Source organism: Photinus pyralis, unplaced genomic scaffold (genome assembly GCF_008802855.1).
Source record: "Photinus pyralis isolate 1611_PpyrPB1 unplaced genomic scaffold, Ppyr1.3 Ppyr1.4_LG5, whole genome shotgun sequence".
NCBI classification, from domain to species: domain Eukaryota; kingdom Metazoa; phylum Arthropoda; class Insecta; order Coleoptera; family Lampyridae; genus Photinus; species Photinus pyralis.
In genome coordinates, this window is record NW_022170596.1 from 2446760 (window position 1) to 2518848 (window position 72089).

A 72089-nucleotide genomic window follows, 5' to 3' on the forward strand; every position below is an offset into this window, starting at 1 on the left:
GTACAGCTATTGTCGTTGCTATAGTAATGTGTTGTTTTATGCTGTACCGTCAGTCCTCGTAATCGCAGTGGAAGATTATGTTGCTTGCTCTGCTGCGAAGACGATTTTAACATTATATCCACTCAAATCAAAAGAAACTTATTGGAACGGTTTCGATCAGTTCGGCAATTGATGGAATACAATGAATTTGAATGGAGATATTTCCGAAAATGTCACGTTGACATTTTACCTTGAAAAGGTATGTGAAATTAGAATGTAATTAATTCTTTTGCAACTGTACTAAAGTAGGTACGTGTATTAACAGTGAAAGATATGGAAATGTTCATCCCTGTGGTCGACGTACTCAATGTTAGGTAAAGTAACTGAATACCTCAACAATACCTTATCCGAGGAGCTACACATACATACATCAGGATATGCTTTGCTGAGATCGTTTGGCGACCATACTGGCTGCTGATCTCACTAATTAAAACCGAGATTAAAATGGTTAGGTGGATGGAAGTTCTCAGCTGTTGCCGAAAGTGAATTGTTATATAATTGTCATTTCCCTTTAATAAAATGGTTGTTATGTATAAGTGGTTGCTAACGATTAATGGTTGCTAACGATTAATGGTTGCTAACGTATAATGGTTGGTTGCTAACCATTAATGGTTGCTAACGATTAATAAGCTTCATCATTGTACTCGTCACTAAGGAGTAATTTATATTGTTATCGAGAGGTCGACGAAAAAAGGCCTTTAAAACACACATGCTTTAAAGTTGCTAAGTAACGATAGTTCAAGTATGACTTTTGAAACTGTCATCTGGGACTGAAATAAAAAATCCTCTTAGGTCGCTTTCTGTAAATGCAGAACATTTCTTTGGCTTGTACCTATCCTTTGCTTGAAGCTTTCACAAACGCGCGTAATTTAGGGTATGCTTCCAAATCTGTTTCACTTTTTAATCGTAGCATTGTTTGAACTTCTGAATGTATGCACCAAAAGATAGAAGATTTAAATACCTTTGACATTTCCTTCATATATGCCAGCATTATCGATGCATTTAAGACTTTATTCGTAAGTAACTTCCTATATTCATCCATGGAAACAACTTTTCATATTCTTTATAATTGGCTTTACTGGATTTGGATTTTACACCTACCAACGTTTGTTTAGATTTTACAACAAGCGATTTAATGGACGATGTATTATCTTTTTCAACGGAAATCGTTTTATTTACAGACGATGATTTTTATAAGCAAACGTCAAGTGATATTTCCATGGCAATCGTGAAATTTCGAACACCCAGCCCACTTAATTAAACATGTATTCGAGTATAACGTCAATATGATTTCATTGTATTTCCTATTTTTAAATTATACTGCAGGTATAATAAAAAATACTATAAGATACACGTGTATAATTGGTCTTTAAAGCAGTTGCAACGTTAAAGGCACTCCGCTTTGCGTCGTGCCCTTAAACTCGTTGCGCGTGCTTTAAAGACTTGATTATACACTTGTATCTTAATATACTATTGAAGATGAAAAAATAATATTTCGCATGCGCAATCTTTGTATTTGTTAAGATATTTAAATGAAATTGTATGTACGCACCTCGAGTAAAAGTAAAAGTAATGCTAATGGGAATGCGGAGAAGTCAAAGATACTATTAAGACGATGGATGTTAGTGTTATTTGATTTGATCGTCTGTTAATGGTAGTAATAGTAATAGTGAGAAAATGGACATTCAATTAAAAAAAAACTGAGTTTTTAGTCTTTGAAGTTTCATAACTTTGGATCTGCATAGGTGCGGTTGTCCGCAACTTAACTTTTTTTTAAGTACACTAAATGAAAGCCCTATTCATTCTCTATGCACTAATAATGGGTTGCTATGACTACAACCGTTTTCAAGTAATCAATTATCAAAGTACCATCTGCATCCGCCATTTCTTTTCTTAAAGTCAAAATAACTTAAAAACCATAAGTGGTAGATATCGACATGTGGGTATCAAAAGAACTGAAATTTCACGTAGAATCCAAAAATGTAATAAAAAATAGGGGTTTAAAATAACGAAGTTACTAGCCACTTCCGGTATTTCCGTAAGTGCGTCCATTTTGGAAATATTTCACATCGATTCGGCCTTCGGAGTAACTCCTAAGTACAATTTTTAAAAACCTACCTATTTTACTTTCCCAGAAACGTTTAACTAAAGCTCCCAAAAAAACACCTTGTATAGTGTTTCTGAAACACTATAATGGTGCAAAGATTTTTGTTTACGGCGCATTTTGGCGCATGATAAAAGGTACGATGTACCTAGTAGAAAAAACATGTTAAAAAACGTAACTTTTGAAAACGTTAAGTTTGCCCCCCCCCCCACTTTTTAAAATTTTTTATGACTTAACCGTAATGGCGCTAGCTTTAATTCAAGTGGGGCAATTGAGCGCATAACCAGATGTATCGAGTGGCACAAATACCGGTAGCAAAATGCGTTATGGGGGGTTCTGTTCACTTGGCCCCTCCCAAATATATTTAAGGATAACCAAAAAGAAGAATGGCGCAAAGATATCTTTTTACGGCGCATTTCAGCGCATACCAGAGAGTACCATTTCGTATGAAAAGATGTTAAAAAAAGTAACTTTTAAAAACGTTGTTGGCCCCCCCACTTTTTGAAAATTTGTCACGGCTTAACCGTAATGGCGCTAGCTTTAATTCAAGTGGCGCAATTGAGCGCATAACCAAATGTATCAGGTGACCTAGTTACAAGCGACAAAATACGTACTGGGGGGAGCTACGTTCACTTGGCCCCCCCCCAAATGTTTTTTCGGATTTCTAAAAAACGATAATGGCACAAGAGTTATTATCGGTGGCGCATATGAGCGCATAACGAGCGCATTCATTTTAAAATAATACGGCTATCAAATCTTTCAGTGGGGGGGCCAAGTTAACGGACCCGAAATATCACACGGGGTAAACTTTTTATGTATGCCGACGATACAACGGTGGTAGTGAGTGGTGCTTCAATCCAAGATGTACGCGGTGATGTCAACAAAATGCTACTTCAATTCGACTCGTGGGGCAACAAAAACAGATTAACGATAAACTACAATAAGTCAGTTTTTATTGAGATTTACTCCATATATAAATCTAAAAACGAATTTAACTTTGCAATAAAAAACCACGTGATCCCTAGTGTATCTACGACCAGGTTCTTAGGCATCCACGTCGACGGCGCACTATCTTGGACCAACCAGGTGGATGACATATGCGGGAAGATCAACAAAGCCTACTATTTAATACTAAATTTGAAAAATTCATTTGGTCAAAATGCTCTCATAAGCGTGTATTACGCGCTCGTGTTTTCTGCAATTAAATATAACATTGCGATTTGGGGAGGTAGTGTCCACCGTGAACGTGTGTTTGTTTTGCAGAAAAGAGTGATTAGACTTATTTTTAATTTAAAACCAACTCATACTTGCCGATATGTATTTCGGGATTACAAGATAATGACACTTTACTCTATTTATGTATATAATTGTGTCTCATATATACATAAGCATAAACAAAGTTTCATAACTGGCAGCGAGGTCCACTCATATACGATACACGCTGCAAGCACAAGCTGAGATTGGACCAAGCACAAGCTGAGATTGGACAAACCACGTCATTCGTTTTACAAGACATCCCCGGAGTACCAGTCTATAGCATTTTACAACGCCCTTCCGGATCAAATGAAAAGCGGCCTAAACCTTGGCCAATTTCAAAACAGAATTAAGGCATTCTTGTTGGATAGAGTCATCTACTATGAGCGTGAATTTGTTACGGCTATGTGTTCGTTTTCTTTGTAATTACTTGTGTGTCTGTGTCTGTTATATTTATATATCTACTATTTTTTTATTATTTATTGACGTGTAAATAATTGCTATTGCAATTCTACTTACTAATAAATTTATGATTATGATTATGATTATTAAATTGTTTTGTTATATACACATCCTTCTGGGTCGCCAACTGCCCGTACTCCTTTTCCAGTTTAAGGACACCGTATACAGATTCTACCTCTCTTCGTTTTACAAATATTTTGACTCGGGGCGGAGATTTTCATGTATACGGTCAACCTGTTGTTCTTGAGGATAGCAACCATGGCGGCGCAGAATAGTCATAATTGCGTTCACGTATCATGACCACATTTCCTTTTACCCCCTGTGTAATTTCTTTATTTTGAGTGGACGCTCCACCAACCCAACCCACTATACATTTACAAAAATATCCATGCCCGAACCTGCGCCACACAGGTCGGCCGGGTTCGAGTGCGGATTTCTTTATGCATTCGATGACCATAGAGACAACATTAATCCTGAAATGCTTTTATGAACTCGTCCCAGGTGGTAAATCGGTCGCGGGAATTTCTGTACTATCACAACAACGCTGGTAGACATCACTTATTCCATACCGCGCTTTCAGTTAATCCAATCGTTCCATGAAGGGTACTGGATCTCCTTTTCCATCGAAACGTAGGCCCGATTATCTAACTTGGTCCCGTAGATTTGCGGTATCGATTGGAAGAAGACATCCGTACTCGAGCTGAGGGGTACAAGAAAATGTGGCCATTGTACGTGAACGCAATGATGAGTCTGCTGTGCCGCCACTATCGGGGAAATATCGGTCGGGGTCGGGTGTTCGAACCTGGGCTGAGGTAAGAATTTTTCTTCTGTAATAGGGATAGGAATTTCCTTAGATCAGCTTCGAACATTCTAGAGACTACGCCGAATTAGGTTTTCCTGCAGTTTTCGTAATTCGTAAGGTAACTACCGGAGTAGTATACAACAACTTAAGACCTTCTCCAAGGGCACCTCTAAAAAAACATTATGGGAGTCACTCTGTAATTTGGCAGAAGCATGTTGAGGGCCCAGAACAAGAGAGGCGTAATAAATAACATAATGTTTAAAAGTTAACAGGTATAAGGACGTATTGCATTTATTAATGTTGAGCAAAATACAGTGCTATATACAGGGTGACTCTAAATGTGATGTAAATACGGAAATGGCGAATTCTTTGTTTATTCAATTAAAATAAGAGAGTTGTAGCTTTAGACGAAGGAGTAGGTGAATGTGAAGGTGAAGTTAAAGAGGATGGTGGACTGATTCCAAAAAATATCAAAATATTTCTTAACGAAAATGTCCTAAAGTTGCATAATAGCATCATTCCATTCAACCCTAAGAAATGGGCACAATTTCCTTTATATGTAATAATGCCTATTTAATAACTCCATCATGCTTTTATCTGCTGTTCAAAATCAATATTATTTTGTATTTTGCTTAAATACTAAGTATCAATAATTATTATACGTGTGAGGATTGCATTAGAAGTCGTTCAATTTGTATTCCAATATATTCATTCCAGGTAGCAATGCTCCATCTAGTTCACGCATTAGTAACAGCAAAAGGCAAAACTAGCACGTAAACCACCCCTATTGTAGGGAATTGCAGTATTTGGATCAATAAAATAACTTTCTGTACGATAAGATGTATTCGCGCTAATAAAAATTAGTGGCCTGCATCATCCACGCGAAAATAGTTACCAACAGTATCTTCGTTACACGTTATTTTGTGAAACTGTAAATTTTGGACAGATTGCATTTATTGTAGGTACGACTAATCATTGAATAAAAACACTATTTATTCAGTGGAATAATAATTGAATAAAGTGGTTTAATTCAATATGGAATAATGCATTTGGATTGTGTACGGAAACTTCTTCGATGTGAGGCAGTTAAATCTGTTGTTTCCGAAGATATAGAGATCTATTTCTAATGAATCCAAATCACTACTGTATCGAGATTATACAGGGTGATCACTATGTATGGAATATAGTACATATATCAATAAATAACGACTGTATATAACATTTTTATAAGCAGAATTCAGTTGTTTTTATTTCAGAAACAAATGAGTAACGAAATATACTCATACTACCATGCGATCAAAGGCGACTCGACACAGCAACTCATTTTTGATCGCCCGTTATACATATACTCATTTACATCTCTGCTAATAGTATATTATTTTTTACAAACGACACTTTAGACACGAGTTTTATATGTTTAGGTATAGAAGTTTATAAAACGCGTTACGTACTATACTTTTTCTACGAAAATTGTGGACAGTATAGAAAAACTTAACGTCCTCACAAAAGGATCCTACACTGTTGTGTTTTCGCCATTCATTAAAAATATAAGCTCTGTTGTAGTGATACCGTGATTTCTCAAGTAATAAGTCACCGATGACTTCTGGTGCCGCTTTCATTATTTGAGGAGTAATAATACAATTTTTCTCTTCACTATCATGTTCTGTATCCATTTTTGAAAAATAGGAACTCGTCTTACGATGAATGTCACAATGAAAAAGGTCAAACTAACAACTTGATTTAGTCAACAAAATTCAAACCGTGTTTAAAGAACCTTCGAGCGTGTTTAATTGCCGAAAACACTCGAATAGGCACCAATTTGTATCTAATGAGTAGTCATATTTAAAATGACGGTTCGCACACTATAATTAGTCAGTGCAAAATGTGACATTTTAAAGAAGTGACTAGAAATAGTTATTTGTACAACTAGAGAAGAAAGTGGCGTTTTTCATCTCGAGTTCAAAGTTTCAATTGACACACTCGCTACGCTCATGTGTCAATTGAACGATTGACGATTAAAAAAATGTTGTAAAAAGTCTCATTTTACCTGAAATACCTGCTCCAAAATGCCAGCCAGCTCTCCCACTAAAACGGTTTGGGTGCACGTTTGCCACAAATATTGCCAACATCGAAAGTTTTTGTTAAATTGAAGATTGAAGAAGTTCCGAATTCGGCTAATTATTTTTCTACGTTTGTTCGTGTTTAGTACAACCCCGAAGTTTTTTTTGTGCTGGAGGATTGTCGTACAGTTTTGGCCATCAATGGTGCTGCAAGGAGAGGTGTTGTTAGGCGTCCTAAGTTTGTTTTCAACGGGATTCAGTTTGAACTTGGGTTTTTCTGTGAACGTCCTTGTCTACCCGAAGAGAAGATTCTGCGTTTAACCGATGTCGTTAGTGTAAAGTGTCATTTATGTTAATTAAAAATTTTAATTTTTGTGGACTGTGTACGGATACCTTCTTTGGATATTTCAATTCCCGGACAAGTAATGTAAGTAGTTAAGTCATAATTTTAGTCTATTTGTAATAAATGTTAGTGTTTTTGTACGATTTTTCTTTTGTGTTAAGATTAAACGCACCTTTGTAATTTTCACATTAATTTACGGGTGTTTCATCTTTCATTCACAACGACTTCACTTCTAATTTACCTGTGCTTTTGTTGGATGCTTGCCCAAAGTCCATTTTATTTATTAGAAATTTTGCACTTCAGTTTGGAGTTTAAGGTATTTGGTCTGACCCACTACCTGTTAGAAGTTAACAGGTTAACTGAGAGCAGAGTCGAATCTCTCTCCTCTGTGCTGAGGAGAAGTTTTGTGCCGTGATAATAAATAAAAAGGAAAGAGCTAGCTAGAATTTTGTTTTGGTGTTGGTGTTTTGTGTATGGTATTTCAGGCCTATGGATCAGTGCACACACACAGCATCAGTATGTACGTACATTTATTTTCAATTGGAACAAAGAGGTACGAAAAGTTCAGTTTCCAAGTTATATGCAAAACACCGTGATAATTAATTATGAGATTATGACATTAATACTCTCTTATGGTAATGGCCGTTTCTTTTTACAATGCTGCGGGACGAAATTTGATATACCATCCCAACGTGATATTCGCCGCTCCCAGCCACCCACGATCCAAAAACTTAAACGACACCCTGTATTTGTTTACATACTCTAAAAGTGCGCAGTTTTTCGAGTATTGCTAATGTAAAAAAGAGCATGACGAACTGTGCCAGATATTTACAGCTAACGGATCAGATTTTTGGACCGGTGAAGGCTAGGGGCTGGGGGGTCCTGAAAATCAGCACATCAGCATCTTCTTCCGTCTGTTCAACAGTAACATTTTATTTATTCCAGTTATATATTAAGGCCTGGATAAGAAGCGATAAGAAGTCTCTTATCAGCGAATGCAAATCGGATATCTGGGAAGTAAGATACTCCATTTTGTACAGATTTGAGAATTTAAAAACACTCGAACTAATGCAGAACGAGATTATCTCTTCAAGTATCGATAAAGTACTTATTTTTAGATTGTTTGTCATTTTATTTTTCTCCAGCCTCAACAACATGGGTACAAAATGCATATCTACGTGTACCTATTTGAAATACTAACACAAGGGTGCCACACTCATAGGCATGGCAGGGTTGTGGGACTGTAGGGGTTGTTTTGATCTTATTAAAGTTGAAGATGAAGGTTGTGATGACTGAAACATATCAGCCTTTAGAAGAAAAAGTTCAAGAATTCAGATCTGATGAGAATCCTTCTAAAAATGTTGACGCAGTCTTAAATATTCATAGGATTTTTATTTAATTGTACAAAAAACACGTTATCAAGAGGAAAACGAGGTTTCTTGATCTATTAACTAAACCCCTAAAACGGATCTAAAAAAGAGACAGAGCACCTCGCTTTGACCCTACGGGGTCATTGGATTTGACCTATAGGCTTATTACATGTGGCATGCAGGTCAACTGTGCAAAGTTTGAATCGAATCAGTCCTAGCGTTTAGCAGTTATAGTGTGCACGGACAGACGGACACCATTGACTCCCCTATAAAATTTACATCGCTTTGCTTTGTCGCTTAATAAATGCACTGATTCTTGTTCCGTGTCAAATAATAAATAAGTAAATAAATAAATAAATAAATAAATAAATAAATAAATAAATAAATAAATAAATAAATAAATAAATAAATAAATAAATAAATAATAAATAAATAAATAAATAAATAAATAAATAAATAAATAAATAAATAAATAAATAAATAAATAAATAAATAAATAAATAAATAAATAAATAAATATGAAATATGAAGAAATTACATTGCTTTGGAAATAACTAACCGAGCGTACCTTATAGCAACCCCAACAAGTCGCCATTTGAAATGTCAAACACTGCTGCTGTTTCGCATTTGATATACTATTTACAATGGACGTTAGTAGCGATAGGAGTTCATCCACGTGAATAATAGCCTCGTTCGTTGAAGAATGCTCATCATCTTTAGTCATTTCAACGCCCATTCCAATCGAGGTGACTCAGTGAAATGACTGTATATTGATTTATTGTCCCCTTAACTACGATAAATTCTCGCTGATACATATCGAATCGATTCTGAACGGGGTTAAAATTCTCACTGGAATGGCTGTAAATGTTTCTATTTGATACTGTATTGTGGCGCCCCGGTAGATCGGTAGGATGCGATTTTCAGTATATCTTTGAAAGGTAACTCGGTAACTAACCACCGTGATTAGTTTGGGAAATCAAAAATTCGTCTGCGTTTTCGATCTTATAGTCGATTTTTGAAGAGATATAGATGTCCCACTGATATAGCGTGTAATACTGGCATCTTCCCGATCAATTTGTTAATTGGCTGGTGCTATGGTCTAACTTTGACATGTTGAAAGGCCAATTGCAATTAACTTTGGCATGCAGCCCTTAATCTCTCCATTAGATGCACAAAAATTTTGAAGTTCATTGTTTACCAAGACGAATTAAAATAGCTCTATCTGAATACATGAGGCGTACTATTTTTAAGTAATTTATCTGATATCGGCTCTTATGAACTAGTAAATATTTTCAAAACGGTTTGATTTTTTCAAATAGTAGCATGTGCATTAAAAAAATTACTGTAACGTGTATTTAATATTCACATGTCCTTTGGTTACACACTGATAATTGTTTTCTGTTAACTACTGTTGTTTAATGCGTAGTATGCGCCTTATTATTTTCGTGGCTCGAAATCTGATATCTAGGTATTGCTCTTATCAAGAATGTAGCATGATATTAGCAATCAAAATAATCATTTTATTTTGCTGTCTATAAAAAAAGTACAGGGTGGCGCATCTAACAAGTTCGCTTTTAATGACTGGCGAACGAGATATGACACCGTCATTCCTTAAACATAGGACTTTGATTCCTCTTCCTCTACTCAGTTTTTGTCCACCGTGCTCGATTTTAACACCCTGCCCTGAATAGCCCCAAATACAAGTTTTTATAAATTACTATTCATCTATGTCAAAAAAATGACGTTCGTGGCTACCTCTAATTAATTACTAGGTACAAATACTAAATACGTATTCAACGTATCGGGGTTAAATGTTATCAGGAAGGTACGCAAAACCAATAATAAAAATAAAACAGTTTCTTACCTCTGTTTTAGTGATATACATTAAAATAAATATAATAACTAAAATGTGCACATCATGGCGACGCCCATGCTAGGGCCATTTCTGCCTCTATGCAACTGTTTGATCAGCAGTCCATCTTAATTTATAAGTTCGTGAATTGAAATTATTTCCATTTTTGCATTAGACAAAGTGTGCTCGATTAACTGAAAAAATGGACACGCTTAGACCAGATTTCTCCACATATTTTTCTGCTATGGGGTCATTTGAGGAAAATTCTCTACAATACATCTCTAAGTGATCTTCCACAATTTATAGAACAAGTTTTTTTTTCCATACTTTAAAAAAACCGTAAACCCGAATGTCATTTTATTTACGCGGATATCTGACTGTAGTCAATAGCTCTTACTTGATTGTCCACAGGAGGTTTTATGGTGAGTTTTCACGCTCATGCAATTTGCGCAAATTGACTTGTGCATGCCAATTTGTGCAAGTAAATTGGTGCATGAAAACGAAAATTGTTTATTTGCGCAAGCCAGAAAATTTGACTTGAACAAAATCTGGAAGAGTCGGTTGTAGGGGAGATAAAGAGAGCAGTGAAAAACTAATGAAAATAACCGTAGCTGTAACCACGGTGATGATGTTCCTATGTTAAAACTTCACCACGCTACGTTCACAAGTTAAGCAAAGGTGGATTCTTTTAAAAGCACCCTGTATACGATAGCTGTAGTTTTGGAACCTAAAATGTAATTGATAACGATAATTATTCAAGTATTCAGATAAGACTCATGCTTATACCTACTTATAAAAGGTTTGCTAACATCAAATTGGTTTGTGTCCGTTGATTATTATAACAATGAAGTCTTTAATCGTACTGTTCGCGTTGTTTTACACATGCACTGCATTTGTAAGTATCAGTAACTTTTACTCGTATATAAGATAATTATTTTTTTAGGGTTTTAATGTGCCATCCTCGTATATAAAATCATGGGAACATACGATATCGCCTGTAAGGGATGACTGTTTAAATGAAAGTGGGTTGGAGCGACAGGTACTCTACGATGCATTGTTCACTATGAATTTCCCCGACAGCCCCGAGTTTAAGTGTTTTTCCGCATGTGTTTGGACGCATTTAGAGTATTATGACTCTACCACAAGGAAAATAAATGCGAACAAAATTGGACAGGAAGTGAGGGGATTTACACCAAAAATTGCTGAAGCTTGTTATGATAAGCACAGGGCTAATAGAAATTCATGTGAAATGGTCTTCTCTATCATCAAATGTGGCATTGTGGAAATGTAAATTATGGCTCCCAGGAAATCGGATTCCTATACCGTAGAATTTAAGGTTTATTATGTATTTGTTATGTAAAATCTTAAAGAAATTCAAATATAATTTTTCTCGTTACTTTTATTTATCGTTAATACGTTTTGTAGGTGTATGTAATCTAGTAGTGCTATTTAATCTGTTTCTCGGAAATAACAATATGTTGTAAGTGGCCCTTCGTTACAACAAAACTGGAATGCTGTATATAAATTACTCTTAATTCAGGATTCAATTTATGATGTGTATGGATTATTATATACGTACAACTAGCTCAATCGGTTTACCTCATAGCTTCGAAAATTAAATTATGATTTTTTTTATCGGTCAGTTTGGCGATAGTATTATTATTGATTGTGGGCTCGATCGACTCTGGTTCGAACAGCGCAACAGCGTACATTTTGCACTATTTGTTCATAAATTCGATAAACAAATTAAACAGTCACAACTCCTGCGTGAAGGAATTTTGTTTTGCAAAGCACGCTTCGAGGGGTAGTCCACTTCGGGCGCCCAGAAGAAAGTTCGAATCTCTTCTCTCTTTCCCATATTTCGAGCGGTGAAAAGTTCCCAAAAAATTGAATACTATTCTGTAGAGGTGTAGAGGGTCTTTAGCGAAAGCGTTGCCTTTTTCGCCGCTTTCCTTGATGACAGATTCTGGTTCCCACTACGTTCACATGTGTTTTATGATCCGCCCCCTTTGCTGATCTATCGCTTCCAGGTTCCCGGGCGATGGCCAGACCTTCCTCGAACCGTTTCAGAACGTCACACACTGTAGATTTCGGAAATTTCAAAAGTTATGCTAACTTTCTAGCGCTTACATCGGGATTTTTGTTTAACTACCTCACAGCATTCTTCAGATGGGCTAACATTGAATAACGATTAATATAATAATTACCTTTTTGTTTAATTTTAAGTGGCATTTTTAGTTTTATATATATGGCAGTTCGATTTAAAGTTTATATTGTTGTGTAAACAACGTCATGTAGACGTTATTTTGGTCTAAACACCGAAATTAATGACAGGCCATCTTATATATGAAAAATATTTCAATTTTTATTTGCGGTTTCAGGGGGTTGTTTACGAATAAGGATATAGTTGGTTTGTTTTATTTGAATTTGTATTTCGGTGTTTGTTTTTCCTCTTAGAAATTTGTTAGATGTGTAGTTTTTCGTTTTAATTTATTACTTTTGTAAATTATTCAATTTAGATAAGGTATTACACGTAATATTGCATCTGGTCGTTCGCGATGAGTATCATTAGCGAATGTTTCTCTTTTTGATAAGTGCGCCTTAATATTGCAAATCTTATACGAGCAGATTATTTTGATTATTGAGAAAGAACTGTAAGTAATTCTAAGATTTTCTATATTTTCAATTAACGACAGCCTTAGTGCGGGGTATTATGTTCAAACAAGCTTTGCGGTATTTTGTTTTAATTGTTTGATGTGTTTCGGAATAAATGTTTGTCATAGTCATTCATTTGTGCATTTACTCAAATGCTTTGTGCGACCCGGATAGTTTTTCATGTCAGATTTTTCTTTTCTCCTCCAAAACTTATTTCAGGAATTTTCACCACCCTCCCCACTTGATGGGACTCAGCTTTCTTATGTAACCGTGTAACTCTAAAAGATTCTGATATCACACTACAGATCTTGCGAAGAACTAACAAGATGGTACCTACTAAACTTTCCTTTCCCTCACGATAGACCACCTGCAGGTGCTGATGGACCAACTACGGACACAGACCGTCTATGTTCAGCTGCACCGAAGAAGGTTTGGATATACAGTGGTCCCAAACCCCTTTTTTTGTTAATGTTTCTATTGGTCGTTCGAGGTCGGATCGGGTTTTACTGTACAATGGAAAACCTCATACTAATATCAGGCGTCGCGTCGGCTGGATTGAATTATGAAAACCGTTGGCGTCTTAAAATTCCCTTGAAATTTGTTGAGTCCGGGTAAAATTTTGAAGATACGAAGCGTTGGGAGTGGTTTGTGTTGTTAACGATCAGAAAACTTTCTTTACTGGGTGCAACTTTTAAACTAGAACAGAATTTCGTGGATACAGTCGAAACCACACAGTTAGTTTTACTGATTTTTTACAGAAGAGGGAAAGTTTTTACTCCCACACGGTATTCGTACTAAGCGAAAGTGTTGCTTTATAAGGATGATGCGTGTATTTTTATGCTTTCGCTCAGAAATTGTCCACGTTACTTGATGCGCTATGACGAAACAATGCTTCTACTGCGTTTTTTTGCAGGATACGACCTTCGAGTTCAGTTTTTTTTATTCGAATGCGCTACTTGAACTCTGATTTGTCTTTAATATGAATTACATATGCCCCCGTTACGCTGATTCCCTAATTAGTACACGAATTTAACCAAACTGTACTTATTGCGTACTTTTAACACCAAAGGTGAAACTTTTATTTAGATATCCCAAGCTAATATATTTTGCGCACTTCCACCAAATAACACACTAACTTTTTCCACGAGCTTTGAAACTTCCGTAAATTTTGGAAATTATAGGATTCCCGATCAAAATGGTCGCTTTTAATGCCAAAACACGAATGCATCCAAGTTCTCCAAAACCAATCTTCTTAACGCCTCCAACAGCGGATTCATTTCATTGGTTAGTGTCTTTGTTACTACTAATGTTTTAAAGGTCGTTACTCAATTCCAAAAACAACACGATCAGCAGTTTCCACGCTGCGAGTTTATCTCATGCTGAGTTCACTAATATAATACTATATCCCTATTAAAAAAGACTTGGCGACTACCTCTATGTAAAAAAAGGTTGTTACATCTAGAGAAAAAGGATTGGAAGTTCTAGTAAAAGCCAGCCTTGGTAGACGCTACGGAAGAGTAAAGTATTCATGTGTCTTGTTATAAACACTACACTCCGATCCAAAGATGTCGAGAGAGCTGCATTAGGACTCTGGGGCTAACCTAAGATCGTCTAAATTCCAATTTTCGTTCCGAACGAAATGTTTCCTATGTGCAGAAAATATTGAAAAACGAAATAAACTGCCTGTGTGCAGGCGTCACCGGAAAGTTTTCCACGTCCCAACACTTAAGGTTCACCAAACCGTAGCCAAGAAGCTAAGATTCTTGGAATGATTGGGGGAAACAGAGTGATATGAAAAGCGAAGGAAGACTAATACACGATACCACATCCCGTTTTGCAGTTACGAAAGGTGGTGCGCCACACTGTATACGGCAGCTGTAACTGTAGCACCTAAAATGATAAAGATAACGATAATAATTCGAGTATTCAGATAAGACTAATGCGTATACATAAAGGGTTTACAAACTTCAAGTTTGATTGTGTTCGTTGATTTTAATTACAATGAAGTCTTTAATCGTAGTGTGTGCGTTGTTTTACATTTGCACTGCATTTGTAAGTATCTGTAACTTTTACTCGTGGATAAGAATATCTTTTTAGCAATTTCATGTGGAATTCTCGTATATACAATCGTGGGAACACACGATAGCGCCCGTTAGAGACCAATGTTTAACTGAAAGTAGATTGGACCGGCAGGTACTCTACGATGCATTGTTCACCATGGATTTCCCGGAAACCCGTGAGTTTAAGCGTTTTTCGTCATGTATTTGGTCGCATTTAGGGTATTACAATTCTACTACAAGAAAAATAAATGCGGAGAAAATTGGACAGGAAGTAAAAGGATTTACAACAAGAATTGCTGAAGATTGTTACAATGAGCACAAGACTAAGAGAAGTGCCTGTAAAATGATCTTCTATATCATCAAGTGTGGCATTCAGAAAATGTAAATTAAGACTCCGAAGTAATGAGATACTTTAGCTATAAATTTTAAGGTTTGTTATGTATTTACTTATCAAAAAACCCAAAAAATCGAAATATATGTTTTCTTGGTGTAGAGTATTTAAGTACTATTTAATTTGCATTTCGCAGATAGAAAAAGTAAATGTCGAGATTAAAGTGCGAATACATACGTTAAGGAAAGTTCAATTAGCAATATGTATCTCTGGTTTTTTACGAAGATATAAACCTAACCAGAGTGCACAAGACCCAAAAAAAATGGGACACTAAATTAATCTCTTTTGTACTTACCTAAACAATGTTCTTGTCTGTCCTCGATGATGCCTAACAAGTGCCGATTCCGAGGCGCATACTGTAGGGTAGGGGGAACGCAAGAGAAGAAACCTCCTGACAAGCGTTTAAAGGAGCAGGAAAATTGTGTTAAAGTATGGGATATCGGGAGAGATCAGATGTAAAATCTGTTCCGATTTCAAGAAAAGTGAATGTACTAAACAACAGATGTCTTCTTGACACTTGATACTTTGACATATGCCTGGCGTCGTCGCCTCTCCCAGGATTTAGTCAAGTGTCGTGAGGATGCGTCCCTGGTAGGCACTATCAGGGGCGTTTTACCACTACTTTAAACTTTTGTGGACATCGCGATGGGCCGCGACATATGGCAAACAATGTGGTGGATTTCGTAAATTGGGGGGGGGGGAGCGGCTAACTGGGCGTTATGCACCCTTTAATGTCTTAACGTAACAAAAATTGTTAACATGGATCGTGTCGTTTTCCCTTTGCATATGTCGGTAATCGACTCATAGTTACTGAAATACTGTTTTTAAGAAAAATGAACGTGGAACCCTTAGAGTCCTTAGACCTGGTAAAACTTTCGTAATAGATGAGATTTACTTAGGTATAAAAACTGCGTAATAAACATTTGCGGTTGCATTTGAACCCCGGATATGGCTTACAAGTTCCACGTGGAAAACAGCTATAGCGTATAGAAGAGGTTTATACATTGTGATGCTAAATTGTTACAAATGTTTTGAGGTGATTATTTTAAGTGTCAAAATGTGGATTGGACTGACTAGCCCAATCAAATGAGTGTTGGTACGGACTTACATGGGTTCTGCAAGGATAAAATTGAGCTTTATATGAACCACTCAATCTGGTCGATAATTAAAACTTAAGACTTTACTAAACGGTTGGAAGCACATATTGAAATTTAAATTCACTTGAAATTCTGGTTGTATGACAAATACCAAAGTTCTAATCCCCTTATCACAATTGGGGTTGAAATATTTGAGCAAAATAAGGTGTTCGAAGATTTAATAACGCTCATAGATATAAGATAATAGATAACGGGGCGATCACCTTTTCTACATCTAACCTGGTTATAATATTATATTAACTTTGCCTGAATTATTTTAAATTCTTTAGTAATTATCGTACTATTATATATTATGTACTACTTTTCTGTTAAATCTAACTGGGAATGGGTTCATAAACTGAAATCTTGATCTATCGACGAAAACAATCCACGAATTTGTACATAGCATCCACGAGCTATGAACTGCTGTGATAAACGCTTCTGTGGATACCGATGAAAAAACTTCGAAGTGCAAGGTCTTGATGGTAAAACAAACTGCCAAATAGAGATATGATTTAGTGCTTCTGGTACTCCGGACTCGGACTAACGCTGACGTCCGGCAAAATCACATCCCGCGACACCAAAGGGCTTTATTTGGCAAACGAAACAATACAGATACACATAACTGATAAAATAAAAACATTGATTATTTCAAGGTAACATGTACATGATTTATTACACAAGTTTCTGCTGTTGGTACCTTTTTGATTTCAAAATTATCCTCCTCCTCCAAGAATTGAACTTCTGTATGTTGAGACGACGGTAATGCGCGATTAGATTGTGCTTAATTACACTTTTGTGTCTTTTTGGTTTGAGAGATATTTGGTGGGGCTCAGTGAACGCTTAACCAATAGTTGGGGAGCCCAATAGGGTAGTTTGGAATTTACTGGAGCGCGTCAGATTAAAGTAAAGTGGGTTGACTGCGTATTGAAAAGTGTGCAGTTTATTTTCTGAACATTTACGCGTGACGCGGGGGAGTGGAAAGATCGCTAAACTTGCAAAAAAAAACGTTACCTCTACATCCTCGAGTGCGTTGTAATTTTTTTTATTTCGAAGGAAATTATTCAAGAATAACAGAGGTAATATAATCTGCCAATTTCCAAACGCCAAAGTGAAACAAAACGCGACAAAACGTCATTAAAGTTCAGTGTACTCTGCAGTTGAAGCATGTCAGTTGACTCATATCATAGGCGGCTGTGTCATAAATCAGAGTGCGTTTATTTTGGAGCCTCGATAAGTGATAAGAGCTTCGATACTAGCGAAGCGAAGAAAAGTGTAAATATTTGCGCATGCGCACATCTGATTTTTACAATATGCGTTATGCTTTAATTTTTAAATGAAATTTGATACATAGCCACTTGGAATAAAAACAAATTTAACGCCAGTTTCAAAATTTTGTTTTGCGCATGCGCAGTGCCAACTTTCCTATTTATGGAGGGATTTAAATGAAATTTGATACATACAGTGCTACCATTCTCAGAAAAGCCCCGGAAAATATGCGAACTAATTTTGAAATAATTCAGGCTGGCCAATAGAAAGTCTGCAAAACGACGCGATACATTCCGCGCCATAATTATTAATTATTCCGTTTTGACAGTTGGCGCTTCACGTTATTTTTGTTTACACTTTGCTTATTGTATTTGCTTTATTTTACGTTTTCCGTCTCCAGCTTTATACACACTCGTCTTTTTCAAGACGCATATAGCTTGGATATACGATCTGATAAGGTATGTAATTCCCTTAAAGTGTTTTTAAATTTTGCATCAGAATGTACGGTCCAAATTTCTAGCGCCCTCGGATACGCCCTGTCAGGGACTTTCTGAGCGTGGTGCCACTGTAGCCACTTGGAATAAAAGCAAATGTAGCGCCATTTTCCAAATTTGGTTTTGTGTAGGATGTGCAGTGCCAACTTTCTTATTTATGGAAGCAATTAAATGAAACTTCATACATATACACCTTAAATAAAAGCAAAACTAACATCACGTTTAAAATTTGGTTTTGCACATGCTATAGGCATACCCAGGAGCTCGTTTGCTATATTTGTTTAATTTACCTTTACTTCTAAAATGCAAGATGCAGTTTATATTTAGTTTCATCTCCTTGTCTATAGTTTTTGTGGCCTATTGTAAAATTTTTAGCTACAAATTTGGGTTTGATATACCTTAACCATAACCAATAACTGCTATTGTGTCATAAAGCAAAACATAATATAACGGAACAAGAAATTGTGTGGCTTATCCCACAAGAAGTAATGATCTTTCAGTAAAAAAACAGCGCCTAATAGCAGATCAATATCACTACTATTCAAATAAACGGAAGAAGATAATACATTAAAACAATCAACCATTCTTAGTTTTTTTCCAACCTACCTTTTGTATTGGCAATCTAATCCGAACTGATGAAATAAAGTAGTAGTGGTTACAATATATTTTGAATAAACCAACTTCCTAATGGAATATGAACATGAAATAAGAAGTTATTGTGCCCATTTAGTTAGTTAGAATAAACCGTACAAAGGTGCAGATATAGTTTGATTTTCTCCTGGCCCAAAGGAAACACAAAGCAGCCCATGAAGCCTTTAATCACATTTCTCGTAATATTATGCACAACTACTGCTTTTGTAGGTATTCATCTACGTACCATCATTACTTATAGTATTTTTTAGAAATTCAACGTGAATCCCGAGTTGACAAAAAAATGGATTGCCATGATAGGCCCTTATAATGACCAATGTGCAACTGAAAATGCAATTGACAAAAATAAACCGTATAAGGCAATTTTAAATATGAATTACCCTGAGAACCGCAGCTTTCAGTGTTATGCCGAATGCATCTGGTGGCGATGGGGTTTCTATGATTCCGAGACGGATACAATTGATGGTGACAAAATTGAAAAAGTTATCGCAGGGTTTACGAAAGGTGACACTGAACAGTGTTTTAAAACCTATAAAATGATTGATGATCACTGTCAGAAGATTTTCTCCACGATAAAGTGTTGTATTGGGAAGCTGATGCGCGAATGATGGACAGAATTGTTTTAAATAGTTATACGTGTTGTAGTTACCAATATACGAGTATAATACCTTCATCCTATGTAGAGATATTTCAATGACGAGCTGTTAGCTCCATCCAGCAGTATGGATTACGATAGGAGGGTGGACCTCTAGGTCTCATATTCGGGTCCTTTGTACTACCTTCCTGAATCCTGACTACAGTTGTTCAACCCCTTCACGTCACTCAAGCCGGCCCACACGTGAGATGAACCTAAGGATGATGGAAGGGGAGGCGACTCTAAATAATCGTAACCATGTCCGGCCAGGGATACCCCCAACATGGATCGTCTCAGTTGGATTAGAGCGGTACATTCACAAAGTATGTCGTGTGCGGTCTCGTCGTCTATGTATCCCCTACAAGGTCGAAATGTTACCAGTCTCCAGAAAGTATTCCCACTAGTAATGTCAGGTTTTTTCTTGATAGCCCTGTGCAAAAACGCACCAATTTAGCAGATGGTCCTTTGAAGGCTTCTCTCGCATGGCGACCGTCTTAACATCATGTTCTACTCAGCCCTGTGTTGAGTTTGGGTGTCCGGAGTCATTAAGTTGTTTTTGTCGAGTGTGATTCCTAGATATTTCACTGACTCTGAAAATTTGAGGTGTTCTTGGAAAAGCTGGGGCACTTAATATACGAGGGTTGTCCAGAAAGTAGCAGACGCTTTGACATAAAAAATTTTAAACTTGTAAAGAAAATCTATTATTAAATACATTTGGGGGCTACACTCTTGGGCTATTTATCAACACAAGCGCCATTCAAATTGAGGCACTTATCATAGCGTGGCAGAAGTGTTTTGATTCCAACTTTTATAAATCCGCCGCCTGAGACTTTAACCACAGGTTATCGCCGGCTTGAAGTTCGGCATCACTGTCCATGTGCTGTGTTGCGAGCGAGGTCTTCATCGCTGGGAAGAGGAGGAAGTCACTTGGTGCTAGATCCGAGCTGTATGGAGAGTGATCCTTTCTCCCATCCAAGAGCTGTCCAGTACGGTTGACTGTGTACGGGCGGGTTTTGTCGTCGAACAACAAAACTTCCACCTCTTCCCAGCGATGAAGACCTGGCTCGCAACGCAGCGGTTCGATAGGGACGCCGAACTTCATGCCAGCGTTACCCAGGGCAGGTTAAAATTTCAGACGGTGGATTTATAAAAGTTGAAATCAAAACACTTGTGCCACGCTATGATAAGTGCCTCAATTTGAATTGTGCTTGTGTAGATAAATAGCCCAGGAGTGTAGCCCCCGTATACAATAATAATTTTTCTTTACAAGTTTAAAATCTCTTACTTCAAAACTTCTGCTACTTTCTGGACAACCCTCGTATATTCAGGGTGTTTGTGGAAACACCGGAAATTTGTGTGTGTAAAACAATATACTCATATACAGGGTGAATATTTTGCCTGGAACACTGAACATATCATCAAAATAGAATAGCTTTTTATGGTATCTAACTTACAGTTTGCTGTGGTCAGTGGCATGCTTCTGCATGGTCAAGGGTTTTTTTAATGCCAACTACTAGTCTTCATTACATTTTTTTTGGGTAGGTGTAGCAGGATAAAAAACTTATTATATTACATAATCAACTTTATGAATTTCGTACTTTACTTATACACACTATTAAAAATTAAAAGTTCGAAAAATCTTAATGTTTAGTTTTAACCAATTTCTCCAAATTGGAACACTGACTTACTTGGTTCCTGAAAAATTGGATAAGTAAATGCTGTCTTATCTTTTATTTGTTTTTGAAAGGACAACTCTCTTTGATAATGAGTTTTAATTTAAATTAACTACAAAGAGATAATGCTAGTCGAAGTCCAGCCTTGCCTGCAGAACCACTACGTGCGCAATGAAAATTTGTATTTTAGCGTTTGCTTTTTTGTATTCAGGTTTTGCATTTGTAAGTATCTTCCGATTTTTCTGATTGGATGGTTATGCAATGTTTAGAAATTCCACGTAACACCAGAAGTGGCAAAAATTTGGGACGATTTCATAGACCCTTTTAGAGAAGAATGTAGGGCGGAAGCTGGCCTCGATGAAGAGGTGGCCAAATGGGCACTTTTGAAAATGGACTTTCCCGAGAACGATGCGTTCATGCGGTTTTGTGGTTGCCTTTGGTCACGACTAGGATTATACAATATGGACACAAATGAGATTAACGTTGATACTGTGGTGGAGAAACTACATGGATTCACCATGGAAAATGCTGTAGAATGTAATGATAGGTACAAGAATGCAAGTAAAAATGAAAAGGCTTTCTTGGTCGGGACGTGTGTTATCAGAAAGATGAGTCTTTAAGTAAGACTTGTTTTTGAGTCATTTACCAACATTACATCAAATTCTGTGTATCTTTTTCTATCCAATTCTGATAGTTTAGATGATAATTTTAATTACCTTCAATTGCATTTTAGAAAGTATCAATTGTCAATTAACGTATTTAATCAAATTTTAGAAACTTTCCTGTATGAAGGTATGGATTGTAAATTACAGTAGGTACTAAATTGATTGGTCATGTTTGTATTAGTCAAATCAATATATTCGCAACAATTAAGGGAGGTTTTAGCTTTTCAATATAAGATATTGGTTTTTCTTTCCATCACTAATAGTATTCAAAGTTGATTCCATTAAAAGCAAGCTTGTCGTTTAGTGAACATACCACAATATGCAGCCTCATCTAACCCAACTTTTTCATAATTTAGCAATTTTCCATATCAAGGGTATTCGGAACACATGCACCAACGTAGAAGTGCTAACAATAGTACTACTACAAGTTGACCGTTCCATTTCGTTTCAATTAATGTAACACATAAGGTATAGCAACTGACCAAATCCGTATTTGTATAGAACACACAGCAAATGGTTCTTTAACAGCTGAAAAGTCTAAAAGTTGAGTTTGTTCAAAAAATGCTACATCGCCTATGTGATGTATGCAAGCCTGGGGAGGTCAAGGTTGGTACGCCTGCAACGGTGGGCTAGGTCGCATGTCGTTGTAAGCACGTTTCATTTATAAATCATCTCTGTCAATATAAATATCCAAATAAAGAGTACTTATTATTGGCGACGAGATAAAAAGAAGAACCGAATTTGGCAACATATAGCATAAATAAAAGAAGCTGTGTATTCATGGTTAGTTTCGAGCTCGGGGTGGAAGGAATCAAGTCAAGATGGCTACAGTCGCAATAGGACACATTGGCGAATTCAACGCAGACGAGTCTACGAATTGGGAAGTTTACGCGGAACGACTTGAATTTTATTTACAAGCAAATAAAATAACAGAAGATGAACAGAAAAGGGCGGTGCTGTTGACGGTTTGCGGAACAAGGACCTATGAAATTTTAAGGTCGTTGGTAGCTCCTGACGCGCCAAGTTCAAAATCTTACGGGGATTTAGTGAAAACCTTAAAGGACCATTTCGCGCCTAAACCGTCCGAGATAATGCAGAGATTTCGTTTTCATAAACGCGATCAAGGACAGAATGAAACAATTGCGGTGTACGTGTCTGAACTAAGAAAAATTGCGGAGCAGTGTAACTTTCCCAGAGAAACCTTAGAGACAATGCTTCGCGATCGTGTAGTGTGTGGCGTTCGCAGTGAAGCGTTACAGCGCAGGTTGCTAGCAGAAAAAGACTTGACCTTCAAAATTGCATTAAATACGGCAACGGCGGCAGAAACAGCTGATTTGAACGCTCTAGAAATCCGGAAGCAAACTGCACCTGTTCAACAGCTGACCGCCACCACATCAACATACAGAAGGGTTAATCGAGACAACAAAGAGCATAACAGCGGTGTCACCAGCTCCGGGTCAAATGGCACCAATAATTTGCACCGTCAACAAAACCAGAGTAATTACAAACCCTGTTTTAGGTGTGGAAGCCAACACAATCCATTCAATTGTCGCTTTATGAACGAAACATGCAGATTCTGTAAGAAAAGGGGCCACATAGAGAGAGTGTGCATGCAGAAAAACAGGAAACAACAGACAAACGCAGTTGACGCATCGGAGCAGCCTGAAGATGACTATGCCGAAATATTTACTTTAAATGGGATAACCAGCAATTTACCGGTTGCAATCACAGGTATCAATAACATTACAAGCATGCCCAAAGCAACGGTAACATTAAATGGACATAAATGTTATATGGAAGTGGATTCAGGAGCGGCTGTATCATTAATGGCCTCCAACACGTTTAACAGAATATTTAATGTATACAAACCAGAGCTATCAAACTCGACGTTAATTCTAAAGGACTATCAAGGAAATGTTATAAAAACTGTTGGCGTGTGTCAAGTCGAAGTTAAATACGCAGGCCGATGTGCAGTACTACCGCTCACAGTAATCGAAGATAACCGAAGCAGCTTATTGGGCAGAAATTGGTTTGCTACATTAGGAATTAAACTGGCAGGCGTTTATCAGCTTACATCAGAATCGGTGATAACAAAATCAGTTGCAGAAGTACTGAGCAAGTATGCTGACATTTTCAAGAATGAATTAGGCAAGTACAAAGGCCCTCCTGTGACATTACCAATCAATGATAACGTACAACCGATACTATGTAAGGCCAGACGGGTGCCATTTGCATTATTACCCAAAATTGAAACGGAACTGCAAAAATTATGCCAACAGGGCATTTTAGAACCGATAACCCACCCACGATGGTGTACGCCAATCGTTCCCGTTGTTAAAAAGGATTCCAGCATAAGAATATGTGGCGATTATAAACAAACCTTAAACAAGGCATTGCGTACTGACGTTTACCCAATTCCAGCCATTAACACTATATTAAGTTCACTAGCCGGAGGCAAAATTTTTGCCAAATTGGACTTGGCTCAAGCATACCAGCAGTTAGAAGTTGACGACAAGTCTGCTGAAGCCCAAACAATAATCACACACAAAGGACCTTTCCGAGTAAAACGACTACAATTTGGAATCAGCGTGGCTCCACAAATATTTCAAAATTTCATGGATCAGAGACTAAGCGGAATTCAAGGAGTATTCCCGTACTTCGACGACGTACTGGTAGCAGGAGAATCGGAAACACAATTAGCCGAACGACTCGAGGAGATATTCAAGCGATTCCAAGAAGATGGCTTACGCCTCAAGCGAGAAAAATGTGCATTTGGAGTGAAAGAATTGAGTTTTTTAGGATTCCAGTTAACTGAAAATGGACTGCAACCGATCAAAGACAAAGTTAATGCAATCAAAAATGCCCCAGCTCCAAAGAACAAACAAGAACTGCAAGCATTTTTAGGAATGTTGAATTTTTATCACAATTTTTTAAAAGATAAAGCGACAGTAGCAGAACCTCTACATAAATTACTACATACAAACACTAAATGGTCCTGGAACAAAATACACGATGAAGCATTTCAGCAATGCAAGAATTTGTTGTCATCGAAGTCACTTTTGGTGCATTTTGATATTAACAAACCATTAATATTGACAGCAGACGCTTCGCCTTATGGAGTAGGAGCCGTGCTAAGCCATAAGATGTCAGATGGTACAGAAGCGCCAATCGCATTCCATTCCAGAACACTGAACGACGCACAACGGAACTACTCACAGTTGGATCGAGAGGCACTAGCGATTATCGACGGACTAAAAAAATTTCATCATTATGTGTTTGGGAACAAATTCGAAATTCGTACAGATCACAAACCACTTTTGGGAATATTCGGGCAAGACAAGGCTACCCCAGAAATTATATCCCCGAGACTTCAGCGATGGTCATTAATTTTAAATAGTTATAATTATATGCTTAAGTATGTTCCTGGTTCGACCATTGCAAATGCAGATGCACTAAGCAGATTTCCAGTGATCGACAATTCAACTCCAATAAATGAAGAGATTCCACAAGTGCTCATGGTCGAGACAAGTCCTGAAATTACAGTCAACGCTGAAAAAATCGCCATATTGACACAAAAGGAACCAGTGCTATCTAAAATATTGGACTGGGTGGTAAGGGGCTGGCCGAACGAAATCAATATGGACGAAGCAAAACCGTTCTACCATAAGCGGCAGGAATTATCCTCGTACAAGAAATGTCTGTTGTGGGGAAACAGGGTTGTCGTTCCAGCAGCAGCCAGAGCACAAGTACTTCACATGTTGCACGAAACTCATCCGGGGATTGTACGAATGAAGATGTTGGCGAGGAGTCATGTCTGGTGGCCAAACATGGATGTTGAAATCGAACATGCAGTAAAAATTTGCAACATTTGTCAGGAAAATCAACGCGCACCACCTAAAGCAGCTATTCATCCTTGGGAATGGGCAACCGAGCCGTGGAGCAGGTTACATATTGACTTTGCGGGGCCGTTTCAAGGACATCAACTCCTGATCGTAGTGGACGCCTACTCTAAATGGTTAGAAGTCGAGTTGGTGCCGACAACCTCCTCGTCGGCAGCAATACGAGTGCTACGTAGCTTATTCGCCACTCATGGATTACCCGACGTAATTGTATCAGACAACGGTACGGCATTTACATCGGCAGAATTTGCAGAGTTTACAAAGAAGAACGGGATTAGGCACACAACATCGGCGCCATATCATCCGTCCTCAAATGGCCAAGCTGAAAGGCTAGTGCAAGAAGCCAAAAAGATGTTAAGCAAATTGTCGCAAGGGGATTGGCGTACCAAACTGGCCCGAATGCTGTTAAGCCAGCATTCAACGCCGTCAACAGTAACCGGCGTCAGTCCAGCAGAACTGCTTTTCAAGAGAAAATTAAGAACCTGTTTAGATCGAATCCATCCTGATTTCGTGAGGGACATGAAGCTGAAGCAGGAAACACTTATGGAACAGTCAAAACCACCTCGGGAATTTAAAGATGGCGATCCAGTTTCAGTGAGGAATTTTGGTGATGGTCCCAAATGGGTTCCAGCGCAAATCAATAAACGTACTGGTCCATTATCATACAAGGCAACCCTAGATGACGGAATCGTAATCCGAAGACACACCGATCAAATCATTTCCAGAAGACCACTGCAGGGCCATCAAGAACCACCGTCAGATGTGCAGGAAGCCAGCATGAGCACTCGCCCAAGCAGAGACAGAAGGATGCCTTTGCATTTACGAGATTTTGTTTTAACTGGGGGGAAGGAATGTGATGTATGCAAGCCTGGGGAGGTCAAGGTTGGTACGCCTGCAACGGTGGGCTAGGTCGCATGTCGTTGTAAGCACGTTTCATTTATAAATCATCTCTGTCAATATAAATATCCAAATAAAGAGTACTTATTAGCCTATTACGGCATTGAATAACCTCAAGATAGTACTGCATACTTTTAGTGTTAGGAAAAAAAGAAGATTCGCAGAAAATAGTGTAGTTCGATCAGACAGATTAGAATTGACAACATACTGTTACTCCGGATGAAAAAAGTTTATTGTTTCACTAACTGTTGAATGTTCGGTGGCCTTTTATAAACCGACCGTAGAACTTTCGGGGTGTTTAACATTATATTCGTACTATCGTAATAGTATCATATCATAATGTTAAATAAGATAGTTGTCAGATCTTGTCTAATTCACGAGTACGAAATTATATTAGCTGCTAACCGGTTATTGACCGAGAGTAGCTCTAGGGCCTTCATTGATTACACGGAAGGAAGAAGAGTTACTGAAATCCTTCCAAGAAATACGCCCACTTACTTTCTTACTTCTTTTCTAATTTGCATTTTACAATTATTATTACATTATAATAGTTCTCAACATGTACGCCAACATCGGAGAATTTCATTTCCCTCACAATCAAGATTTTACAATGATATTTATATTGGTGTTTGTGGTTTGGGTTACTCCCGGGAGTTATTGAACGATGTATTATTTCATAATAATATATAGGTATTACATATACATATGTACAGGGTGGCCAAATAAGAATGCGAAGTACTGTATCTGGGAACCTGTCCATCGTAGAGGCTTGCGGTAAAAAAAATTATTACTAAAACGGCCACGAGAAAAACTTGGAAAATATGTTTAAGTTATTGCAATGGCCGCTAGGGGGCGTAACTGCAATCTGGAATCTAAAGACGTGATGTTTCTATGAATTCCGCTATATTAACCTAACAAAAAAATGTCCGGTCTTTGAAGTTGACAATAATCTGAACATTTTTTGTTTGAAAATTTTTCTTGTATCTCAAAAAATGAAGTGGTGGGGTATATTCAAAGGTTTCCGTAAAGAACACCCTGTATCTTCGAAACGGCTGAGTCGATTTAAACAAACTCGGGTTAGTTCGAAAGATCTATTCTTCAGCTACAAATATTATACTATTTGAAGTTTTGTTAGTTTCACATATCACCGCTTGAGGGCTTTTTTCGACATTCCGACAGAAATGGTTAATTTTCTCAAAAAAATTAAATGCATTGGTTTGATTTTTTTTCATGAAAAGGTAGCCTAATGCTGTTTTCGTGAGTTTGTTTAGGCTTCATTTAGCTACTTTTTCATGAAAAAAAAATCGAACCAATGCATTTAATTTTTTTGAGAAAATTAACCATTTCTGTCGGAATGTCAAAAAAGCCCTCAAGCGGTGATATGTGAAACTAACAAAACTTCAAATAGTGTAATATATGTAGCTGAAGAATAGATCTTTTTAACTAACCCGAGTTTGTTTAAATCGGCTCAGCCGTTTAGAAAATACAGGGTGTTCTTTACGGAAACCTTTGAATACCCACCACCACTTCATTTTTAGAGATACAGGAAAAATTGTCAAACAAAAATTGTTCAGATTATCGTCAACTTCAAAGACTGGGCATTTTTTTTTAGGTTAATATAGCGGAATTTACAGAAACATCACTTTTTTAGATTCCAGATTGCAGTTACGCCCCCTAGCGGTCATTTCAGAAACTTAAAAATATTTTCCAGGTTTTGCTCGTGGCCATTTTAGTAATAAATTTTTTACCGCAAGTCTCTGCGATGGATAGATTCTCAGATACAGTACCTCGCATTCTTAGTTGGCCACCCTGTACATAATAGGGTTTCGAGATCCATCACATAACAGAATTGAAGTAATAAATATTGGGGAGTCATGAAAATAATCACAACTGGCCGTTATGTACAATAAGATAGTGGCAAAATCCCATTGTCTTGTATGGTCATAATAAACCAATGGAGAACATGATCATAAAATATTACCTCAATTTGTTCTCGAGGATAAAAGCGGGGTAAAGTAATGAAAATGTAGCATTCAATCTAACTTGGCTAGGAAGTTCTAGGACTGCGTTCCATAGTGAGGTGCACCGTGCAAATCACTTACAATGAAAATAGAATCATAAACATGGGTTCTAAACTAAACTAGAACAAATCAATCTCAAAAGGTTAAATCTATGGGCCTCAATCTACACCATTTAAAATTCCTTGCCTGGCTTTCTTTCGGCTAGCCCACATTTTTGAACAGAGGGTTCAGATCTGAAAGAAACTTATTCAAGAAGGTCACTAAGTCGCTTTCTACCAAATCAGAGGGAATGATTCTCATTCATGTGTCCAATCAATTATGAAATCGCATCAGTAGCAACCATAATATGGAGGACTGAGGGTTTTCCCCTTCTATTTTGGCTCGAAAACCAAATATTTCAACAAATGCATCATCACTTACTAATTATTAAAAGATTATAGCAATAGAACACAATTTTGCGTTTAGAGAGCAGATACAGACGCTTCATTTTAATCTTTTTACTAACAATAGTTAAGAAATATGGCCACCAGTGTTGGTGTTATTCGTATTCCATAATAACGTAAACATTTATAACAATACAAAAATAAAGGAAAATTATATTTATTTTAACGACTCTCTAATATTTGGGTTTTGTTGTCTGGATAGTTATCGTTTTCCTGACATTGGCGAAGGTAGTCTTGCCGGAAAGTTTGATTCAGATGATTCGCTATCTTCATTCGGATCCACATGGGAGGTATCATGGTGAAAAAATACTAAAATGGAGCACAAATAATCAAAATTAGGCATTGACAGGTGCATGACGAATATGAAACCCCTGCCACCTTTTGCTTAGTCGGATGGCCCATCCCAGAGATTCATGAAATGAAACTGGTTAACAAACAACTTGGCATAATACTACCTGAATTCCGTGCGCCCAGTATCCAGTTGAATCATTAATTTTTCCTAGTGTGTATACGGCGTACTTAACATAAGTAGAAGCGTCTGGCACCAGAAGTGAAGTTTCCCGTAATCTATCACTGAAATCGTTCATTTTCGTATTTACAAAATATGGAGAAAGGTGTTGGACAGTAATGCCATAACTTGCATATTCCTCACGCAGAGCTGCCGTGAAATGCTTCACGTACACCTTAAAATTAAAATAAAATTTAAATGTACCTCATTTTTCATTACAAGCACATTATTGAATAAACTGTGTACACTTTTTAAATAAGCACAGGTTGGATTCACCTCTGAATAAACCACAAATTAGATTTAGCAATCGCTTTTCAAGTTTTCACGTGACAAGCGATACTACTAAGAAAATTCTGGATAAGTAGTAAAAGTCAACTCAGAATTAGGGACTGATTTTGAGACTGTCTATCATAGATCATTTGTTAAATGGAAATTGGGATCAAAATTCTTGATAGTGAGAGGTACCTACTTAAAAAATCACAACAGAATGTGTCTTAAATGACCAGGCACTGACATTTACTTGACCGAAAGTGAATATGTGTACAGTGCGCTGTATGCAACGTAGAATTGTAGATAGAAGTATGTCATGTCCTCGGTAATGTCAATCATGACATAGGTAGGTAATTAAAAAGTGAATTTTAATTGCAACAAAAGATCAGATATGTATTAATGTACATTAACAAACCATTGCAGACAACTACTATTGGCAATTTAAGGATGAAATTAAAACATATGATACACTCCAGTAACTCATACAAGAAACAAATTCTCTTTTGGTCATGCACTAAATAGCCACAGGTGTTGCGTAAGTCTTATTCCTGCAAGAATGTTGCAATAGTTTAAAGTCAAGGTGAAGGTTGTTTCTACAGTGTGCCAGTTGACTTCTTACCTTAGTAGCTGCGTAGACATTCATAAGTGGCATGGGTTGACATTCCGCCCCAGATGAAATGTTGACTATAGCTCCTCGCCCCTGACTTTGCATTCGTGTTACAAGAAAGCGTGTCATCAAAGTAACGGCCCCAATATTAATATTAATAATATCCCATAACTCCTGCTCTGGAACCTCACCGAGGTACGTGGGATAAGTATACTGTTTCCCTACATTATTTACTACAACAGATGGCGCTTTTAATGATACGCGTTATCACGGGGCGTCCATCACCTAAAATTCCTATAGGCAACTCGCCCAATTCACGTTTGACTGCTTCGATCGCTTTTGGGACGTTTGAGAAATCCGCAGTGATTATTTTTACTTTGACCTTGTATTGGGACTCTGAAAAAGGGCATGTAATTGGCCGTTCGCGTTTGTAAACTCACCGATTTCTTTAGCGGTAACCTGTAACTTTGGTTCACTTCTGCTAACAAGCACGATGTTCAAACCGCGATTCGCCAATTCTTTCGAGTAGGCCTTTCCGATTCCATCTGTCGCTCCGGTGATTACTAGAAAAAAATATATATTGTCAAAGACATTAATTTAGTGTTGGGCATTGACAAGAGAGAGAACAGTTTAATTTTTACATAATCTATTGTTTTAGTTGCATTTTTAGAGAAATAGTTAATAGTTATATATGTATTATACCGTGTGTCCCAGATTGAACGCACGATAGGCAAACAGAATTAATGTATTTTTTCGCGAAGGATTCTGAAGTCTTTGATATGTATTTGAAGTTAGCGTTCAACGTACGTGATTGCGCTTCTGTGATACTAGAAAGAGATTACAGTAATACTAATTTCAAATGTCTCGTGGATCCTTCGCGAAAAAATACCTTGCCGTTTCGCTATGGTGCGTTTTTTCTGGGACACACTGTATAAGACGATAAAGGGATATTTTAACCATTGAGTGAATTAACTTTCATGAGGTGGTTAGTTTCCCTTTATCGTCGTGTATAATACAAAACTTTATTTTATAGCAGAACCATATAAATCATTGTAAAGCTTCTGACAATTCTGAACTTAATTTAGACGTCAAAAATAGCAAGCTTAAGTTATGTCGTCGCGGTCATATATTCTAAACTTCATTTTATATCGTATTTCGCGTGAGATTTGAAATAAGAATTACAGATGTAATTAGAATGCTCAATCATCACAAATTTCCCGGCACCCCTATTGTTATTATTTTGCTTTTTACGGCTAGTAAAGATATGAAGGACGAGAAGTCTTTGAAATATTATACGTTAATTTGCAAACAGTTTAGGTTTTTTAGTGAGAAGTGACTGAGAAAAAACAACCTAACTGAGACCTTTCTTTTCGTAGGAATTTTTTTTTATGATTTCTCTGTGATAACGCTCTCATTTCGTTTGCCGCATGTAGGTCACCTCATGTACATTGTACTCATAGACATATTGATCACAGTTGGTCTCAAGCTGATAATCACACAAATAGAAAACTATAGATAAGAACTATTTTATAAACAAGTAAATAGTCTAATCGTAAACGAATTACGTAAAGTGACGTTTTGCATATGGAAATATTTTATTTTCCATCAATCTGGAAAAGCATAAACACTGGTGGTAGTACAGATAAAGAACAAATATCAAGGCATCGTTCTTCCAACGAAATAGTTGCATCAATAACGATTTTCCGGTATATCAGATTGTTTGCGTCTTTCAATTGGAAGAATGTTCATCAACTGGTTACTGGATATGATACAGGACCAAAGTTTGTTTTTTCATACTATATAATATGATGTGGTTGATTTTATAACACGCGACTCCTTTACTTTCATCCACAACACAATCGTAGATACCTCGTTTTGCAGTTTAAATTTTTTTTCAAATTCTATACACGAATATATACAATACCGTTTCGCATAGGTACAAATAGTAGGCTTGCGTCGCGTTGGTTTAATGAGGGACGCCTGTCGCAGAAATTTCGCTGGTTCCGTTTTGCCTTAATATATAAATAGCGAAGACCAAAAAAAGAAGATGGTTAGCGACTGAGAAAGCGTGAATTCTGCAAGATTATACTCGTATTTAATAATTCAATAATTAGCGGTTGAATGGATACAGTTTGAGAGTTTGGGTTCGCAGTTTCGTCGTGAAACGTGCAGTTTTTCTATGTTCAAGTTATGTGTAAGAAATAAATGGGATAACAAATGGAATTGAAGGAACAATCGTTTAATTGCGGAGGTAAGAGGGACTTGTTACCAAACAACGCCGACGTTCTCCTAGAGTAATTTATTCACCTCGCAGGATTTCCTGGATTTCTATGGCGTTTTCAAATAATACGGAGTAAAAGGTATTTAAAAATTTAATTTGTACTTGCTGCCAGTTAAAAAAAGAAATCGTAAATCACTACGGCGATGTGTAAAAAATTCAAGTAGAAAATTAAGTTTCAATCTTCAGAGAAAAATTGCTTTAAAAACCTCAATGGTTTCCGCTTGGAAGTGAAAGAGAAGAAAATCACCGTATAGATTATCAGAATGTTTGTGGATCGTGAAGGAACTTACGGGAATATTAGTGCCACGTGTTAAGATTTCAAAATTTCAAAATACAAGCTACGTGTAGGCTGAAAATACGTTAACCTCGAAACACAATGCGTTAGTGCAGTGACTTTACAATAATGTAATAATTTTGATAGTATAGTATTCTTGTAAGTTTTGTGGTGTAACAAAAGGTAATGTACTTAGTTTTAATTGTAATTATTCGCTTTACTGTAAATTATGTTGATTTGTATAACTATTTCGTCTATGTAGACATAAACGCCGAAGTTCTATTTCCGTGGGAAGGGACGTGGAGTTGCTTTTAAATCTATTTGAGTTGGCCATACTTAAACCCTGTCAAATTTTGTACTATATTAACGTCAGGTCAAAATTATTCAAATTCAAGAGATTTTGCCTCGGATTTTTAAGTTTTGCATATTGTAAATGTGTTGGCGTGTTTAGCTTTGTTCCACAGTTAGGTACCTCCCTTTCTCCTGATTTTCCCTCTCTATATTTACTCTCTGTGAACGAATGACTGAGGTTCTTCGGCTCAGTTCTTTCTCCGATGAGATCTAGGGGAACACGACGTGCATTTGGATTTACATACATTCTGTCTAAATTTGCAGGAACTCTTTTGCAATTTTGGATTCATTTGAACCCTTAACTGGACTAAAAATAGACTGCATAACTTAATTCAGTCAGCCGCTTGCCTACTGTATGCATATAATCCATGTTCAATGATATTTTCGTCTTCCGCATTCCTTTTAAGTATAGGAGTTTCTATCCGTTGATTTTTCTTTGTTCGTCAACCTTTTTGGAGTAGAACCCTCTGTACTCGAGTTGCAAGATTCGGAAATTATAAATGTACAGGGTGAGTCAACGATTGCGGGGAGTAACTTAATGCCTTGAAGATAAGATTTTTCGATAGAGTGCTTTTGTATTATGATATGGTTGAATATTCTCCACATTTTAAAAATGTATGGGATGGTACCTTTTTTAAATAGAACTCCCTGTATTTGAAAGCATTTTTGAACTCTACGTGTAATTGTACGTCTTTTATTATATGGTTAATATCAAAAAAACTAGTAGTTTTAAAGATAATTTGATTTGTAAGAAAAATTGGACATTTTTGCAAACGTCAGTGTATTGTCAAAATTATTACTTAAATTTTGATTCCAGGTTTTATATCTTTTATCCTGGGTTAAGTATATAAAAGTCAAATAAATACATCTACTATGAAACATTAAAAAATAGCTTACAGGGTGTATTTTCGTAGATCCAAAGTTACAAAACTTCATATAAAAAATCTCACTTTTTTTAAAACACCTTGTATATTTATCTGTCACCTTTTAGCTCCTCCAAAAACCTTCAGCTTTTGATAGTAATGTCCTATACCTATCTGTGATAGTTTTCAAAATATCTTGGTTTTCCTGGTTTTTATATTCTAATATTAAATAAGTTATATGTAATTTACATAATAGTGAGGTTGGCCATGCAAAAAAGGCAATTTTTATCTGCCTCGCCCAAAGCTAAAATCATATTTATTAATTCATTTTTCGAATAATTCATTTAAGTTTATTTCGAAAACTGTCACAGATAGGTATAGTACATTATTATCAAAAGTTGAAGGTTTTTGGAGGAGCTAAAAGATGACAGAAAAATATACAGAGTGTTCCATTAAAAAAAGTCAGATTTTTAATATGAAGTTTTGCAACTTTGGACCTACCAACAAAAACACCCTGTAAGCTATTTTTTCAATGTTTCATAGTAGATGTATTTAATTGACTTGTACTTAACCCAGGATAAAGATATAAAACCTGGAATCAAAATTTGAGTAATAATTTTGACAATATACTGACGCTTGCAACTGCCCAATTTTTCTTACAAATCGAATTATCTTTAAAACTACTAGTTTTTCGGAAATTAACCATATAATAAAATAGACGTACAATTACACGTAGAATTCAAAATTGCATTCAAATATTCTATTTAAAAAAATGTACCATTTTGGCGGCCTACTTTGTGGGCGCACTCTGTATAATTTATTACAAATATTTGTAAAATGTGGAGAAAATTCAACCATATCATAATACAAAAGCACTATATCGAAAAATCTTATCTTCAAGGCATCAAATTACTCCGCGCAATCGTTGACTCACCCTGTACATTTGAATTTTAATTTTATATAGTGAACACCTTGCAACTGAATTAAGGGGTTAAGGAAGTGGCGACTTAAGTAGGTTACGTCCGAATTTTGGAGTTAAAAATTTTATTAGTTACGAGAGATAAAAATGAAGCCAGAGTTTGGATTTCCAATTTTATTTAATATGCGTATGAGGTGGGACTTTCACGTCGTACAACCTGTTTTCATTGACGAGGATAGGACAACCCTGGCACTTCCGGAATAAGAAATCAACCCTCTGCCTAGCGCCAACGGTCCTTTCGGGGGACGGATGAGCGGGTATAGAGCGGGGTACTCTTTTATCCGGTAGGGGGGGGGGTGTGAAATGGCCGAAATCGGGACATCACTCCGTTAAAGACCCTAGTTCCCTTGAAGAAGGTGATGGACGGGGACACATCTATTTGTATGAATTCTTCGGATGCTAGATATTCCGGATCTCCGGGGAAGACAGTATTCATGGAACCCTACAAAAAGCGTGGTAATTACTAATAACAGCAGAAAAGTTAGAAAACTTAAAAAGGGACATTGAACGAAATAGATTGGGTATTATTGGAGTAAGCGAAATAAGGTGGGAGGGAAGCATTTTGGTTAATGAAGAGGTATAGTTAAAAGTATGGAGAAGGTAATTTGTGACGGATATAGAATAATAGCAGCAAGACTAAGTACTACTCCAAAAAGTCTTTTTGTTGCGCAAGTGTACATGCCAACTAGTGATTACGAAGGTATTGAAATAGAGGAAATTGACGAGAAAATAGAATCTCTAATGGGGAAAGAAGGGAGTGTTGCAAAATAGTGATGGGGGACTGAAACGCTAGTATTGGAGAAAGTAGCAGAGTGGACAGAGTCGTTGGAGATTATGGATTGGGAGCAAGAAATGAAAGGGCTATATCTACAATGGAATCCTGCAAGGAGAGGTCATACCCAACACTTGAGCTGAACATCACAAAAGAAACTTGGAAATCCCCTGGTATTCTGGCAATCCACACGGATTTTTGAGCAATTTTTCATTATGAGAAATGACTTAAAAATGCGTGTTGATATCGAAAGCATATTGAATTCTTCATGAGAAATCGCTTAAAAAATCATGTGGATTGCCAGTTGCAGATATTAATAGTGATTACGATTCCCTTCCTCAAAAGGAAGTGAAACAAAAAGTGGTAAGTACGTTCCTCCTTGATATACAAGAGGAAGAGTACTTCAAAACCAATACGATCGGATAAATTTTATCCGAAATCATCACAATTCCATTCGATGACCTATAATTGTACAATCCACCAGTAAACAATTTCACAACTCGTCATGAATGAAAACTAAAGCCTTTGATATTTATAGATGCATGGAATACCATATATAGAAAGTGAATGTTAATTCCATATATGCTCCGGGCTATAATTTCGTGTGTTAATAACCTTGATGCGTACAACGGTCCATTAATTCAAGCTAGTGTATTTGATATGCAAGAAGAAGTTAGATAATTCACGGTTAACCTCGTTAATAGATGTTATGATTAAAAATTAAATTAATGGTCAAAAATGTATATTCCAATAATACGCAATTGCGTAACTAATTAAATGTTTGTTTTTTGGACACAAAGAAGTAGAAATCTACAATATTTATATATTATTAATGCATGGTTTGCGTATCTGAATATATACAGTGCTATTTATTAAGACGTACACAAAGGGATTTATGCGGATTGTTTTTCCCCATGTCTACTTTTAAATGACAAAATCTTTGTGAGGGGCGCCTAATTTTATGCGACCAAAATAACTTCTTAAAACAAATATAGATCTGGCTGTCACATTAAATAATTTGATATTGTTGCTTTGGCTTCCTTATTTTCGTTCGTGTGCGATGTATTCAATCGAGGAAAAAATTGATATTGTCAATTGGTATAGTGCCGGTAACAGTTTAAGGAGCGCACATTTATTTTCTGTTAAAACAAAGCATTCATAATAATTAATGTGGGGAAATAGGGCAAAACAATACATGTCTACTTAATAAATAGCACTGTATATTTAACGATATTAGTCAATTCCTCTGATTTACTGAGGTTTTATCGTGTTTACACGAGCTGTGATGATAATAAAAGCATTAGTTAAGTGATATTTGTAATCTTCCAAGTGTGTTTGGGGATCTCACCTTGTCAACGCACAACTTATGCCACTTAAGTAATCTCGTAATTGTAATAACAACTGATTAATTTGCTTTGAAATTTGCTTATTTACATTCTGATGAACAAAGCTTTCCTACTTTCTTTACTGGCGTGTAGTTTTGTTCCTCTAATTAAAATCAAGATTACAAATTTTGAACTGACATGTTTAAATACAGGGGTTGGGCAAGCATTGAGAACTAAAATTACCTACGCAGAATTGCTGCTAGATTTTCTTCATTGTGGGCCGGGGTTCACGAAAAGACAGCTGCATATTTTCCAAATATGTATGCAACAATAAATTGTTGTATTGCCTAATTAATAGTATATTATATACCAAGGGACTAAAGTGTGTGTTTCAATCCGAGGGTGCAAATTGTTGCCCGAAACGTAGTTGAGGGCAACACGCACCCGAACCTAAACCTAGTAAACAGAACGCAAAACGTTAAGGACTAGACGTTTTAAAGATTTCAGGACGTAGCTACTAGTGAAACAGTTTGGATTGTTTTCTTTAAAAAAAATATTCGCTTTGGTCCCATTTAACTACTAAATTTTTAGCGCATTTTTTAAGAATAAAAAAAATGGGCTATTGTTTGCGTTTTGTCCGCCCGGATCCACTTCTGCAATGTTGAACTACTCTTAGGGGAATGATCCTTGAGTCCTGGAAATTTTTGCAATATGTAGTCTACACTTCTCCTAGACCCCTTATCGTGATCGGATACAAATAGTTCCTTATATCTCAAGAACACATTGTCGGAGGGTGGTACTCACAAAGGGCGATTGGGACGTCTGGAACAAATATATCTATTGGTAGGGTCAAGCGAATGTCTCGAAAACGCTTTGTCGGAGGAAAGTACAATAGCAAAATGAATTGCCTGTGATTTTAAAGATAAAAGCAAATAAACGTAATGATACTTAAAGTATGATAATACACAAACAATTACAACAACAATGTATAATATACTAATATGGTGTATAAATAATCCAAAAATAAATATATAATTCCTGTTAATAGAAACCTAACAGAAAATGCAAGTAACACCAATAGACATACCAAAACCAAACTTATCCTACGTATAGAAGCCTACAACTACAAACTTATTGCAAATAATGGCACATTATATTAAGTATTCTTTGAAGGACTTGTATTTTTTTTAAATATTCACAAAATCTGTTTCTTTAACCGAGTGGTTGAACCATACAAAAAAAAATTTTACCAACTTTTGCTGTATCTGAAGGCACAAAATCCTCCGTAAGGGAGGTATTTCATTGGGGTAAAAACCCACATTTTGCAGCACCAAGAATCCGAAACAAACAAAATCTCGATGATGTCTCTCATTTTTGGCTAAGAGGTTGAACCGATTAGAACCAAATTTGGTACACATATTCTTAGACATAAAAAAGCTTTTGGGCAGAACGAGCACGCGTAGATGTGTGGGTGGTATCCGTGCTAGACACAGCAAATTTTTTAAGGAATGTGACAGTTACTTGATTACCGGCAGCTTCAATTACTCCCCATGTGAACCACCCCACGTCATAAAATACTGCGTAACACTAATCAATTCACTGTCATCATTACTTTCCATCTTTTGATATACCTAAGGCTTTTAGGTGCATTTTTAGTAGACCTGTTTTTTTTTAATAAAAGCTATTTAGACTATCATTGCTAATATTTCCCTTATTTTCGTTAAGGCAATCGTTAAGACAATTTCTTTATGACTATTGACTTTTGATTTGGTAAAACAACCTGTAGATAATCCCCGTTACTATACCGGATAAACGCATTTCGAGAAGAGTACTCTTATTTAAGTCATCTTTTCTTTCAACATGATTTTGATCGTTTCCATTTTCTAATAGAAAATCCCAACCCATACAATTTTTGAATTCCTTCTCGAATCTCCTTCTTCTCGACTGGTTACTGGCACATTCTTCCTGATCATAAGTTTCAATAGATTTTGATCTACACTCTCAGTAAAAATATTGAGCCCTAGATGCTCTACATCTTTATTTCTATTTATGAAACAGGGATAGTCATGGAGAAACTTGTACTACATAAGCAGCTTTTATCTCAATAAACGCTGCTTCTTGTCGAACTACCACAATTCGCTCACCTTTGCAGTATCCGGAGTAAATTTACAATTTTTATTTACGAAAAGCACATAATAGACACAGCGGATTTCTTACTGGACATCCCTGGGACATAATCATATGAAGCTCAATTCCATTCAATGTCTCAATTCCCTTTTAATTCCTTAAATGCCTTTAAGTTTAGTTCCTCGCTTTTGAGCCACTACAATATATTATTTTCTCTTTTTACTGTTTTTGATGATGGTACGAACCTAAAAGGTTTGAAGAACATTTTAATTTCATATTCATAATCGAATTTCTTTGATGCGCATTATGCTCTTCAATAATCACTGACTTTTACTTACATATCATCAATATATCATCAACAGGAACCTATCTCTTTTATTCTCCTCTCAGTAATGTCTACTACTGTATATTTTATGGCAACAAGGCAAATGAGGGCTAACATTTAGATTAAGTACCTAATTTAAGCCAAATTGGGATACACTTTTACCACACACATTTTGTTTACTCATTTGGAGGATATTGTCTATAAACATAATAAACCATCAGTCGTGAATGTTACACAAGGCAGTATTATATTTATGGAAATAATATGAAAAAAATGTTTAAAGAAAGTAGAGAAATCTTAAAGGTCTTTCAAGTATCTACTTGTTTGTATAAGGAGAAATCATCCATGTCTATTACATCACGAAGAAGTCGAACGTCACGTCCCATTATAAGTCAATAACTGCAAAATTGCATTTTCTAAAAGGTTAAAACCTTTACCCAACATTTACCGAATAAATGGTCCTTATTGAAAAAACTTTTCATATTATTTCGAAAATGCACTTTGTATTTCTTTATTTGTATTCATATGCATCGATGATAGCATTTAATGAGAAAAAAGTACAGATTAACCATCTGGCGTCTTTGGCTAAAGGTTGACCTTGTTAAGTAATTATAGTAATCATACTCTCTCCGTAAAAATTAATACCAACCTGATACCTACCGCTGGATAAGAGTTACATAAAACGTCCGAAGATGACAATGAACGTTTCTAGGTTTACAAAAAAGGAGGTCTTGCAACGCGTTTTTGTAATTTAGTCTAAAGTGATTTCATCATTGCAACCTCGATTGCAACTCGCGCAACGTTGTGTTCCAAGTAAATGAAGTAATCGATTTACATTGACATTGTGCCATATACCTACCTTCACGTGATGTTAGAAATTATAATTACTGAAATTGGTAATACTTGCCGCATCACATGAGCGTTTGACTGATCGTGAGTTGCGTAATTTCAATCGGCAGAAAAGTTCGAATTGGTTGCATATTGTATAAAACCGCATTCAACGAGACGGAAATCCTCCCAATTGTTTCAGTTCAACAGTAAATCTGCCATTTGTTACTTGAATAATCATAAAATATCTAGGCTTATAATTTTTGGGGTAATATATCAGTAGGAGATTTAACAGGTTTTCCGCTGAGATAATTGGTAAGTAAGGGACAAAACGATGGAGGCACTCAAGAAACTGAGGTCAACGCCCACAGCTAACATGCTGAAGAAGAAGCTGAGCCAGATCCCGAGAAATAAGATTGACTGCGATTCTCGAAGGGTCAAAGAGTAGTATTCGAGACTTACCAAACGTGTTTCAGATATTGGATGCTTTTGGGGGGAGATGCTTCGGAGGAGGAACTGAATTTGGAGTAGAGAGTCAAGATTCCTGTATCTTCATTTTTCACATACTTAAAGGGCAAATGGAAGGAGCGTTGGCGACCACAGCTACCGTGATTGAAGCTAGACCGCCCGAGGCTGGAATTTACCACGAGAAGAGGCGATTGAAGCTACCTGTTGTAAAACTCCCTAAATTTGAGGGGAAACTAGAAAGCTGACTTGGGTGGTGGCCGCAGTTACAACAAATTAATAACGAGAATCTGGACGCAATGCACGGAAATTGAAACCGAACCTCATTGAATCCTAAAGGCGTTCTCGATTACCGGTGCAGTGGAGTCGATAAAAGTTCAGTATGCCCAAACGAACCTTCTGCTTCAAGTTTACGTTCGGAAACTTCTCCAGCTCATCACCAACGTAAACAACAAAGAGGAATTGCCATTGTCTGAGACTGACAGTTTGCACACTTGAAAATTGGCGATATGGTTATACTCCCTAGTCGAATCAAGAATTTCCGAGTCATTACTTCGAGCTGGCCCGAGAAGTCCACTTTCGGATCTCAATTGGTGTCGCAGAAGTCAAGGTTGGATTTTTTTAGAGACTTCAGCGACAAGAAGTAAGCAATGAAATGCGGATTTCACTTGCACGTGAGGGGTTTCAGTCAACTACACGACCACAACAACAATCAAAATCGAATGGTGGGAGGGAAGAACGTCAGAATAAAAGCAATATTCAACGAGATCCTGTTCCCGCAGCTTCCGAATTGTTATCAAATGTGGTGGGGAAGGATTTCTGCATTTTTAGTGACTTCACTATTGTGAAGCGAAAGAAACGACCTATGAATCTACTGGAACAGCGCAACAAGGAAATGCTGCACAAATTTGAGAATTTCTCGCAAATATAGTCTTTGGAGGAAGGCTGTCGCTCCCAGTAGGGCTAAAACCTTTACACGGAGAAAGCAAGCGCTTTGTTTTGAAACTGTTGGCAAAGTAAGAGCTCTATTGAAACATCATTTCTGAAGGACCTTGGTTCAATCAACTCAAAGAAAAAACAATAATGCTCTCAGACGTCTGAAAATCCCCATCAGGTATCCAGATTTTGTTCAGAGACGATTATTGGGTTCGTGTCATAACTAGTCTTTGGATGGACGCTGGATTGCCAAAGTTAACCACGTGTATGACTAATACAGTAATTTCATTGCTTTCAACCCCGTTAGATCCCACTGAATTATGGAATTTGGCGACCATTGATGAAAGATCCAATAGACAAGAAATGAATGAATGCATTGCGAAGGGACTGTTATTCCATCAGCATCTCCTTAGTTTGAGGGGTTATTGCGATAGATTAATTCGCTCGGTAAAGAACCATCTCAAGAGGATATTAGGAAGATCAAACCTGGATTATCACCAGATATATGTTCATTGGGCCCCTTGAAATAGGAATTTATCCTGACCTGGAGAAATCAAGAGGCCTCTGATATAGTGTAATGCAAAAAATGAAAAAGAAAGTGGAAGAGTGATTTCGTAAGGAATATTTAGGATATCAGGATTTTAACAATCGAGCAACTCCAGCTATTGGAGGTGTTGTGTTAGTCGGATGTGATAATCGTCGTCGTTTTGAATACCTTCTTGGAGTTATTACAGAGGTATACTCTGAACATGATGGAAGGTTTCGAGTCGCAAAAATGAAGACAAGTAACGGATTTTTGGACCGACCCCTTCAACGTTTGTACCCTTTGAAGTTTGGAGGTGTCTCGACCGACTGAGTAGCTTATTGCGGTGAATGTATTCGTGCAGAACCAGTAGTTTCAATAGGTAGTTCCAGAAGCAAGGGTAATGAAAACCCGTGGAGGCAAAATCGTGGAAAAACCGCAAAGTTATGGCCCTCAAGACCGCGCTCCAAACCCAATAATCATTCTCAAATTTCACAAAATATTTTTTGTGGTTCGGCTATTTTCCTGTAGCAAAACATTCAGATGCAAAATTATGTTACCTTTAACTTCGATATTTCCGCCATTGCCCTCTTTTAAGCTATGCAAGCTCTTAGATGTCCAAGGATTGAAGATCCGCTTTGAGTATAGACATAATTCAGATTACGATGGACTAGGCAAGTTTTTATTACTACGATTTTAAATTATTAACTGTCAAACGCGGTATTTTTAAACAATTTTAGTCAGAAACACTTGCGTAACAACGGAAACAAAGAATTAACCGATAAAAGGCGACGACAAATATCAAAATAAAAAATAAGTACATAATCGTTTTTTAATCGCACGATTACCAAAGAAGTAGTAATTTTGTACGCTGCACACGCAATTCTTTTGACCTCTAGACAAAACAATTTAGCTCAAGTGCTACGAAAAAAAAATGGTATAATTAAAGAGATTGTTACTGACGTTACGAGATATTTAACTCAGTCATTTTTCATTACACAACACCATCCCTACGTAACACTCAGAGGGACTAAAATTATGAATAAAAAACTCTATTACAATATTAATATTGAATTTAATAAGTATAGGGGTAGTTTGGGTGTTTCCAAAGGGAGCCAACCGGAAACACCCACACATCACACCAGAAGAAAGGAGACTTCATTATCAGGTCTCCTTAATCCAAATTTCATTATATTTTCATATTCGCCCATTGGTAACGGGCGAAAACGAAACGATGTTTGTCCGTCAGTTCGTTTGTCCGTTATCTCGAAAACCAATGAACCAATTAACAAGATGAAATTTTTCAAGTCGATTCTTTATCAAATTAGTAGATCAGAGTTCATGAATTGGCAATGTAGGCTACAAAAATAAGGAAAGCCTTTTTGACATCTCCTATAGTAATTAACTGAATTGCATGAAATTCAATATGAGAACAGCTTGGGCCGTATAATACTCAACGCCAAAACTTGAGTCTAATTGACTCAACATTGACAGTGGCCTTTTGGCAACTCGGAAATTTTAGCATCGAGTTGTTAATTGTGTTCATTTTTTTATTTCATTAATCGGAGATCGTTTGGTATATATATTGGTTGACCAATTTTATTATACCAGGTATATCATCAGTTTAGTTATTTAGGACTGATATTTGAAACCTAAAAATCATTTGTTGGGTACCGGATAAAGTTTTCAACGGAGCTAATTTCAATAATGGTATATGATATCTTTTTACTTCAGAGGCGTAGTACAAACGTAACCTCTAACAAAACACAGGATGTGCAAAACACTTACGAGCCCAAGGTCCAAATTTTTCATTAAAAGGCGGAACTTCTTTCGGAGCAAAATACGGAGCTAATATGCCGTGAATGAGTTGCAGCAACGTATAAATTGTATCAAAAAATAAAAAAAATATACTAATCACTCCAATTGTGGCAAATACGTAAACTCCATTGTCTTCCAGCACAGCCATCTCATTCTGAAAAAGAAGCTCGTATTAATATAAGGCAAAGTCATTTTTGTTAAGAGTAGGAATCTTTGGTTAGATAACATATCTAACTATGTCTGCCCAAACACGTGAAAAATGGGCTGTTATGGTTTATATGTCTCTGTAACTATGTTTACTTATGTACAAATAACGTCAAGAAGAAGGAAGAACTCAATTCTCTAAAAAATGTTACCTATCAAAAATCTCTGAGAATGTTTTAGTTAGTTTGAAATTCAGAATTATCAGTGTAAAAAACTACTATAGAGAAATGACTATCAAAATGCAAAATGAAGAAGTTATTAGGCATCGAAAAGATCTGACAGATTTTTTAGTTCAATATATAAAATAGTTTCTTTAAATAAAAACAAAAGTTAAAATGCTGTTTAATAATCCAATTTTATAGATAATAATAAAGTTCATTTCCTCCTTTTAAATGCTAATAACCCCTTAAGTAATGTATGGCTGCGTCATTGTCTTCGACATACAGTGGCAGTTAGAAATCCTTAATAACCATCACGATATTAATTTTCGATTTATAAGCTGTTGAAACAACTGGATCTCTTTAGCAATATCTCAAGGTTTGATTAAAATAAATATTACATACAGTCCCATTCACTCAACTTTGGTTTACCTAGTTACCACATTTTATATTGGAGAATTACACTGGTACTCAACTAAATTCCTGTTCTAAATTGCAAAACATTACTTTAATTATTTACAGTGCAAAATTATTCTATTAGCGCAAGTTAAATATAAATTGCAAGTGCATTCACTTTGATTTAATCCAAATGTTGCTTTAGATAGTATTGGTTAATAAGGCCAGTTAAGCAAAAGTCGATTAGATTTAAAAGTGGATTCTAGTGCTACACAAATAGAGTATACTCGTATATTATGACACCGTGTTAAGACGGGGGTTGAGAGCGCTCTGTTAAAAACACCTCAGGAACGTTTGTAAAAATGTGGAATTAATTAATACTGAATAATGTTTCGAATTGGTGATGACGAATAGAGCCTGCCACTTTGAATTGCACATTTTTAGAGGACCTTTATAAAGAGCGTAATATTTCGCATTCGACAGATCTATGTCCTCTTTCTGCATTGTTTTACATATGGTATCATTGGCATAGGATGTAGAACTCAGAACTTTTTTATATGTAAAACAGCCGCGCGATAATAGCAATCCACTATCAATTATTGATGATATAGATATACCGATTATAGATATTATTAGTTATTGATGTAATCAATTATCGATATTATTGACATTTTTTATGGAAATTGTATATGAATTTTAAAGGAAATTCCAATAGGAAGAATGTGTTTACTATCTTTGTGCATCCCGGTTACGGGTGCGAAATAGTATATTAAAGTATAAGTGGATATTAAGGTCTTTAAAACACGCGCGATTTTTCGAGCACGACGGCGTACTACACTTTAAAATCGTCATAATTCCATAAAAATGGAAATAAGAACTAATACAAAATATGGTTTAATTAGTGATATAAAATCAGTATACCTTCTGTTGCTATGAAAATGAGAAAAACAAGAAATATTTTGAAATCTGTCACATCCTACATTATTGTTGTCATCACAGTTATATGTACTTATAAATGCTTAAAAATGAATTCTAATTTAACATTGATTGCTTAAGTAGAAAAGCAGAATCGCGGTTGATACCGCAAAAATCAGAAGACGCATATAAACGAGAGTACGACAAGTTTGTGCATTTGAAAACATCTGTTAGTAATATTTGATTTGAAGTTGCAAAGTATTCCTGTCAGATCAGTAATTAAAAAGTTGACATTTACTTCAATTTTCATGTTGTCATGGTAACTTTAAAACACGCGCGTTTGATTTAAACACGCTGAGGCGTACTTCAAATAAGCAATATAGAGTACCAATAAAAAAAAATTTTTTTTGTTTTTATTTTTAGAAATATTTTGTACCTAAATACGTAATACTTGTTTAAATTTTATCGCTGTAATTGTTTAATTTAGATAAGCTATTACAAGTAAGACACATCGGGTCAAGTTTGAGTGTTTTATAGAAGGTTTTATTTGGTATGTGAAAATCTATTTCGTCAGTATTGAAATACAGCGTGCAGAAGAAGTTAAAAGGCATTATGCGGGTCACTGTAATTGGGCGCAAGCCTGTTGAGGGCCCAGAACAAGAGAGGGATAATAAATAAATAAATAAATAAATAAAAATAAACATTATTGTTTATTTATTATAGTACTAGAGGTGGTGCTAGTCGGTTCCTGCACTGCGACCTTTTGGTATATTGTGCTCCCCGGTATTGTCTACCCTTAAAAAATCTTTAACAAAGCCCAGAATTTGGGTAGGGCGAACCCTCACTATTTCTTCTTTCCTAATTCTGTCATTTCCAAGTAGGTGTTCCCTTGCGTACGGGGTTTGTGTAAAAAAAATAGGCTCTTTAAGCTTTTTTTTCTTTCAGCGTCTTCTTTAGCTTTGTTTTTTATGCTTTTTTATGATTGACTGTTGCGATAATGGTTGGTTGTCATAGATATTAACCTATGCTTCATCTAAACGTAGTTTAAATTTGACGAAAATCGTCGTCAATGTTATAGAATTTCATATTATTTTGCATATGATAGAACCAGCTACCCAAGAGTACCAACGAAATTTTTACATATTATTCCAGAATTATGCTGTGTTTCCAAGTTTCAAAAAGAGCATTTTCATTCACATACACTGTGATAAGAGGCTGATCTCAAGATCTTTTCTATTTGAAGAAATACGAAAAATTTGTGTATAATGATTATAGAATGTGATATTACAATCTATCCGATCGAATTTTGAAACTTCCGGTATCACTTCTGGTTTAACTGGAATTCGATAAGCGCCCCATCTTAATTAAAAATAAAAACAAGTTAATAATTCAAAATAAAGCAATAGTTTCTAGTTTACCTACATACAAATTTCTAATTAAAACACATAGCCGCAATGAATGGTGAGTTAGGAATTACATTAAGTGCTATCGAATTATTGATAGAGCTTTGTGTATATTTTCTTTATCTTTTAACAGTCACACTTTTATCTCTTTTTGCCTTTGCTTAGATGTTAAGTTAATGGGAATTTGGTCTAATATGAAGTTATGTAATTTGGGACCGAGGTACATAAATGTTTTCTGAAAGGTGGTAGAGTTAGCTTTAGGTAGTAAGAGCTTATTTTTACAGTTGCCTCTAGTGCCTATATCACGTTTTTTGAATCTAAAACTCTCCGACCTTTTATAAAATTTTTTCAGTACCTTGAAGACAAACAGGTTTTTTATTGGTAGAATGTTGAATTTTTGAAATAGGGGAAATGATCGCGTTGTCACGCTAGCGGAAGCAACTATTCGTATGACGTGCATTTGTGCATTTGTTATTGGCTTTAATGTAGTGTCATACGCTGCACCCCAACAGACCAGTCCATACTGCATTTTGGAGTGGAAAAGAGTGTGATATAATTTCTTGAGTACGATACTGTCAACGTTTTGCGTAGTACAACTTTTTTATTATTGTGTACAAGTCACATTTTAATTTACGTATATGAGGCCCCCATTTGAGTTTAGAGTCAACGATTACTCCTAGGTACTTTTCAGTTTCCGTATAACTGACCACTGGACAATTACACGTTTGCGAAAGTTCGCATTCTTTTGAGTGGAACTTGATTGGTTTCATGTTTGTGTATGACGTGGGATCTTTTAGGTTAAAGTGTAATACTTTTGTTTTTTTAATGTTTAAACACAGCCCATTAGCACAAAACCAATTATAAATTTTATGGGTGTCACCCTGAATTTTGTTATGTAGTGCGAGCGTCGAATCAGCTGAATACGCCAGTGCTGTGTCGTCCGCAAAGGCTGTTAGTTTCCCATAAAATTTACCATTGCACAGGTCATTACAATATATTAGGAAGAATGTTGTGGAGAGAACGCATCCCTGTGGTACTCCCGATCTTTGAATTTCGTATTTTCCAGTTTGATTCCCTACTCTCACAGTTTGCGTTCTACCACCGAGGTAGCTATCAAACAATTTGTTTGCTATTCCTCGTATGCCAGCATGCTCTAGTTTGTTTAATAATATTTTCTTATCTAAGGTATCGAATGCTTTTTGGACATCGATGAACATACCTGCAGTTTTTTTTTACCGCTATCAACACTTTCATAAATACTGCTCATGAAGTTCAGCAATGCTTTTTCAGTTCCACGACCCTTGATAAAGCCGAATTTGTGTGGAGAGAAGAAATTTATTTTTGTTAGAAAATCTATAAGCCTTTGGTTTATTGCACGTTCAAATATTTTAGATATAGTGGAGACTAACGAGATCGGCCTATAGTTGTCTACGGTTTTGGGATCTCCTGATTTCAGTATGGGTATTACTACAGATTTTTTTAAAGCATTTGGAAAAATACCATTTTTGAAGCTAAGGTTAATTAGATGCGTTATTGGCTCCGCTAATTTATCCACATTTGCCTTGAGAACACAGACCTCTATACCATCGCAACCTGTAGATTTCTTATTTGGTAAGTTGTTGATAATTGAGACCACTTCTTTAGCAGTGATTGGAAACATTATCATACTTTTATTAGATATATAGGTAGGGAATGTGTTCTCATCAATTTGGTGATTGCAGTTTACGTACTGTAAAGTAAACAACGAGGGTCACACTTGCATCCAGACTGGCCACAAAAAAAAGGAAGGTCGTTGGCGGCTGAGGGTGGCGATCGGTTGGTATATCATGTTACATATACGGGATAAGTTGAAAAAGGGGACATTCTGTTCTTACGTCTCGTTGGAATTAGAAGTTTTGTATAAGCGTAAATAAATTGTGTAGTTTTTATATTGAGTTCTTATTAGAAGCAGCGGCGGGATTGCACCCTTGTGCTGTGAAGTGAAAGGTGTAATCATAGTTCTGTGTATTTGGTGTGTCACGCAATATTAGTGCTATTTGATAACGAAGATGGGTCGACACAGATCCAGATCGCCGTCTTCATCGAATGACTCGGATTCTACGAGTTCAAGCACAGACGGAAACGAATCACGTCGTCGTGGTACCAAAAGACGACATAAATTAGACAACGAAAAAAGGTACGTGTCCCCTAAGCCATCCACTAGTCGCGAGACAAATACACCTTCGCCCCCTCCTAGTGATAAAATCACTAGATTAGAGAACTTGGTGGAGAAATTGATACGAAGTCAAAGCGAGACGAAAGTATATAACAGACAGTTTTTGGGAAAATCCAAATGTATACCAGAATTCGCCCCTGGAAACCCAAATCTATCCATTAACAAATGGATTCATAAGATAGAACAAATAAGCGCGATAAATACGTGGGACGATGCAACAACGGTTTACCATACTTATGCAGAATCGGTTAACTGGTTTGTCGAAAAAGTGGTACGAAAACTTAAAAACGTACGATTATTCTTGGGTAGAATGGAAAAGGACATTAGTAAAATCTTTTTCCGAACATCACGATTTTGCCAGTTTTAAGAAAACTCGTTCAACGCAAAAATCGAGTAACGAATCTTGGGAGCATTATTATTTCGAAAAAATGGAACTAACAAACGCATGCGAGATTAAAGGAAAGAAAGCAGTGTCGTGCCTTATTGACGGAATTACGGACGCGACGCTTCAGGCGGGAGCGCGAGCGGGAAGATACGAATCACCAAGTCTGCTTTATGCGGAATATCTTTCGATACTCACATCCGGAATTTCTACAATCGAAAAAGTATCATATCGTGACACCGCGAATGTCCAAAAGAATCCGGCTGTTTCCTCTCCCAAAAAAATGAAATTCGGTAATGACAAAAAGGCCTCGCGCTGTTACAACTGTAAGGAAACGGGACATTTTTCTAATAAGTGCCCAAAACCGAGGTTAGAGTGCAAAAAGTGCAGGCGTTTGGGACATTCGGAAAAAGAATGTAGACGATTTCCATTTACTGTGAAAACTCATTTGATAAGTGGAAATAAAAGCATAGCGGAATCGTACTTTTTTGACTGTTGGGTAAACGGAAAACCTTTGCGGTCTTACGTTGATTCAGGGTGTGGTGCAGTGCTCGTTCGAGAAAAGGAAGCTCAGGAATTGTCGATACAGTACTCTGCTTCAACGGTTAATATAATTGGATACGGTGGTTGTGAAGTAAAAGCATTGGGAAGTGCAGTGGTAAATTTAAAGGTGGACGAAGTTGAACTACCTGTCGAAGTTTTTATTGTGCCGACTCACATCCAAGACGTTCCCGTTATGGTCGGTCAAACGTTTTTAAATCATGAAAAAACTATTATGCTGGTTATGGGAAGGACCGTAAGGATTCTTGATGCAGACGCCGACAACGCCAAACGTTTCGACTTACCCGAGCGCAAGATTCCTATGTGGGCCAAGGAACGCACCATTGTACATGCAAGGACTAAAGTATTGGTTGCGGTTACTTCAAGAGGCACCTACGATGGTGATGTATTTGTCCAAGGAAACTTACGAGCAGTTCCTGGTAAAGAGCACCTCTTGGATTGCTGCATAACAACCGGCGACGATGGGTACGTAACGATAAACAACTTATCTCAACACGATATTGAGGTAAGTCCCAAAAATATTTTAGTTAGATGTGTTCCTTGTTTTGAAGATGTTACACCTTTGTTAGATGTACCTGTTTTGGGTACGTCGGTTCACAATGTTCACAACTATACCGAAAATGATTTAAAATTTAATATCAACTTGACGCTTTGGCAAGTCCAAAAGTTAGTAAGCTTAGTTAACGAATACGGTGATTGCTTTGCCCGTAGCACCCATGAATTAGGAAAAACAGACGTGTTGAAAATGTCAATTAAATTGAACGATGACGGTTTTGTTGTTTATCGTCCCTATAGGCTCTCTTTCGATGAACGAAAAGTCGTGAGAGAGATAGTTGACGATTTATTGCAAAACAATATAATTCGCGAATCGGATTCACCGTACTCTAGTCCGATATTGTTAGTGAAAAAAAAAGAACGGTGACCAACGTATGTGCGTTGATTACCGAGCCCTGAATAGAAAAACGGTTAAAGATAAATTCCCACTTCCCCGTGTTGATGATTTTCTAGAAAAATTGAAGAACTGCTGTTATTTTACGAGTTTAGATCTTGCGAGTGGATATCATCAAATCCCTATGGAAGAGTCTTCCATACCAAAGACTGCATTCGTAACGCCTGACGGTCATTACGAATTTTTAAGGTGTCCGTTTGGCCTTTGTAATGCGCCCGCAGTTTTTCAACGAACCATCAATAGAGTGTTAGGAAATTTAAGGTATGGGAGAGCCTTAGCCTATATGGATGACATATTGCTACCTTCAGATAGTTTCGAAAGTGGACTTTCGAATTTGCGTGAGGTTTTAACGGCTTTGAGAACGGCAGGCCTTACCTTAAGACTTTCGAAGTGTCAGTTTTTTATGGACAAAGTCGAATATCTGGGACATGAAGTCAGCAAAGACGGTGTTCAACCCGGATCCACAAAAACCGATGCCGTTAGGAAGTTTCCAGAACCTACGGATGTTCGGAGTGTCAGACAGTTTCTCGGTTTGGCGGGATACTTTAGAAAGTATGTTCAGAATTTTGCCGCTTTAGCGAAACCATTAACTGTGCTTACAAAAAAAGACGTTCCTTTCCAATGGGGTGAAGAACAACGCCAAGCCTTTCAGGAGCTCAAGATTAAATTGGTATCTCGTCCTTTACTAGCGTTATACGATCCACAGCTAAGAACTGAAGTGCACACTGATGCTTCAAAATACGGAATCGGTGCGATACTGTGCCAACATCAATCGAACGGCTGCATAAAACCTGTGATGTACTATTCCAAGCAAACCACAAAGGAAGAGCAGCTGTACCATTCGTATGAGCTTGAAACGATGGCAGTTATATATGGCCTTAAAGCGTTTCGGATATATTTAATTGGTATCCAATTTAAGGTTGTAACAGACTGTAGTGCAATCAGAGCCACGTTGCTGAAAAGAGATTTGATCCCGAGAATTGGAAGGTGGTGGCTCAGTATTCAAGAATATACCTTCGAAGTAGAATATCGATCAGGATTGAAAATGATGCATGCTGACGCTCTAAGTCGAAACCCAGTGGAACAAGATGTTGCGGTGCAATCGGTTAACATAAATCACGAGGACTGGGTCTTGAGTTCACAGATGTCGGACGAAAGGTGCAAATTTTTGAGAGAAGTGCTCTTAAGGGATCCAGTGGACGTTGAGGACAAGAAGGTACATGAATTATATTGCCTAACTAATGAGAGAGTGTACCGAATCATGCCCGACGGTAAAAAGTGGGTAGTTCCAAAAGCAGTTCGTCGACAAATTGCTATGCATTTTCATGATGGCACAGGTCACTTGTCTCTGGAAAAATGCTTGGCAGCAATTTCCAAACTTTACTGGTTCTCCGGAATGCGACGGTATTTGAAAAAATACATTCAGTGCTGTTTATCATGCCTTTATAACAAGGAACCAGGAGGAAAACGTCCAGGGTTCATGCATTCAGTTGGGAAAGTTCCTGAACCGTTCGATACGTTACACGTCGATCACTTGGGCCCTTTTACGAAATCGGTAAAAAGAAATGCGTATTTAATTGTAGTGGTTGACGCTTTTACAAAATACGTCTTTTTAAAAGCAGTTCAATCTACGAAGGTAAGACCTCTAATTACGTTTTTTTCAAGTATTATCGTGAACTTTGGCGTGCCTAGAAGGGTAGTATCTGACAGAGGGAGTTGTTATACTAGCAAACGATTTCAGGAATTTTTAAAGGAAATGAATGTTAAACATGTGTTAAATGCAACGGCAACACCGAGAGCGAATGGCCAAGTTGAGCGGTACAATCGCACGATACTTGCCCAACTCGCTACATCTACGGATGATGAGCATAAGTGGGACGAACATGTATCCAAAGTTCAGTGGGGCCTGAATTCTACGAGGAATTCAGCTACGATGAAGTCCCCATTTGAACTACTTTTGGGGTACGTCCCAAGGGGTGTTGTCAATGCAGTTCTAGACAACGAAATAGCGCTAGAACCTGCTGAACGTGCTGGCCTTGATACGATTCGAGAGCAAGCAAAAATCGAAATTGATGCCCGGCAAAGAGATAATAAATGTCGTTACGATGCTAAAAGGTGTGTCGGTCGGACATTTAAGTTGGGTGATCAAGTGTTAGTTAGAACGAAAATAACTAGCAATGAGGGTCAAAGCAAAAAGTTATTGCCGAAATATAGTGGCCCATACGTTATCACAAAAGTCTTGGACCATGATAGATTCGTGGTCGAGGACTTGCAAGGATCTTCTCGATCGCAGAGAAGATATAAAGGCATCGTGCCTCTTGATAAGATGAAGATCTTATCGTACGATATCAGTTCTGAATCCGACGTGGATTCAGGTGACGAATAATTCATTTTGTTTACAGATTACAAAGAGGAGAATGATCCGTAAATTAATCGTCTACGGACACAAACTGTATGCAAACAAATTTAAATTACTATATTAATGTTATGTGGCTGGGTAAATTTTTATACCACTTTGTGTTATAGGGCGGCATGTGTTCCACGTGGACGTGGACAACGGTAGCTTGGCCGACTGTAAAGTAAACAACGAGGGTCACACTTGCATCCAGACTGGCCACAAAAAAAAGGAAGGTCGTTGGCGGCTGAGGGTGGCGATCGGTTGGTATATCATGTTACATATACGGGATAAGTTGAAAAATTATCAAAGTCCTCGTTTGAGATCGAAGGGACTTCAGCGCATTTTTGTGTGGCAGATCAGTATTCTATTAGCCACTTTCGATTCAACCATCAATAACAGATCTTGTCGAAGGCTACTACATTCACTAACCGCTTCCCACTTTCCTCGTGCACCCGCAATTCGCTTTTAAAGATTTGACTCCACCATCAGGAAGATCGTGTCGGGGGCTACCACATTCCCTTTGACGGTACCCACTTCCGACGTTCGGTTCACCCGCAATTCGCGTTTGAAGATTTGACTCCACCATCAGGAAGATCGTGTCGGGGGCTACCACATTTCCTTTGACGGTACCCCCTTCCGACGTCCCGTTCGCCCGCAATTCGCGATTGAAGATTTGACACCACCATCAGTGAGATCGTGTCGCGGGCTACCACATTCCCTTTTACGGTACCCACTTCCGACGTCCCGTTCACCCGCAATTCGCGTTTGAAGATTTGACTCCACCATCAGGAAGATCGTGTCGGGGGCTACCACATTCCTTTGACGGTACCCCCTTCCGACGTCCCGTTCACCCGCAATTCGCGTTTGAAGATATGACTCCACCATCAGGAAGATCGTTTCGGGGGCTACCACATTCCCGTTGACGGTACCCCCTTCCGACGTCCCGTTCACCCGCAATTCGCGTTTGAAGATTTGACTCCACCATCAGTGAGATCGTGTCGCGGGCTACCACATTCTTTTTTACGGTACCCACTTCCGACGTCCCGTTCACTCGCAATTCACTTCTATTGGCGACACGAGAAAGAGAGACAGCGATTCGAGATTCACGAAACGTTAAACCGCGTGAGTTCGCAACGGAAGGTAAGTAAAAGGCGCCTGACTACTTCTCGAAGACGCGCGCGCCGCCTCGCAAAAGGTCGTTAATTTCGCCCCTATGACAAAAAACAAAATTCCGCCACGCAGGAGTTGTGCGCGTTTACAACATCTTTCCGACACCAATTTCAAAAGAATCGGACCAAAACTGTAGTAGAAGATAGGAAAAAACTGAAAAACCTTCACGTTAGTATACTACGCTCGAGGATGACGCCCAGATGTCGCCAACCCCACATCATGAAGCCATGTCCCTAAGGTTGACAAATTTCACGGCCCTGTAGATACACGTACACCCGTTGCCTTTCTACAAGAGTTCTTCTACGCGCCCACATTTGCTGCCAGCCAGCCAGCCATCCAGCCAGCCAGCCAGCCAAAGTGAGATTAAAAGCTACTTTTTACAAATAAATTTGCAAAAATGCGCTAAAAAACGAATTCTGTCACGCAGGAGTTGTGTGCGTTTACAAGATCTTTAAGACGACACCAATTTGAAAACAATCGGATCAAAACTGTAGAAGATAATACTGGAAAATCAACACATTATTAAACCACAGTCGAGGATGGCGCCCAGATGTCGACTACCCCACGTCATGTAGTCCCGTCCCTAAGGCTGTTAATTACACGGTTCCGGTAGGTACATGTACACTCCTCGTCGTTCTAAACGCGTTTTTCTACGAGCCCGCATTTGCTACCAGCCAGCCAACCAGCAGGCCAAATTGTAATTAAAAGCCACCTTTTACAAATAAATTTGCAAAAATGCACTAAAAAGTAATCTAATGTAGAATTGGACAATAAATAACATATTTCTTGTGCAAAAAGGAATTCAACAATGTTTTTAATTGCTACGTTGGCACGTGACTCCGCCATCAATAAGATCTTGTCGAAGGTTACCACATTTCCTTTGTCGGTGCCCACTTCCTACGACCCGTTCACTCGCAATTCGCGTTTTGAGCCGACCAGCAGGCACCCACATTCCCTTTGACGATAACGACCTTCGACCCCCACAAAATAGTATTCGACTTTTGGGGCACTTCTCTTAGCTCGAGCTTTTATTGGTTGCATCAGAAAGAGAGACCGCGATTCGAGCTTTAAGAAACTTCAAACCGCGTGATAGAATTTGCTGCCAGCCAGCCAGCCAGCCGGCCAAAGTGAGATTAAAAGCTACCCTTTTACAAATAAAATTGCAAAAATGCGCTAAAAACGGTATTGCAATGAAAAAACACACAAAGCGCTTTAACTTTTGATATACGAGTACGATTTTCAATTTTCTGGGCTATTTGGATTCTACAGGTCAAAATCGAAACGAATCTCCGATATGGGTGAAGATCGCTTCTGCACGTCATAAGCTATTATAGGTAAAAAACGGCATTGCAATGAAAAAAAATTTGCTGGGGCTAGCCCAGACATCACCCGCACACCTGCGCATATGCGATTCTGCCCTTTTATGTCTAAGAATATGTGTACCAAATTTGGTTCTAATCGGTTCAACCGTGTAGCCGGAAATGGGAGTTAGAGATGGACCGACAGACCGACATCATCGAGAATTGGTTTGATTCGGATTCCTGGTGCTTCAAAACGTGTATTTCCGTAAAAAAAAGTAGGGGAGTCATTTTTTACCTCAACGCAATACCTCCCTTACTATCGCCAGGGTGGTAAAAAAATTTAAAAAAACACAGAAAGCGGTATAGCTTTTGACACACAAGTACGATTTTCAACTTTCTGGACGATTTGGGTTTTACAAATCAAAATCTAAGCGCCTAGAAATTGAAAATCGTACTCGTGTATTACAGCGCTCTCTGTTTTTAGGGAAATTTTTCGATAGGAAAAAGTTCCCCTTATGTGATGGTTTTATCCGTCTGTCCGTCTGTTCCTCGTCTAGCTCGAGAACGAAAAGTGACAGCGATGTCAGACCTTCGCCAATCGCTTTCTTCGGGTTCAAGAATCAGTGCTATTGAATACGAGCCGGATTAAAAGTCTGGTTTTCGAATGCGGACTGAGTGGCAAATCGAATGCGATTCTTCCTATCTTGTTATTATATGTGATACGTTTGTCTTTACTAGAAGTATCTATGGCTAAAGTTTCAAACAAAGATCGCTATATTTAGACTGAATGCGCTCATCAATCGTCAAGTTTTTTTCTTGGTGTCAGAGCTTGTACCGCATACAAAAACAACGAATGAAATAATATATTGAAAACTATACCAGGTGTTACATATAAGTATGTAAAAAAAATTGGGTGGAGAGAGGATCAAAAAAAGCACCTTTCCAAATAAACGGAGGGCGGGGAACCCCCGTAAAAGTGGTGAAATTTGCATTTCTTCTTTAAATTTTTTCTCAGCAACCATAAGAGTTACAACAACATGTGGCACATCTTTGAATAGGTTTTGTGGTATGTCCTTTCCGATTTTGCAAAAAAATTTCAAAATTCCTACCCTTAGAAGAGCCAAAAAAATTCTGATTTCGACGAAATTTTGGTATGTGGGGGTTTTTGAACATGAAAATCGCGAATCTCAAATTAGTTTTTGAAAATTAGTAACAAAAAAGTCCACTGCAAGTTTTTGCCGAAAATGCAGAGAATTCTACAAAAAATTTTGTGTATACTTGATGAATCAAGGAAAATTGTGGAACAGTTTTTTAAAATCACTTTTCAAACAAAAGCTATAACCCATTTGAAGATTGTAGTTGTGGTTGTTTGGATCCTCTTTACCACCCAATTTTTGTTTTACATACTTATATATAACACCCTATACAAATAGCTCAGACGGACGTGCGGACGGACGGAAAAAGTGATTTTAAGGGCGCATTCATAAAAATTATAGCCCAAATGGCACTTAAATGGACTAATCAACCCTTACTAAAGGTAAAAACCAGGTTTGAAAATTATTTAGAGAAAATGAATCTTTGTGCACAAATTGTATTGCCTTTTTTAAGGGTTGAAAGTTGCAGATTTAATATTAATCGCAATATTTAAAAAATTGAGGCACAAAAATCCCTCTGTTGCACTAATGCACCCTTGCTCCCACTATCTAACGAAAAGGACGACATCTACAAATTGTTTCAGAAAAATGGAAGGTTTTGTCTATTGAATTTAAATAAGGGTTGAAAAGTGTAGATTTAATATCAATTGCCAAGTTTAAAACTTGGGGCCTAAATAACACTCAGTTGGACCAGTGGCGTAACTAGGTAGGTGCCAAAGGTGCCGCGGTACCGCGCTCTGAATGGGGGAGGGCGCGTCGGAGGCGCTGAAGCACCGAGGGCACTAAGTTGGGATGGGCAGTACGTGGTGTACCGTATAGGCCAGTCATAAAAGACAAGAACGGCAGTTAAATTCTAATACTTTGCTAAAGCACTGAAATATAATTAAAACTAAATTTACGCTCCTTTAGGATGAACCAAACATTGTTAAAAAGTAAAAAAATTATCAAAGTCTTTATGTGACATGTAAGGGATTTCAGCGCATTTTGTGTGGCAGATCAGTACTTTTATTAACCACAATCAATAAGATTTTGTCGAGGGCCCCATATTCCCTTTGTCGGTACCCACCTCCGACATTCCGTTCGCCCGGAATTCGCGTTTGAAGTTTTGACTCCACCGTTAGTAAGATCTTGTCGAGAGCTACCACACTCCCTTTATCGGTACCCGCTTCCGACGCCCCCACAGACGGCGGATGTATACACAGTTTGAATCAAAACACTTGTACCACGCTATCTTAAGTGCCTCAATATGAATGGCGACTGTGTTGAAAATAGCCTAAGAGTGTAGCTTCCAAATGTATATAATAAAAGTTGTTTATTACACTTTCTTAATTTTTTATTTCAAAACGTCTGTTACTTTCTGGATGGCCCTTGTAGTACAAAGTTACAGCGGTAGGAAAAGGCTGCAGATTTAAAATAATAATAATAATAATACTTTATTTGTGATCTATACAATAGTCTGTATTAGTGTAACCAGCATTTGCACGCAATCATTTCTACGACTTGTGCCCCATGCCATAGTTAAATTTGACGCGAGAATTGGAAACACTATAAATAAATGTATTTCTATTCTTCATTCAGTGAAAGATTTCGTTATTCAAAGCATCTTTCTAAAATTTAAGTATGCAAAATTTGTGTGTAAATTCGAAAGGGTGCAGTGCTGTTAAAATTTCGTGTAAAGTTTCTCTCAAAAATGTACCGTGTTTTATTAATTAGAGCGCAATGGTAACTGATTAGGCGCCAAAATCTGGTAGGGCGCCAAAACCTGATCCGGCACCGCTTCGAAAAATAACTAGTTACGCCACTGAGTTGGACTAAAGCACCCCTGCCACCTGTATGCAAAGAAAGGTTTAAAAAGCATTTCGAAGAAAAAGAAGGATTGCGCACAAATTTTATGTCACTCAGCGTTGAAATGCCCTTCAAGAGGACTCCATTACTCTAACTTACCAAAATAATGAAAAAATCGTTAAGCCGCTTGTGAGCAAGAGGCGAAGGTAGCACTTTCAAATTTGTTTTTTCGATTTTAATAGCCCCTTAGGAAAATGTCATGCTTTAACGAAAATAAAAACATTTCTGATCAAATGACACCAATACCACGTCTGTAAGTGGTGTTGTCCCGGAGCCTTTGTGACTCAGACAGACGGGCAGACATCAAGAGCGCAAAAGTGCACTTTTTTTTTGAATGTGAAAGTGCACTGAAAATGGTAGATTTTGACTAAAGTCTACCACATTTGCGTTTAATATATGACAATAATTGTTTCCTAATAAAATCAAAATTATCTTCAGTCGCGAACACAGGTGTTCACTAATTGGCCTACGTTATCTATACCTGCACGTTCGGTAACAAATTTACTTGTGACTCAAAGATTTTGAAAGTCGCATTTGCACTTTATTATGTATATTTAATTCGATCAATAATTACTTTTGGTAGCTTTACGTTATGCCATTTGGAACAAAATTTCAGTTTCAAACGCTTATTGGCAAAATGCCCCTTAATCCACTAATAGTTCCTATCGATCGAGATGATACTATTTTAAGAAAATTGCACCAGACCAAAAACAATGAAAAAAGTGCACCGAGTTACCAAAATTAAGGCTCAATCGCGCAGAAAATTTACCCAAAAATGGCGGTTTACCTGATTTTCCAAATTTTTTCCCTTGCTTTCTGACGAATTATTTTACCAATCGGTGGTGGGTTAATTGTGCGAGTAATTGAAAACTAAAAACTCACCCCTAAGCCTTATCAAATAAAAAATTTCGTCTCCTTTGGGCCTTGGATGGGACGAGCCATGCACACACACCAAAAGCGTTAACGTTTACTACTCGACTGCAGACGAGGTGGGTAGGTGTTGGACTAGGTGGAAACGCGATAAGAGCGTAGAGGTCGAGCGCGCCCCGACCTTGTTATCTCTTTGCGAATAACACGAAATTAAATTGTTTTTAAATCCAACATTTGAGAGGGTGGATACCTTTTGCTTTTGCACTAATACAGGGTGTCCACGGATTAAAGAAAAATTAATTCAAAAATGTCGGGTAGACGTAACCAAAGGGGTGGAAAACCGTGGATAATAATCTATAAAAGAGCATTTATCTTTACTTTGAATCCTTGAAAGGCCTTTAGAACTATTTGCGGGTTTTAAGTTGCTTTTTGAGTTTACACGGGAGCATACAGTAAAAGCTTTTAAAAATTCGTAATACGTTTTAATAATGTTCAAGATAAGCCCCTTGAGCAGCCCTAAAGAAATTTAGTTACTCTTTTAAAGTGTTTCTGTGGAACCTCAAAGGCCTTTAAGAACTACAAACCTCCAAAGGCCTCCAATGCCAAAACACCTTGTAGATGATTTTAGTGTTTAAAAGCCTGCAAAACCAAAGAGTCCTTAGCAGTTTGCAAGGGCCTTTTCAAAAACCTAAAAAGATCTGTAGGTATGAGACTTTTAAAGCGTTTGAGAGATTTTGAAAACATTTCAATAATCTTAAGGGCCTTCCAAGTGTTCACATGGGTCTCTATAAGTCTTGAAGGTCATATAAAGTTCTTAAAAGGACGTTAAAGGTTCCTTAGAATTGGGTTTATTGGGAAGTGAGAAGCATCTATAAGAGTTTTGTGTAAAAGCCTGTAAGGGCCTTAGAAAGTCGCCAACTCTTTCTAATGGCTTTTCTAAAATCACCCAAGAGTATATAAGAAACTTCTTTAATACATTTCAAGAAAGTTTTGAGATTTTTAAGAGTTTACATGAGCCTTTAAGGAAGGTTTTACTTGCATTTGGCAGCATGTAAGAGTCACCAAGATCCTTCAACGGTATTCACACCCCTTTTTAGCCTTCAGAGTCTGTAACAGTATCTTACGACCTTATTGGTCGTGTTATATTCGAACCTTGAAGAGCCTTTAGACTATAAACTATAAGAGATTTAAGAGTCAACGGTTAAGAGCCTTTTCCAAAACCTCCAAGGGTCCGTAGAAGTCTTTCAAGGTCTTTTTTACGTTATTAAAAAACACCTTAAGAGTTAAAAGCACACACGAGTTTCTAGTATCTTCAAGGACTTTCTAGAGGCTTAAAAAATCAGAACTCTTCAACGCAACCTTAAGGCTTTTTAAGGCTCACCGATGGTTGGTAGTTTGGACCTTGAACAGCGTTTCAGAGTTACGATCTTTACGGGTCCCTAGATGCAAACTTTTTATAGCCCCCTAAGGGTTTAATAAAAGATAATGACCTCTAAAAACCTTTGACAATTCTAAGTCTTTATAAGTCGCCAAATTTTTAAGGTCCAAAACACTCTTTTGTGGTCTTTAGTGCAAGATTTTATGCGGTTTGAAGATACTTTAAAGCTTTGAACCTTGATCGACCAAAAGTTATAGCTTTTAGGGGTGTCCTTTTTGATTGAGGATATTTAATACCTACTCGGTTGCGCTTAAGAACCTTTAAGACCCTTTAGGCCTTTAATGGTTAAAAAAACGTTAAGGTAACCGACTATTTACGTTCAAAAAGAGCCTTCAATGAAAGGTCGTTATAAGGAACCATTAAATAAAATCGATTTGTACTTAGAAAATTCATGGTTTCCACCGCTTTCTTTTTTCTGTAATTCTATAATTCTTTCTATAATTTTATAACCCGAACCTTGAAAAGTCTTTGAGATTATTTACAAATCTTTCGTGACCTATTGAGAGACCTTAACAGTTTCTAAGAATTTTTTTAAAATTTCTCCAAAAGTTTATGAAAAAAATCTCTTAAAACTTTAAAAAATTGTTATTTGAGAGCCTTTAAAGACTTTTGAATTAGAATTTCAAAAGCGTACGAAAGAATCTAAGGCTTTTAATTGGCTTTTAGCATTTGAACATCCTTAAAATGCTTTCAAAAATCTTTTATTCGCTTTAGTAACGTTCATGTGACAAATCTTGAGTAATCTTCAGTGGTTTTTAAGAACTATAAAGGTCATATTATTTAGACAAACACTTGGAATTTATTCAAGTATTGTTTTGAATAAATGTGGAAATTAAATACCCAACAGGTACGCCACTGTACAAACAGCATCTGTTTCGCACCATTTATCAAATGCGTTTTTTAAGCAATGGGAAAGCGATTCCCATTCAATCAAATTATTGATCCTTGTGATCAGCTGACTTTCACATCATCTCCCTTAAGAAAGACAATTTTGACAAAGGGGGATGTTTTATAAGGGGACTTAAGTGACAAAAGTGCTTTAAACAAATAAAACAACGAGAATTGATCATGTACGTATTTTTATTGTCATTTGTTTTTGACCTGTTGACATCATGAAATCGATTGTTTTTCCATTTCCATGTCCCATCTTTAAAGCCGAAACAAATAGGGGCCCCAGTCTGTGCTTAGTCCAATCGAGCAGTACTTCTCGTATGCCAATGATAATTTGCCGTACTGTAATCGCTTCGATTCACTTATCGTGAAGGCAAACACGTGATTGTATGGGGGATTTTAGATCAGCCCTAGGTAATTGAATTTAAACTATCTTTGAAAGAGGAGAGATAGTTACGAAAGCATAGGACAGACAAGGGAGTGCAAATTATGCATTCTTGAGACGTAGGTAAGTCGGAATTATACTTAATCCCGAGATGTACGAGAGGATTACATCTAAACATGACATCTAAGTCGGGATTATACCCGAGATATAAGTCGGCATTGTATCTAGTCTAACCCCAACTTAATTTTGTTTATTTAAAGTCGCTCTCTTGTTCTGGGCCCTCAACAGGCCTGTACTCAATTACAGAATGACCCGCATAGTGCTTTTTAGAGATGTCAGGATTAGATATAATGCCGACTGAAGTCGTGGGATTAAGAATAATCCTCACTTACATCTCGGGATCAAGATTAATTCCGACTTATATCACAAGATTATTTCCAAAGTCATCTACACACTTTTAAAAATAAAAAAATATTTCCAAAGGTTGCTATGTATTTTCAACTCGATTTTCAAAGAGGTGTATCCATTGAGGGAAACATTTTTTATACATTTTTAAAACATTCCCAAAATTTTTGAATTTTTTAGTTACACTTATCGATGGTGTGTAGATCCTACACACTTTCAAAAATTTTCAAAATATTTCCAAAGGTTGCTATGTATTTTCAAAGAGGTGTATTCATTCAGGGAAACATTTTTGACACATTTTCAAAACAATTTCACAATTTTTGAAATTTTGTAGTTATACATTTCAAAGGTAGTAGATCCCACACACTTTCAAAAATTTCCAAAATATTTCCAAAGGTTGCTATGTATTTTCAAAGAGGTGTATTCATTCAGGGAAACATTTTTGGCACATTTTCAAAACAATTTCACAATTTTTGAAATTTTGTAGTTATACATTTCAAAGGTAGTAGATCCCACACACTTTCAAAAATTTCCAAAATATTTCCAAAGGTTCTTATGTATTTTCATAGAGGTGTATTCATTCAGGGAAACATTTTTGACACATTTTCAATTCACAATTTTTGAAATTTTGTAGTTATACATTTCAAAGGTACTAGATCCCACACACTTTCAAAAATTTCCAAAATATTTCCAAAGGTTGCTATGTATTTTCATAGAGGTGTATTCATTCAGGGAAACATTTTTGACACATTTTCAAAACAATTTCACAATTTTTGAAATTTTGTAGTTATACACTTCAAAGGTATTAGATCCCACACACTTTCAAAAATTTCCAAAATATTTCCAAAGGTTGCTATGTATTTTCAAAGAGGTGTATCCTTTGAGGGAAACATTTTTGGCACATTTTCAAAACATTTCCACAATTTTTGAAATTGTGTAGGTAGTTATACTTTTCGATGGTGGTAGATCCCACACACTTTAAAAATTTCCAAAAATATTTCTAAAGGTTGCTATGTATTTTCAAAGAGATGTATCCTTTAAGTGAAACATTTTTGACACATTTTCAAAACATTTCCACAATTTTTGAAATTTTGTAGTTATTCTGTTATACACTTCAAAGCTCGCTTCAAAAGTAGTAGATCCCACATACCTTCAAAAATTTCTACAAATTTCCAATGGTTGCTATGTATTTTCAAAGAGGTGTATCCTTTGGGGGAAACAGTTTTGACATACTGTGTTCTACACATTTTCAAAACATTTTCAATGGAGGTGCCTCAAGGTTTGATTTAGGAATACCTTTTATTTTGCACCTACATTTTCGTTGCCATACCAACTGTACTGTTTCAGATCGCACAATGCCATCACTTTTACGCTGAGACGAAACCAAAACGGCCACAATGACTTACTCAAGCGCTTCAATCGACAACTTGTACCCCGCCCTGGCGGCATGCTTCGTTATCATTATTTGCGGGTAAGTACCCTCTCTCCCTCCTCCCTCGCTCCCTGCAATTCGTAACGCCCCCTGCAATTCGTAACGCCCCCAGGTATTTCGCGGGAAGAATGAATTTAATATCTGAAACCGAATCGAAGGGCATAAACACTTTCGTGGGCACCTTCGCCTTGCCCTCCTTAATTTTCATGTCGCTAGCCAGACTCGACCTGTCCTCCGTTAATTGGATGTTCCTCGCCTCGATTTTTATAGCGAAAAGCGTGGTATTTTTCTCTGTGATAATCGTAACGATTTTGGTGGGGAGGCCGATCAACCTCGGCCGCGCGGGAATCTTCGCGATCTTCTGCACGCAAAGCAACGACTTCGCGATCGGGTACCCGATCGGTAAGTATCACCTCGGTTGGGGGGTCGCTCGGCTGACCTCCCTCTTTCAGTTGCGGCGCTTTACAAGGATTCCCACCCCGAGTACGCCTCCTACCTTTATTTAGTGGCCCCAATCAACTTGGCCATTCTGAATCCGGTCGGCTACATTCTCTTGGAGATTAACAAGCAACGAACGGAGAGTGAGCCGCTTTTGAGACTGGGCGATGGCGCATCGGCGCAGAATGAGAAGCGCTGCCGACTTGTCGTCTCCATTACGAAAAGTATCTTCACCAATCCGATCGTGGTGATGACCCTCTTGGGGATTTTGGGGAATTGGATTTTTAAGCACGATGTTCCTCTGTTCTTGGCTAAAATTTTGGACGTAAGTAGCCCGATGAATAAATGCAAAGCTAACCTGTCCGCCCCAGGCGTTAGGATCGGCCTTCTCGGCAAGCGCCCTGTTTTTGCTCGGCTTGCGAATGGTCGGTAAGGTGCACAAGCTGAGAGGACCCACCTTGGTCGCTCCCGGTATTTTAATTGTGGCCAAACTGTAAGTACTTCTAGTTGGAGTACCAATGTTGAAATATCCATTTTCTGACTGTACAATATGCTTTCATCTTCCCATTTGTCTCCAAATTTTCCTGGAATCTTCAGCTCATGGAAATCTTTGTATCAAAACTCATCCATCCCCCCCCCCCCCCCTTCCTGTCAGTGAATGTTGTGCTAAGCGCAAATTTTAGTCCAAGGTCGTGGTCTGAGGTTTTCTGGTAACGTAACTTTAGAGTAACCTTGTTTTATGGTGCAAGGTTGTGTCCTAGGATTTCTTCTGCAAAAAGTCACCAAGAAATGCTTTTGTTTTGAGGAATAAGGCCGTGACGTGTGATTTCACAGTACTGTAACCAAAGTGTGACCTTGGTGAAGATAGCGCAATGATGCTAAAAGGGTAATTTTGGATAACCAAAAGAGAAACCCTACTCTTACGAAATGACAAATTATGCATTTCAAATTTTACAAAGAAGAAAAAAGCAAAAGCGTTCAAGCAAAACAAAAAAATATTTGGGGTATATGATATGGTTCCGAATGCAAAAGTACCCTTATGGCATAACGCTTCACCAAAGTCACACATTAGTTACAGTACTGGGAAACCCAGGCCACTACCTTGCACCTCAAAACAAGGTCACTCCTTTGTTACGTAGCTATTTGTCGGGGAAATCCCAGGGTACGACCTTGCACTATAAAACTAGGTCCCTCCATATGTACGTAACCGGAAACTCACAGACCACGACCTTGATCCAGAATCCAAGGCCAAAATCTAGTAACACGACCTTGGGTCAAGGTCATCATAAGAGCAGAAAATTATAGTATGGTCAGACATACTTCATTGGTACTCCAACTCAACGGACCGGTTTTCAGCCTCGTCCTCCCCTTGGTTATTCGCGAGGTGGTAAGCTTACTGCGCGTTGGTTCCGACACCAACGAAACCGTCGACTGGAGCACCTACGGGTTTCTGTACGGGACGATCCCGGCGGCGCCCACCGTCTTCGTCTTCGCGACCCAGTACAACCTGGACGTCGATTTGGTTTGTAGAGCGAGCCGATTTGAGTTTCTCTGTGATTGGTAGATTTCAGATCGCGACGGCTATGGTAATCTGCACGTTCATCAGCGCCCCCTTGATGTTCATCTCGGCGAAAATGATTACGCTCACGAATACCGATCCGGTCGACTACATCGTCAAGCTGGACGCCTTCACCTTCGACGTTAGCATCGCCGGTCTCATCGCCTGCGTCTGGATAATCGCCGTCTTCTTCATAACCAAACGCATCAACCGAGTCCCTCATCGCATCACCACGTGCTTGGTCCTCTCGCAGGTGGGTCAGATTGCGCGCGTCGACGGTGGCTCACCGTTTTCTTTCAGTTCTTAAGTTGTCTCGGCGCAATTCTGTGGAACACGCTGAACGAGAAGGAGGGGTGGTCGGCGTACCTGCAGTTCGCCCTGGTCACGACGGGCGTCTACAGCTCGCGAATTTGGACGTCGTTCTTGGCGATCACGCTGCTACTGTTGCAGTGTCGCAGTTTGTGTTACGTCCTAAAATTGCAACCGCTGTTCGTGATAGTCGGGTGGTGGTAAGTCGTCCTTTGCTCTTGTGGCAAACGCCTATTTACAGTTGCGTCATTTGCCAGCCTGCCGGTGACGCTCTCCGCTCTCTTTTTACTTCTAGACAAGGAAAACTCGGTGTCATACGACAAGCGTAATCCCAATTTCATATACGGAGCGGGACAGGCGGTTGTGGCGGTGTTGTTGCTGACGTCATGCTTTATAAGTAAGTTTTGTCGATTTGATTTGGAGTAAACCGTTTCAGGGCACTAGTACAGGGCTGCAGAAATCCTATAACTCTCTGCATGCCCGTTCTCTAATTTACCCGTGTCATTAAAGATAAAAAACGCATTTTTTACATTCTCGCTATGGACTTTGGGGTAGGTAGCGGGCGGGGGGATGGGTCAAAACGCCCTCCAATGGTCATTGTAAAATTTTTTCGAAGACATCGTGGTAACCGTGCTCGCTTTCCTCAATACATTTCGTGTTATCGCTAGACATATTTTAGTTCATGTTCGCTATGAAGCGGTACATGCGTAAATTTTCGTACACTGAACAAAATAAACATTCGGAACATTTTTCATCCTAAAGCTGGTCGTTGGAAACCTCATTCTGAAATCTTAAAAATGGAAGGTGGGCCGCGAAAAGTGGAACATAGAAACTAATCAGAAAATTGCAAACCAGAATCTGAAAATATGGAAGATGTGATTGCGGATTCTGGAATAGTTAACTTGGAAACTGTAAGCGTAAAGCTTGAAGGTCGTGAGAGCCTTCAGCCTAGATTTTACAGTTATAAGGGTCTTCGGAGAATGTGGAACTTTAATAACACAAGGGCTTTGAGTCATTAGAGTTCTCAAGATTTTCGAAAAAACGCCATTCGTAGCCTTCAAGATCTTCAAATTATTTAGATCCAAACTTTTCAAATTCATCGGACCTTCGAGAGGTTTCAAAGTGTTGTTTTCACAGGCTTGATAACCCTGAAGGTCTAGTAGATGCTCACAATCATTGTTTATAATCTTCAAAAGACGTTATAATCATAGGAAAGCATCGATGATGTCGAAAATCTTCGGTCTACAGACCTCGGTTTTCAAGACTTTGGAGCTTTCGAATTCTGGAAAGCCTTGAAAAAGGTTTCAGGATCCTCAGAACCTGCAGGATCTTTAGAACCCTGGGAACGTTTCACATTGAGCTGTCAGCATTTTCGAGATATCAGAACTGTCGAGGGTTTGAAAGCCACAAAAATATTGACGGCTTCGATAACCTTTACAGTCCTCAGTCGTCAAATTTTTGAAAGCCTTGGAAAAAGGTTTCAGGGTTCTCAGAACCTTCAGGATCTTTAGAGCCCTGGGAACGTTTCACATTCAGCCGTCAGCATTTTCGAGATTTCAGAGCTGTCGAGGTTTTTGAAAACCAAGAAAATATTAACAAATTCGGAAACCTTTAGAGTCCTCAGTCTTCAAATTCTTGAAAGCCTTGAAAAAGGTTTTAGGATCCTCAGAACCTGCAGGATCTTTAGAGCCCTGGGAACGTTTCACATTCACCCGTCAGCATTTTCACGATTTCAGAACTGTCAAGGTTTAAAAACCAAGAAAATATTGACGACTTCGATAACCTTTAGAGTCCTCAGACGTCAAATTCTTGAAAGTCTTGAAAACAGGTTTCAGAGTTTTTAGAACGGTCAGGATCTTCAGAACCCTGGGAACGTTTGACATTCACCCGTCAGCATTTTCGAGATTTCAGATCTGTCGAGGTTCAAACACCAAGAAAATATTGACGGCTTCGATAACCTATCGAGTCCCCAGTCGTCAAATTCTTAAAAGCCTTGAAAAAGGTTTCGAAGTTCTCAGAACCTTCAGGATCTTTAGAACCCTGGGAAAGTTTGACATTCAGCCGTCAGTATTTTCGAGATTTCTGAACTGTCAAGGTTTAAAAACCAAGAAAATATTGACGGCTTCGATAACCTTTCAAGTCCCCAGTCGTCAAATTCTTAAAAGCCTTGAAAAAGGTTTCGGAGTTCTCAGAACCTTCAGGACCTTTAGAACCCTGGGAACGTTTGACATTTAGCCGTCAGTATTTTCGAGATTTCTGAAATGTCAAGGTTTAAAAACCAAGAAAATATTGACGGCATCGATAACCTTTTAGAGTCTTCAGTGTTCAAATTCTTAAAAGCCTTGAAAAAGGTTTCGGAGTACTCAGAACCTTCAGGATCTTTAGAACCCTGTGAATGTTTGACATTTAGCCGTCAGCATTTTCGAGATTTCTGAACTGTCAAGGTTTAAAAACCAAGACAATATTTACGGCTTCGATAACCTTTCAAGTCCCCAGTCGTCAAATTCTTAAAAGCCTTGAAAAAGGTTTCGGAGTTCTCAGAAGCTTCAGGATCTTTAGAACCCTGGGAACGTTTGACATTTAGCCGTCAGTATTTTCGAGATTTCTGAAATGTCAAGGTTTAAAAACCAAGAAAATATTGACGGCTTCGATAACCTTTCGAGTCCTCAGTCGTCAAATTCTTAAAAGCCTTAAAAAAGGTTTCGGTGTTCTCAGAACCCTCAGGATCTTCAGAACCCTGGGACCGTTTGACATTCAGCCATCAGCATTTTCAAGATTTCTGAACTGTCAAGGTTTAAAAGTCAAGAAAATATTGACGGCTTCGATAACTTTTCGAGTCCCCAGTCGTCAAATTCTTAAACGCCTTGAAAAAGGTTTCGAAGTTCTCAGAACCTTCAGGATCTTTAGAACCCTGGGAAAGTTTGACATTCAGCCGTCAGTATTTTCGAGATTTCTGAACTGTCAAGGTTTAAAAACCAAGAAAATATTGACGGCTTCGATAACCTTTCGAGTCCTCAGTCGTCAAATTCTTAAAAGCCTTAAAAAAGGTTTCGGTGTTCTCAGAACCCTCAGGATCTTCAGAACCCTGGGACCGTTTGACATTCAGCCATCAGCATTTTCAAGATTTCTGAACTGTCAAGGTTTAAAAGTCAAGAAAATATTGACGGCTTCGATAACTTTTCGAGTCCCCAGTCGTCAAATTCTTAAACGCCTTGAAAAAGGTTTCGAAGTTCTCAGAACCTTCAGGATCTTTAGAACCCTGGGAAAGTTTGACATTCAGCCGTCAGTATTTTCGAGATTTCTGAACTGTCAAGGTTTAAAAACCAAGAAAATATTGACGGCTTCGATAACCTTTCGAGTCCTCAGTCGTCAAATTCTTAAAAGCCTTAAAAAAGGTTTCGGTGTTCTCAGAACCCTCAGGATCTTCAGAACCCTGGGACCGTTTGACATTCAGCCATCAGCATTTTCAAGATTTCTGAACTGTCAAGGTTTAAAAGTCAAGAAAATATTGACGGCTTCGATAACTTTTCGAGTCCCCAGTCGTCAAATTCTTAAACGCCTTGAAAAAGGTTTCGAAGTTCTCAGAACCTTCAGGATCTTTAGAACCCTGGGAAAGTTTGACATTCAGCCGTCAGTATTTTCGAGATTTCTGAACTGTCAAGGTTTAAAAACCAAGAAAATATTGACGGCTTCGATAACCTTTCGAGTCCTCAGTCGTCAAATTCTTAAAAGCCTTAAAAAAGGTTTCGGTGTTCTCAGAACCCTCAGGATCTTCAGAACCCTGGGACCGTTTGACATTCAGCCATCAGCATTTTCAAGATTTCTGAACTGTCAAGGTTTAAAAGTCAAGAAAATATTGACGGCTTCGATAACTTTTCGAGTCCCCAGTCGTCAAATTCTTAAACGCCTTGAAAAAGGTTTCGAAGTTCTCAGAACCTTCAGGATCTTTAGAACCCTGGGAAAGTTTGACATTCAGCCGTCAGTATTTTCGAGATTTCTGAACTGTCAAGGTTTAAAAACCAAGAAAATATTGACGGCTTCTATAACCTTTTAGAGTCTTCAGTGTTCAAATTCTTAAAAGCCTTGAAAAAGGTTTCGGAGTACTCAGAACCTTCAGGATCTTTAGAACCCTGGGAACGTTTGACATTTAGCCGTCAGCATTTTCGAGATTTCTGAACTGTCAAGGTTTAAAAACCAAGACAATATTTACGGCTTCGATAACCTTTCAAGTCCCCAGTCGTCAAATTCTTAAAAGCCTTGAAAAAGGTTTCGGAGTTCTCAGAACCTTCAGGATCTTTAGAACCCTGGGAACGTTTGACATTTAGCCGTCAGTATTTTCGAGATTTCTGAAATGTCAAGGTTTGAAAACCAAGAAAATGTTGATGGATTCGATAACCTTTAGAGTCCTCCGTCGTCAAATTATTGAAACCCCTGAAAAAGGTGCCAGATCCTGTAGGACCCTAGAAACGTTCGTCAAATTCTTGAAAGCCTTCAAAAAGGTTTCAGGATCCTCAGAACCTTCAGGATCTTTAGAACCCTGGGAACGTTTCACATTCAGCCGTCAGTATTTTTGAGATTTTAGAGCTGTCAAGGTTTTGAAAACTAAGAAAATATTGATGGGTTTCGATAACCTTTAAGTCCTCACTCTTCAAATCCTGGAAAGCCTTAAAAAAGGTTTCAGAGTTCTCAGAACCTTCAGGATGTTTAGAACCTTGGGAACGTTTGACATTTAGCCGTCAGCATTTTCGAGATTTCAGAATTGTTGAAAAATACATTTTTAATCCTAAAGCGACCACCACAACTGGAAACTAAAACTTGAGAGCTCAAAAGTATGCCATGAATCCCGTAAGTTGGATGTTGGAAACCTAATTCTGAAATCTTAAAAA

General features: G+C 37.7%; 3 protein-coding genes and 2 long non-coding RNA genes across 8 annotated transcripts in view; 4 read left to right on the forward strand and 1 right to left on the reverse strand.

Annotated features, from left to right (window-relative positions):
• Nucleotides 1–11052: 11052 nt before the first annotated feature.
• On the forward strand, nt 11053–11682 carry LOC116172316. The gene is made up of 2 exons (XR_004145624.1): nt 11053–11181; nt 11230–11682. It is a non-coding gene; the product is annotated as an uncharacterized LOC116172316 (long non-coding RNA).
• Nucleotides 11683–14872: 3190 nt separating this feature from the next.
• Nucleotides 14873–15491, forward strand: LOC116172317. Its single transcript, XR_004145625.1, has 2 exons — nt 14873–14993; nt 15039–15491. It is a non-coding gene; the product is annotated as an uncharacterized LOC116172317 (long non-coding RNA).
• Nucleotides 15492–21881: 6390 nt separating this feature from the next.
• Nucleotides 21882–26722, forward strand: LOC116172665 (uncharacterized protein K02A2.6-like). The gene is made up of 2 exons (XM_031489913.1): nt 21882–22033; nt 22065–26722. The coding sequence occupies exon 2, from the start codon at nt 22736–22738 to the stop codon at nt 26720–26722; it is 3987 nt and encodes a 1328-aa protein (XP_031345773.1). The 5' UTR covers nt 21882–22033; nt 22065–22735.
• Nucleotides 26723–29258: 2536 nt separating this feature from the next.
• On the reverse strand, nt 29259–44576 carry LOC116172295 (inactive hydroxysteroid dehydrogenase-like protein 1). The gene is made up of 6 exons (XM_031489483.1): nt 44397–44576; nt 31000–31122; nt 30845–30955; nt 30572–30792; nt 29630–29857; nt 29259–29483 (listed from the first exon to the last, which is right to left on the reverse strand). The coding sequence occupies exons 1-6, from the start codon at nt 44572–44574 to the stop codon at nt 29337–29339; spliced, it is 1008 nt and encodes a 335-aa protein (XP_031345343.1). The 5' UTR covers nt 44575–44576; the 3' UTR covers nt 29259–29336.
• Nucleotides 44577–62708: 18132 nt separating this feature from the next.
• LOC116172281 (integral membrane protein GPR155) overlaps nt 62709–72089 on the forward strand; it is an 11889-nt gene continuing 2508 nt past the window's right edge. Inside the window, exons 1-9 of one of the 4 annotated variants that reach the window (XM_031489462.1) lie at nt 62709–62855; nt 64814–64937; nt 65011–65300; nt 65351–65661; nt 65708–65829; nt 66693–66858; nt 66908–67147; nt 67195–67403; nt 67461–67600. In XM_031489462.1, coding sequence (XP_031345322.1) covers nt 64864–64937; nt 65011–65300; nt 65351–65661; nt 65708–65829; nt 66693–66858; nt 66908–67147; nt 67195–67403; nt 67461–67600 — 1552 coding nt within the window. In that variant the 5' untranslated portion in view covers nt 62709–62855; nt 64814–64863. The other 3 variants (XM_031489464.1, XM_031489463.1, XM_031489465.1) reach the window with 3 other exon arrangements.

Coding starts and splice junctions, on each gene's coding strand:
- LOC116172665 (XM_031489913.1), top strand. CDS start 22,736: ATGGCTACAGTCGCAATAGGACACATTGGCGAATTCAACGCAGACGAG.
- LOC116172295 (XM_031489483.1), bottom strand. CDS start 44,574: ATGGCTGTGCTGGAAGACAATGGAGTTTACGTATTTGCCACAATTGGA. Junction 30,956..30,999: donor GGTTACCGCTAAAGAAATCG/GTGAGTTTACAA, acceptor GCCCTTTTTCAG/AGTCCCAATACAAGGTCAAA. Junction 29,484..29,629: donor ACTGGGCGCACGGAATTCAG/GTAGTATTATGC, acceptor GCTCCATTTTAG/TATTTTTTCACCATGATACC.